This window comes from Phodopus roborovskii, unplaced genomic scaffold (genome assembly GCF_943737965.1).
Source record: "Phodopus roborovskii unplaced genomic scaffold, PHOROB, whole genome shotgun sequence".
NCBI classification, from domain to species: domain Eukaryota; kingdom Metazoa; phylum Chordata; class Mammalia; order Rodentia; family Cricetidae; genus Phodopus; species Phodopus roborovskii.
Window position 1 is genome coordinate 7,133,167 of NW_026126651.1, and position 72,089 is coordinate 7,205,255.

Consider the following 72,089-nt stretch of genomic DNA (forward strand, 5'->3'; position numbering starts at 1 on the left):
CAAAGCCATCCCAGCCTCTCAGTCAGCAGACTAGACCACATCCTTTCAGGGTGATCTTGGGAACCAGAATCTGTGTTCTTTAGGGTTTAGATTTGCGTTATCCACATTTTACATATTCATAAAGTTCTGTACTCTTAATTTAACTTATCAGTAAGCACTCTCCACTTTCCATTTCACTTATTTCCTGAATATTTAATCAATTCTAACAAGTCTTTAGAAAAACATATATTGCCGTACAGAAAAAAAGAAATGTGGCCTCTTTAAAGGAATAAACAGATGTTGGAGGAATTGCTGGCTGCTTTCACAGAGGACAGGTTTCCATTCCCAAACCCACATGGTGGCGCACAGCTGTCTGTAATCCCAATTCCAGGGGATCGGATGCTCTTTTGACCTCCGCTGATGGCAGGCATGCATATGATGCACAGATATAGATGCAGAAAAAAACGCATACACAGATAATTTTAAAAACTAAGGAATACATTTATAAAGTTCCGAGTGGTCAAGCTCAAGATGATGCATGACTGTAAAAATGAGCTCTTGGGAGGGTGGGGCAATGGAATAGTAAATCTGTGGCAGCCTGGGATACAAAGTAACATTCAGGTTCCAACAAACCAAAGCAACAAAGCAACGAGGACAACAGCAGCAGCAATAGCAACAGAGTATTTTAGAGCAGTCAAGCAGTAACTGAGATCCTGGACTTTGCTTAAGCGGAATACAAGGTTGTGATGTGCACAGTCTTGATGCATATTTTCCATTCTTTAGAATCATGTAAATTTACCACAATCCACAGCTGATATTTTCAGAGTTCCTTTTTGGTGGGAGACTTACTGGGATTTCTAAGCATTCTCAGTTAATGGAAGATTGGTTCATATCTTACCATTTTTTTAAACAGTTGAAATGTTACTTTGCATTTTTCTTTATAGAATATGTTTATAATATTTTTATGAATCAGAAACATTTTCCAGCCTTTTTCTGAGCTTTTATTCTGTGAAATCTTTGGCAGTAAATAAGTTTCCACCTCTTTCTTGGTAGCAATTATCTGCTGACATCTCTGTGTTAACAAGATGAGATGTGTAGGACTGAGGTTCAGTCTCTTTTCCCTCATTCCGTCTCTTAGAATAATTCCGAATATGGTAAGCAATGACCACACGGCCTTACTTATCCCTCTGTGAAGGGTACTTAACATTTCTCACCTTGTTTTGGTGGTGTTCCATCTTTCTGGAGCATCTGGCCATTGATTTTCTTCAGCCTCTCAATATTCCTTTCACTACTCCCAATGTCTGGCCTGTTTGGATACCTCACAATCACAAAAGCTCTCTGTCTTTTTCCTCTATTTTTATTTTAAAAACAAACAAACATAATGCTCATGGCTAAAAAGTTATTGTTTGCGCCATATCACGTTTCAAATCATTGTCTCTTCTGGGTACTACCCAGTCCCCTGTCTGTCATATTATATAGCCAACACTGCGATGAGTTCACAAAAATAAGAACTAAGTTGGTCAGTTTCACATGCTTTAGAAACTATAAGCATGCCACTCTTCTTACTAAGATTATTTCACTATATACCCCTTTCCATTATGTACTGTGAATACTCTAGATGCCCCAGTTACTAACTGCTAAAATGCACAACAAAAAGTCAGCATTTCCTTTTTGTTCCAACGAAGAATCCATAGGATTTGGTTTCTTTTCTGCTTTGTTGTTCTAACACATTTGTTCTCAACCTTCTTAAGACTTCAGTCCTTTAATACAATTCCTCATGTTTTGGTGACCCCCAACCATATAATTATTTATGTTGCTGCTTCATGCCTGTAATTTTGCTTAGTGTTATGAATCATAATGTAAATATCTGATATGCAGAATATCTGGTAAGTGACCCCTGTGAAAGGGTAATGAGCAAACACACCATATCAAGATACAATGAAACTAGGCACAAACCCTCATATCAAAGCTGGGCGAGGCAAAGCAGTTGGAAGAAAAGAGCCCCAAGAGCAGGCAAAAGAATCAGATATACTCTTCTCCCACCCTTGGGAATCCCACAAAAACCCCAAAGTAAACAATCACAGCATAGATGCAGAGGACATAGCCCAGGCAGACTCCTACAGGCTCCACGATTGCCATCTCAGTCTCTGTGCTTAGCTGATTCTGTAGGCCATATTCTCCTGGTGTCCTGGATCCCTTTGGCTCCTACTACTTTCCTTCCTGCTCTTCCTCGGGGTTCCTTGAGTCTGCCTAATGTTTTGGTGTGGGAATCTGCAGCTCTTCCCATCAGCTGGCAGAGGAAAGTTCTCTGATGGCCACTGGGCTAGGCATTGATCTATGAGTTTATCAGAATATATTGGCTTTTATTTTTTCTTCTTTTTTGTTCAGTTCTGTTTGGTATAATATCTAGTTTGTTTCCCTGTGGTGATATCTTATACAAGCGAAGCCTCTGGAGTTCTTAATTATCTAAGTAATAGAAACCTGAAGTCAGATATAGAGGAAAATACAGAGAGATAAGAGAGGAGCAAGCCACTGCTACACCATACCTCCTTAGCATCGCAGCAAACAAGAGAGTGAGTTCCTGCTTCTCACTGCTTATATCCTGTTTACACCCAGCTATCTCACTTCCTGTCTATACAGATCTCCAGACCTCTAGGGTTAGCTAGCGCCAAGCTCCATTCTCTGACCTGCAGACAGGCTTTATTTGCACAAGCAAGACATCACTACATTTCCCAGTTATTGGCTATTATGATTGGTCATTATGAACATAGCTGTGTAGCAGGATGGGGCATCCTGTGGGTATATACCCAAGAGTGATACAGTTGGGTCTTAAGGTAGATAGATTCCCACTCTTCTAAGGAATTGCCAAATTGATTTTCCTAGCGGCTATACAAATTTGCACTACCACCAGCATTGAGGAGTCTTCTTGCTGCACATCCTTCTGAGCATAATCTACTACTAGTGTTATTGATACTAGACATTCTTACAAGTGTAAGATGAAATCTCAAAGTAATTTTGATTTGTATTTTCTGTTGAACAATTTTATAAGTGTCTAGCCATTTGAATTATGTCTACTGAGAATTCTCTGTTTAACTCTGTACCCTATTTTTAAATTCATTGCTTGGTATGTTGATGCCTAGTTTCGTGTGTTTTATATATTTTGGATATTAGCCTTTTATCATATGTGGAGTTGGTGAAACTCCTTTACCATTGTGTAGGCTGTTGTTTTTTCTTATTGACCATGTCCTTTGTCTTAAGAAGCTTTTCAGTTTCACAATCTCTCATTTATTAACTGTTAAACTTAGTGTTCTGTTTAGGAAGGTATAAAGGTCTCCTATGCTCATGGATCAGTAGAATTAACATACTGAAAATGGCCAACCTACCAAAAACCATCTACAAATTAAACACAGTTCTCATTAAGATCACAAACAATTCTCTGCAGCCTTTGAAAGGACAATACTCAATTTCATGCAGAAAAATAAGTCCCAGGATAGCAAAAACAATCCTGAAGAGTGAAAAATCTTCAGAGGTATCACCATCCTTGATTTCAAGTGGTACTTGAAACAATATTATGCAGTATTGACCTGATTATCAATGGAATTGATTTAGAAACCCAGACATAAATCCATACATTATGGACACCTGATTTTTGATAAATAATCCAGAAATACACAGGGGGGAAATGTATTTTCAAGAAATGCTGCTGTTATAATTGAATATCTCCATGTAGAAGAATGTAAATAGATCTATATTTATCACCCACCATAAAATTCAATACCAAGGGGCTCTAAGACACCAACATTAATCCAGATACACTGAACCTGACAGAAAAGAAAGTAGGAAATAGATTTGAATGTATTAGCACAGGAGACAACTTCTCAATAAATATTTTTATTTGCTTAAAAGTCATTAAGATATTTGCCCTCATCTCTTATAACAATATCCAATTCCATTCATTTTCTCAGACATTATCTTACTCATGGAATATTATCATTCTTATTATTATTTAAATTTTTAATACTATAATTTTGGAAAATACAACTTATCTGTTTGCTTATTTCTTTGTAATAACAAATAATTTTTATGTGCATGACAAATTATTTAAAACATTTCTTACTGTTTTAGAATAGACTATTTAACTATGTAAAGATGCCTTGCATTGGTATGTGTTGAAGAATAATTGTTTAACTATACTGATGTTCTCAACTAAGAATTTCATCTTCTATTCTTCACTTTAATATCTTCAAATGATATTTGAAAATAAAAATAGAAGTTTTTCAAGACTAGGGTCTGAAAAAATTTAAATTCTGAATCTGATACTTCAGATGTAAGTATTTCAAAGTCATGCTATGAGAAATAAAATGAAATTTTTGTTTTTTAGCATTTTCTGCTGATATTGAAGTATCTGTTTGAATGCAATACTATGTTTATTCTACTGTAGCGGGACACCTTTTACTAGAAAACTGCCAGGCAAAGTGCACTGAATGCACCTATGCTTTTCTTTTAGCTCACTCTGTAACCCTATGCAGTAGGTAGCACCTTTATTTCCATTTTACAGGTAGATAAAAAACACATGTCAGATGGTAAGAATCAAATGCAAATAACTAAAGAAACAAAGCTTTCTTTCTTTAGTGAGATGTACTCTTATCAATTTTTTAAGTCTAGGAAATTGCAAGAATGACAATGAAACTACGAAAAAAAAAAAAAAAACTTCTGTGCAGCAGGAAAAACAACCGAGTTATTAAGTCATTTGAAATAAATAGAGATAATCTTAGCAAACTACACCTGTGACAGTTGCTAAATATCTAGACTCTGTAAAGACCACAAAAAACCCATACCATGTAATCATGACAAAAATATGCAAACAAATTAAAAATACAGTTTTCAAAAGATGAAATACAAGCATTCAAAAAGTTATGGAAATTGTTCACCATCTTTAGCTGTCAGGAAAAGTAAATCCAGTATCAGAGAGGCATCTGGCCCAATCATGAAGCTCCCACCAAGAGTCAAACAGCTTCTGTGTGCTGTGTCACCAATGTAATGTGCAGTCATCCACGGCCTCATGGTCTTCAGCTGGTGGTACAGTTCCAGGAGATTGTGTAGTCTCAGAAATCATGCTGTGTCTTGTACAAGTATGCCATTGTGATGGGCCATAAAATCTTACTTTATTTGAATCTAAGCTTACCTCAACAACAAGCCATATTATTCTCATAGGCTTAGACTTCTCTGTTCAATCAAATCGATCTGTCTGTCTATCTATCTATCTATCTATCTCTATCATCTATCTATCATCATCAATCTATCTATCATCTATCTTTCTATCTATCGATCTGTCAATCTATATCTATCTATCTATAATCATCTATCATCTATCTATCTTTCTATCTATGTATCTATCATCTCTATTTATCTGTCACCTAATTTATTTCTGACCTTCCTAATTCTTATTACTTATTCTTTATAATAGTTGATTCCAAGAGTATTCTTTAATTTGCACTGTGATCATAAAGATTGGTCTCCAGATAGCAAAGTGGTAACAGTTTTAATCATAGGAACTCATAATAATGATAGTATTAGAATATGTAACACAAGCTGTGATCATTTAAAATTCACTGAAGTCTATTCTTGCCTGTCCAACCTCTGCCAAAGGACTTGATAATATGTTAGGTGCCAAAAATTCAAAAGAAATTAATTACTGAATAATTCAAATGGTGATAAAATTCTTCCTTGAGACATAAGAATTATTTAAACAATACATTGCTACACAAGGTAAGAAGCCTTTTTTTCTTAAAGCTCTTTGTAAAGTGAAATGTCACATTAAATCTCTTACTTTATCATGTTATATTTTCCACCGTGATATGTTAGGACACTGTGAATTTCTCCTATTCTTTCTCCTCCTTTTCCTTCCCATCTTCATTCTTCTGTGTAAGAATAGTGAATAAATACATTTAAGTTTCTTTTTTTCTTTCCTCTTTCTTTTTTATTAATTAACTATTTTTTATTTTACATTTAAGTTTCTTAATGTTTTCATGAATATCCATGTATTCATTAGTAAGACTGCATGCATATATATATATATATATATATATATATATATATATATATATATAAAAAATTCTGGAAATACTACGGATGAGTGTCACTAAAATTCACTCTTTACCTCTTTACACATTAAATATAAGGGTAGATTTTATTAACATATTAATAAATGAGACAAAAAATAACCTTCATTTCAGTCAGTTCAAAATAGTTACATTTTCTGTTTATTAATCAACAAATTAAGACTTATTTTAATACATTATGTGCTTCTCAAGAGTTCTAGATGCAGGTAGTTTAAAATCTAGGTATCAGAAAATATTTATAGATTGACCAACACCTGCTGTATATTTGTATGTGGAGAAGAGTCTTTGATTACTGTGCTTTTAGGGGAATAGTCCCACTATGTAAGATTCTGTATTATCTATTTTTTTTGTTACCACAACAAAATGCCCAGCAAGTTTAATCTAAGAGAGAAGATATTTTTTGGCTCACGTGGACTATTGCTATAGAAAGGTGTGGGGATGGGAGGGAAGGTCATCTAGGGATAGTTACCCCTTCCAGGGTACATAGTATCTGCAGTCATGGAAGCAGATGAAGTTAATTCCATTACTCAGTTGGATTGTTCCTTTCCAAATGTTTGGTTCGCGTTTGGATTCCAATCATTGATATGATGTGACAGTATTCAAAGTGAATGTCTTTCCTCATGTCAACTTCTCTGAGAAAACCTTGAGACACATGCCTACAGTCTTGTCTCCTAGGAGATTCTAAATTCAGTCAATTAGTCAATGATGTTTAACCAACACAGCCATATATGCTCCAAATCTATTCATCTCCAAATGCCCAGCTCAAAGTGTATCCAGTGTGATACTTGAGATCTTTGTCACCAAAACCCTCCAAACCCACTTGCCATAAATCCTGCTGTGTGTTAGAATTTCACTGGAATTTGGGAGCTCATGAAGAAGTAACTACAGCAATAATAAAAGCACAACCATAAACTCTGCTGAGAACTATGATTCTAGCATGTTCTCCATAGTATTTATAAGCAGAATTATGCAAATATTGGAATTCATATTAGAGTCTCACTTTTTTCAACTTCGTATAAAATTACCCCTGAATCAGTTATGCTGTTATGTATTAAAAAGGCAAACCTCTGCTTACAATGAAGAAGCTCTCAACATTGGAAAGGAAAGCCACCAGATGGTATTAGCATATTAGTTAGAAAGAATGAACAGCGCTGTAAGAAAATATCATTGCTAGGTTGTCCACATAGTGGCTAAGTCTAGACAAGCACTTCGTTTACTTTTGTGGACAGTTTGGCAAAGCTCTGTACGGGTCAGCAGGCTTTTCCCACTCTTTATTTTCATCTCTTGATAAAGGTCAGTGATCAATAAGCCATTTATAATTTTACCCTGATGTGTTACACATTTACCCATTCCAGTATTTCCCTGGGTGATAAGGATTTTGTAGGTTAATGATGCCTTTTCCAAGTTCAATGTGTTTCCTTATAGTCTAATAATGTGGACCGAGTTCAGTCTCCAAGGAAGTAGCTTTGACTCTCAATATGAAGGAAAATTACTTTTATTTCCACCAGGAAAAAGCCATTCTAGGTATCTTGGAAACATGCAGCTGCCTCAGCTAAATGTTATTCACAATTTATTAACCTTTGCGAAGTTAGAATCCTCTATGTGCTATACTCATGCTTATTCACACCCAATTCCAACAAGAATGAGCATAGCATACTATTCTATTTTATTCACGAACTCCCATTGATGAGCCATCAATTCCTATCCCGACTACACACTCACAGAAGTGGAAGTCAGCCTGCTGAGGAGATGCTGGATGCCTCAGCATTATTCACCACAGATAGGAAAAAGGGAAAAGACAGAGCATATCTGGACATAGGCACACATTGCTTTGGCACCCAAGCCTTCCTTTGAAATCTGGGTTGTAATCTTTATAACCTAGTAATTATATTCCCCATGGCTACAACCCAATACTAGAAGATGGTGATGCCCAATTTTGATGCCAGAACTAAGCATAGCCTTGTTCACACTGACCTTCATGATTTTAGTTTTTTTTTCTGTCTAAAGAAAAGAGATATGCAGTACTCCCTTATAGATAGCTCTTTCCTTAGGAGAGTCCCTTGGAAATTTTCTTTTCTCTAAGGAAAGTCCTTCAGGTAAGTTTAGATTGTTTTGTTTTTGTTTGTTTTATATAACCTTCAGCCTTTGATATGTAAGATTTGATCAATTCTTAATACTTCTTCAAGACATCTTTCCTATTGTCCTAAGGCTAAATATTTGGTTCCCTACTTTGACCAAACAGCAGGTCTCTCAAGCATTTCTGCTGTATCCTTTGCTCCTGACTCTCACACTATACCTGTCAAAAAGTATGAAGTAACAGTGCCACTGCCTGGGTAACAGACTGTCACTGAATTACCTTTACCAGATTAATCAGTCATTCATCTATCTTTTATCCCAGACTCACTCAAACCCTCAAGAAATGAAATACATGCAGAGAAATTTGTCTACATGATGAAATGTAAAAGGCTTTTAGATTTATTGATGAGAAATTCCCCAGCCTGTCTGTCTACACTGCTGTTAGCATTCCTGTTTTCTGAGCTCCTAACTACATCATCCTTTAAGCTGTCCTTGAAGCATCATAGGCTCTTCCAATGCATACCTCCAAACATTTTTAAATTGGTCCAACAACTCAGTTTCCAAAGCATAAGAAACCCAAGGTCATTTAGTCACAACAGCAACATGTGCCCCCAGTTCCAATTTTCATGAGGTAGAACTTTCTGCATCTAGACTCAGTATTCCTCATCTGCCTCCCCAGACCTGGAGCGATATTGGAGATCCATTGGTCTTCAGGCCTTCAATAGGAAGACTGAAGAAGCTGTGTTTTGATAGCCATACAGGAGTGCAGAATTCTCAGAATATTGTCTTTTGTTTGTTCTCAATCCAATCAAGTTGAAAATCAAGATTATCTGTCCGAGGACATGAGGTTTCATTTAGAAAATACATGTTCTGCGTTATATTGCACTGTGCAGCAACTATAGTTAATAATGCTATATTACATGGTTTATTTTAAAATAATTGAAAGAGCTTTAAAATGTTTTCACATGAAATTGTTTTGGCAAAACATTTGTTCCTTAAGCTGATATGAAACTGCCACAATGTGCACATTTCTTAAAGTGTCACATCTCATAAATATTTAGAATTGCTATTTTTCATTTAAATAAAAATAAAACTTATAAAGAAGAAATGGAGGGTCTACATTCAAGCGAGAGCATCAGAAATTCTAAGTCACATTGTTTCCTTTTGACAGCCATTCTCTTACCCTTCAGGGCATGACTTGCAGTGACAATGATGGCTCACAGGAACCATTAAGTGCCTTGAAAACTCTTTCCAAATGAAAGTTAAAGAAAGACATAGAGTAGTCCATCAATGGGAAGGGTTTAATAAGGTGTGATGATTAATATATTGTCAACTTGACTGTCTTTATCATTGCCTAGGATATTAGGGATGTACACCCTTGGTTGTATTTGATAGAGACTATTCAGAAAATATTAGCAAATGAAAAAGTTCTGCTCTGAGTATAGGAGTTATGTGTCCCTTGGGACTGAATAAATGGTAGCAAAGGAGTGCATCCCCTCTACTATGCTATCTGGCGAAAATGGCCAAAATGCTCTACTCTACCAGGCCGCCAGCCATGACACACCGAACCCTGCACAAACATGAGTACTGTTTTAGCTGGCTCACTCCTAAACTCATGTTAAGTTACCCAAGACTTCCTTCCCAAGTGGCGGTGGATGATGTTTCCAGTAGGTCAGGCACACCCCCACATCAATTAACTACCCCTCAGATACATTCCCCCAGCCATCTCTTTCTAGGAAATCCCACAGTTGAGACACTCTTCCCAGGTGACTCTAGGCTGTCAAGTTTTTACTCAAGACTAACAGACATTTTAATAAAATTCTGTTATCTACATGAACACCTTTAATTTCTATGTTCTCTAGTTGATGGACAGCTAGGCTCATTTTATTTCCTGGTCTTTGGAACCGTGCAGTAATAAACATGTATGTGCAGGAATCTCTCTGGTTTTCCTAGTATAGACTGAGAAGTGGTGCAAGTAGATTACATTGCATCTGATTTCCATGTAACAGTTCCTGTTCCTCCTGATCAGCAACACTCCACTTACATTTTTTTACAGAACTGGGGAAATTTCTAAAATTCACATTGAAGCACAAAATACCCAGAATAGCTAAAGCTATCCTGAGGGGGAAAAAAAAACCCAGAGATATCACAAAAATCATGGGGGGGGGGAAACCTGTACAGCACTGGTGGCCGAGACAGAAAGGGAGTGATATTGTGAGGCCATTGCAGTCCTATCCCAGTCTTACAGGTCTCTAGTTCACACTAATTGCCCTGTCGGGAAGGCTCGATTTTATTTGTGTGTAAGACATTGGAAGGTACACAAAATCAGGTTAAGGTATATTCTCTACTCCCATTTTACCGTAGCCCAAAGAGACCCCGTTTCTCCCAGTCACTCACTGTTGGGTATCTCCTAAGTCATCCCAAACTCCTGTTCACTGCGTTGTGTTGTTCTATCTACCTCGAGAGAGTACATAATATTGCCATTTGTGTGATAATTCCTATATTCACTTTTCCATTCTTGAATTTGTTTAATTCATTTTTTTTCTCAACCCCTGTTGCCTCTTTCATATGCTTGATAGTTTTTTTCTTTTTCTAAAATTATGCAGTCTCCTATCTTATAACCAAGAGACATGAGCAGCTAGTATGTCTTCTTCCTCAATATACTCTTTAAAAGGGCAGATTCAGTCTGTGTTGTCCTTCCTATTTTATCTCGTTTTAACTTAGTTATCAGAATGTTTCAGGCTTCTCTCAAAGTTCACTTACCTAGTACACCTTTTGTCTCCTGCATGCATTGTGATTATACATGAGAAATTCCCCAAGGATCTCTGTAAACAGAATGCTAAATGACAGATACGTAAGCACAGCTCATAAATTAACATTGACTGCGGATTTTCAAATATTTTTAAAATCATTGGCCTCCATCCACACAAATAATGTTTTTTTCCTTAGACATCGGGTTTTATATTGCAGTCATATTTGAACATGCATAACTATTTCTGCACGTGATGTAGGCAGGAACTGTGATGGCTAGATGCCCATTGACTGTTGAGCAGCCATTGGTGTCTACATAGGAGATTGGAGTCTCCACCTGTTACCTCCCAGATAGGGGTTTGCCAAGCTTACAGAGTTGAGACAAAATGCAAAACTGTGCTACAATTACCCTATGTGTATGTTCAGTGTGACCAAGACACAACTCACAAATGACTCCAGACATCATACCTAGATAGGAATGAAAGGAACAGCTGGTCACCAGTAAAGATATAAAAATGGTAGCACTACCTTTTAATCTGCCCCTCAGAAGACAGCATCATATCTCCATTTTCCCACAATTTTAATTTTTTTAATATTAATTTATTTTTTTATTTTTATTTTACATATGGATCACAGTTCCCTCTCCCTCCCTCTTTCCCTCTCTTTCACCCTCTTATGCCCCCGACCATCCTCTCCTTCCATCCCCCCACTTGATATGTAGGGTGATGCCCTCCAGGAGGGGTCATCTACATCTGTCAAGTCATTTGGAGTAGGGACTAGGACTTCTTAACCAAGTGACAGGAGAGAAGTCATAGTCACAATTTTAATTTTGATCTTTTATATCAACTGTCTTCCTCCTTCTTACTTACTGCCTCTCAGTCAAATTCTCTTCCCTTCTGTTTTTATGCAAAGACTGACACAATGGCCAGAACATAACCTCATTGATTCATCACCTTTTTTCATTCTTTTGCAATGGAACCAGGTTAATCAAGTACAGAGTCTTAGGATGCTTGCATTCATTGTCATGGAGATGCAGATGCTACCCACAGTTGTCTTTACTATTAAAGAGAAGTTCTGGGCTATATCACCACCGTCTTGTCAACCAAGGCTCTGTGTTTAGAGGCATCTTTTTGCATGCTATCTTTAGCAGTCCAAGCCTTCTAATTCACTATATGCAGGAAAGAAGTCTGCATAAATATCATGTCAGTGCTGTGTGTAACTCCAGCCAGCTCAACTCACACTCTTCCCCATATTGGAATCAATGCACTGACTCATGGGAGCTACCTGTGACGTCTCTGATCACTAGATAACTTAATCTCCAAAGGTTTAACGTACTCATCTCAATTTCAATCCACCTGCTGCTTTGTTCATTGCAAGTTATGATGTTGAATCCAGTTTTTGTATTTTTTTTTGTTTGTTTTTTTAGGTAACTGGGTTTACTGATCATCTGAACGAGAAGCAGGTGGGTCAGGATTAACAGCTCTTCATCCTGTGCCTTAACTGATAAGCACACAACTGCTCATTAAGGCTAAGAATTAACCTCAGCCAATGCTCATTGATATTTTTCTGAGAGTATAGATAGTAGCCAATCCAATTGGCATCATGACCTCTCATTTTAATATAGGCTTTTTGTTTAACATAGGGTTTTGTTTGTTTAATATTGGTCTTTTGGGGGTTCTGTTTTTGTCTGTTTTGTTTTATTTCATTTTCTTTGTTCTTTTTCTTTTCTTTTCTTTCTTTCTTTTTATTTTTTTTATGCAAGGTTTCTCTGTTTAACAGTGCTCTGGCTCTCCTAGAACTCACAGAGATCCACCTGCCTCTGCCTCTTGAGTGCTGGCTGGAATTAAAGGTGTATGTCACCACTGCCTGGATTTTATACCTAGTAACGTTCTAGACTTTTAGAGAGACAAACGTTGTGCCCAAATTCTGAACCCTTAAATCACCAAATGACTCAATCTGATGCAAAAGCAGAGTCTTTAATTTTTAACAAGTTAACTGTATTAACTTCGTTCCTCCAATTCGTCCAACACAGGGATTGGAACAAGAAGAACCCCAAGGGTTCATGGGGAAGGGAATTTATTGGGGTGGAGCAACGGGAATATCTGGAGTCCACAACAGTCTCAGGATTGGTACACTTTTGGGCGTGGGCAACCTGGCCTGTGTTGATTGGTCAACTGGTTACTAGGGCCTATAGGCCCTTCCAGTACAGTAGCTATGCTCTATACATCATTGTTGCCGTAAAGCACACCCAGAGTCTAACAGCTAACTTAAGATTGGTTCCTTGCCACAAGGTGGTATCTAGCTTCCTAGTGACTAGGAGGTTGGGCTACTGATTCGGAGGTCTACATCTTGCTGGGTCTTTTCTGTAGCCTGTCAGGTCTGCTAAAGCAGGGTGCTGAGAGAGGGCCTGGTCCCTTCATCAGCACAGCCGTATCTGTTGGGAATAGCAAAGGTCATGAAGTCGGCATGACTGTTTGATGACGATCGAGCAGAGCTTGGCCTCATGATGGCTGCTGTCAGTTGCACACTTGGGGTTCTTTTAATATTTGTACAATTTGGGGATAATGGGATGAAGGAAAATGTCTAATCACTGTTTATACCCTCTGCCAGAAGTACTGCTTCCAAACTTCCCAAAGAAAGTCCCTCCGCCTTTTAGGGAAGTTATGACACACATAAAGAAACCAGAGATCTCTTTATGAGGCTATGAGATATTCTTGTCCCTGTGTTTACTCAGGATCAAGACAAAGTAAACTTGAAAAGTTCAAAAAGTATTCTGTGGGCTAGAGAAGTTCACCACATATCAGGTTACAAGCCATTTCCCTCTGTACACTAAGGCAATTACGTGGCATACATAGCAATAAAATTAGGTTAGCTGAGGTTACCTTTGCCCTACACAGAGACTCATATTGATGGATAAAGAATGACGTGTAAAGATGATAAAAGACCTAGCTTTCTTAGAAAAGTTAGAGCCACTGAGATACCTTATGAACAGAGAACAAAAGAATGCCAGCATTAGGCATATAAACAAATTCTGTAAAGATGTAAAATATAGACATTGTATTATGCCAGAATTTGAATATAAATTCAGTTCTTCTCGTGCACTCTGATAAAGAGTCAATAATACGCTGGTTAGGACATGGCAATCTGACTGGGCTAGGGTCCTTGAAGCCACAAAAGTTACTAGCCTGAAAACAGACTGTCATATGCCTTTAGTCTCTTAAAACAAAAGATGGGTGTTGCACTTGATAAGTAAAATGATAATAAAAGATAACTGCTTATCAGCAGTGAGTAAACCTGAGGGAACAGATAACTCTGTTCTGAAAATCGTTTATCAATAATGACTAAAAGATACAGAAGAGGAAGTGAAACACATGTACAAACCCAAAAATGACGTGATCTGTGGTTTGGAAGACCACAGATCTCTCCCAGCTTACTAAATTCTGTATAAATAAACCCAACCTGTCTCTACCCCTCTCGCCTTTGATTCTGAACTGGAAGCAAAGCTGAAGAACGTCTCTAGGCAGACTTCTACTTGCTCAAGTACAGCTCATATTCTAATACTGATGCTTTGATGCTGTGTTTATATAATGGTTAAAACAAAAAATTATCTTCCGTCAGTAATAAGATTGAAAACCACTGTAAAAATGCTTCCATGCTTTTATATTGACATATTAACATTGGCGCATTAAACAAAGACAAACAATACTTTTCTGTTCAGCCACAGTTGCTTTCCTGTGTAATAAATGAGGTGATTTGCATATCTCTAAGGAAGCATAGTGACTGTGCTGGAAATTATCAAGACGAATGCAAATTAATTTTGACTTTTCTGAAAAGGAAATTGAGAAGAAAGTATTTGCTAAAATCAATTACACAATAATAGCCTCTTCTAGTTCTTTTCTTTAGCTTATTAACACCATATCTGCAAAAGTCAGTTTTATTGCAATTACTTGGCTTTCTACTGTATACTATTAAAATGACTATAAAAAGTAAAATGTGAAATCAGTAGGGAAAAGATAAGCATTTTATTGCAAGTGGTGTTGGGATGACTGTCCAAGCATTTTTAAAAAATGGAAAGGAAGAGGTCTTCTCTCTAAACCAAACAAAAGTCCTAGCCATGGAGAAAATATCCCAAGCATCGTGGTGAAAAACAATGAGCCCGTATCATGTTCCTTATATGTATGTTTCAGGAGCTAACCGCTTGGTACTTTTCTGGGCTAGTAGAAATGGCTCTGCTTCATTTCGACCTAAGGTCAGAGAGTTTTAACCTGCCCTTGCTCTTCCAAGGCAAGACAACAGATGTTTGTCCTATGGTATGGCTATTGCGTGTCTTATGTTGACAACAGGATTTCTAGCCTAAGATGTGGATGCAATAGGATTCTTGGCTAAAGATGTGGTCGCTGCATGTCCTGCCTAAATAACAGAATACTTAATTCAGGATGCAGTTACTTGATGTTTTGGGTATTGAAGTTGTTGCTCTGTTTGTTCTTTGTATCATTGGAAAGGAATTCTTTTGCCTTCACCCTCTCTTTCAATGCGGGTATACAAGATCTTTAAACAGTAAACTTGGGGCTGATCCTGATCTTCACCAGGTGCCCTCCTGACGCTATGTCTTGTCTCTTAATTACTCCTTTCCTCAATCCACTCTTCCCCTCTCAAGCCAGCTGGACCTGACAGATGCCCCAGCAATGAAGGCTACTACCGGTATTAGATAATCAGTTGAAGTCCTCTTCCCTGGAGAAGATTATTTCTCCCCTTCTCAGAATTTCCAAGTAGTTCATAGCTGTTTGTGTAGATGTAGGATTGAGGATTTCAGGGCTCTCCTCTGTCCAATTTGGCATGTTTCCTCTTGTTGACCTTGTTCATCCTAAGATTTTGGCAGTCGTGTTGGTAAGACATTAAGGATGCAGCATCTGAAAGTATTAAGAGAGAGACTCTCATACATGTTCCCTGGTTCTTAAATCTTTCTAAACCCTCTTCTGAAATATTTTCTGAGCTTTAGGTGTTTTGGAGATGTGTTCACTGGAAGAAAGCTCTATTACTCTATATTTTGATTGGTTCTGGATTTATGTTCATGCTGATTTTATTCTTAGGAATATAAATATGTATATTCATATATATATATATATATATATATATATATATATATATATATGCATTTAACAATGAGTAATGAGTAAAGAGGCCCTGAGTTATGGAAGGATTTGGAAGGTGAAAAAAGAAGGTAGAAACTGTTTAATTATATTATAGTATCAAAAGTCAAAGAAATAATAAACAATAAGTCTATTAGAGCCAACAAAAACAAGAAACAATGATAAATTTCATTACACTTAAATTTTTATGTCAACATTAAAAATACTATAAACTAGTAAAAATTCTGCAAATATTTTGCAGAAAAGAATGTCTTCTCATAGAAATATATTATTCCTCCTATAAATTAAAAATAGTTTCCTCTCTCATTCAATACATTACTGGCCACAGTTTCCCCAACCTATATTCCTCTCAGCTATTCCCAACCTCTCCTCCCCTCCAAATCCAGTGCCCATCTATGTCTATTTCCCTTAGACTGTAGAAAACCTTCAAGAGAAACAACCAGTCAGGACAAAACAAGATACAATAAGATAAGTCGAAAGCCCTTCATTGTCATCTTCCTCTGCCAGTGAACTTGTGATGGTGGCCTCATCCTAGGGGAGTGGCTTCAGGTATGCAAATATGACCCCTTATAAGGAAGAGAAGGGCCTAGCTCACTCTCTTGGGTTGTGGAGAGAGCATTAGAAGGACAGAGACTACATGTTCTGAAGCAGAAAGAACAGGGAGGTTATTATTATTATTTGTGTGCTTCTCTAATAAACACCTGTTTATCATTTATCTTGGGTTTTTTTTTTTTTTTTTTTGTATTCATTTAAACCCCTCTTCAAAGCCCTCCTATCAAGGCTGCACAAATCAACCCAATAGGAGGAAAAGAATCCCAAGGGTAGACCAAAAGAGTCAAAATATCCCAATATTAGGATATCAAAAAGCCACACAGCTAACAGTCATCATATATACATAGAGTATATGTTGAGGGCTCATGCAGGCCCCAATGCTTGCTTCTTTAGGGTTTTTGAACCCATGAGTCCTGCTTAGTTGAATCAGTGGGCCGTGTTCTCCTGGTGTCCTCCATCCCCTCTGACTCTAGAATCTTTTTCCTCACTTTCAAGGGGTCCAAGGGCACAACCTGATAGAGACCTCCAATTTAGACCCTTTCTTAATCTGCATAATACATGGTTGTGGGTCTCTGTACCCATTCCCACTTGAGACCAGAAGAAACCTCTCTGATGATAACTGGTCAAAGCACTGCTCTGAGTATGATTATTATAGCATAGTATCATTAGAAGTCATTCCACTGATTATTTTAGACAGCTGTGTTTTGTTTTATCATAGGTCTCTGAGCTATCGTATCTCAGTTTCCTGGACGTGGAGAGAATGTGGAAGTATGGATAGTATGTTCACACACTGATAGTGTGTGATTTAAACCATAGTGGTATTTTTGTTACAAAAGTAGGTGCCCTCTTTTAGGGGCCATAGGTGATAATATTTGAAATGTCATATTGGTGCATTTTTCCTTTGATGAACATGTAATGTCCTTTGCCATCTCCTTTGAATAGTTTTGGTTTGAAGACTATCTTGTTACATTTTAAAATGACTATACCAGCTTTTTTCTTAGGTGCATTTGCTTGGAATAACCCTGAGGTAATGGTTCTCATTGATGTAGATGTGTGTTTTTTGTATGCCGCAGAAGGATGGATTCTGTTTTCCCTTTCATTCTGCTTCTCTCTCTCTCTCTCTGGTTGGAGAGTGACACCATTGATACTGAGAGATATCAATAATTGTTAATTCTTGTTATTTTCTTGTTGATGTTGTTGGGTTCTGTGTGTGTGTGTGTGTGTTTGTGTGTGTGTGTGTGTGTGTGTGTGTGTGTGTGTGTGTGTATGTGCATGTGCATGGGCATGCACATACGAGTACTTCCCTTCTTTTGATTTTATTGATGAGAGACTATTGTCTGTATTTTTTGGGTATAATTATCCTTGCATTGAGCTTTCCTTTTAGCACTTTCCATAGAGCTCAATTTTTAGACAGATATTGCTTAAATTTGACTTTATTGTAGATTTTGACTTTTTCTTCTTCTATTCTTATTATTCTTAAACTTGGCCTTTTCATAGTGTCCATGTATGAATTTCACCTAACATAAATTCAATGCCTAAGATTTTCTCTTCCATGTCATATATTCTGTCCATGACTCTTGCCTCTCTAGTTTCTGTTTGCATTCCTAAATTTTTCCTGTCCATACTTATTTCAGTTTGTGTTTTCTTTATTGCTTCTATTTCCACTTTGAATAATATTATTCATTTCCTTTAACTGTTTGTTTTTTTCTTGGCTTTCTTTACAGTATTTATTTGCTCTGCTTGTGTTTTTCTAGTTTGTATATTTCCTCCTACTGTTTGTGTTTTCCTGTTTTTTTCTCTTTTTTTTTTAGAGGTTAATTAATTTCCTCTTTAAGGATGTTTGCCATCTTCATATAGTTGGTTTTAATGTACTTTTCCTATGTTTCTACTACTGTCTTGGAATATTCAGATTCTGTTGTGGTGGGATTGCTGGGCTCTGGTGGAGACATATAGCCCTGACTTAGTGATTGTGTTCTTACGCTGGCAAATAGGCATGTGGATTTGGGTGATTATAGGTCTATGTGGTTATTTCTGGGATGTTCTTAGCTGAGTGAGTATTCTGTTCTCCAGTTTCTGTTTTCTCTCTAAATTTTCAGGGAATGTGATGATATGTTGTGTCTGTTTAGTTTGTTAGCATGCCTGGCTGGTGATGGAGGCTGTGACACAGAGTAGAGCGTCGGGAGGGAGGTCAGGAGGGGATGGCCTCTGGGATGCACAGAAAGAATGGTTGGGGGAAAGGGAGGCTGCAACCATTCCTCTGTTGCAGCACTATGGACAACTCAGAGGATTGGGTATGGATGAAGAGAAACAGTTGTGTATGTGTATGGGCAGACTACCTGGACTTCTAGCATGAATTACCTGTGGTTGTGCAGGGGGTATCTCAATAATTTGAAGGTTAAAAACTCAGAAAATGAACTAAAGACTTGATTATAGAAATATATTATAGAAATAGGCATGCATATATTACTTCTTTTAATTTAAATTTGAAACAAGCTTGTTTTACAAGTCAATCCCAGTTCCCATACCCTGTCCTCCAGACCAACCCCTATCCCATCCCCTTTCTTCTCCCAGAGAGGGTGAGGCCTTCCATGGGGAGTCTTCAAAGACTGTAATATCATTTGGAGCAGGGTACAGGCCCTCCCCCCATGTGTCTAGGCTGAGAAAGTATCCCTCTATGTGGAATGGTCTCCCAAAGTCCACTCATATACTAGGGATAAATACTGATCTACTACCAGAGGCCCCATAGACTGCCCAGTCCTCCCAACTAACACCACATTCAGGGAATCTGGTCCTATGCTGATTTCCCAGCTATCAGACTGGAGTCCATGATCTATCCCTTGTTCAGGTCAGCTGATTCTATGGTTTCTCCAGCCTGGTCTTGACCCCTTTGCTCATCACTCCTTCCTCTCTACAACTGGATTCCTGTTGGGCTCAGTGTTTAGCTGTGGGTGTCTACTTCTGCTTCCATCAGCTACTAAATGAAGGCTCTAGGATGGCATATAAGATAGTCATCAATCTCATTATCAGGGAAGGGCATTTAAGGTAGCCTCTCCTATATTGCTTAGATTGTTAATTGGGGTCATCCTTGTAGGTCTCTGAACACTTCCCTAGTGACACATTTCTCTTCAAAACTATAATGGCTGAATATTGAGCCCAACTCCTGGAATATAGGAGATATGATGAGCAAAGGTGTCCAAAAACAGGCTGGAGAAACCCACAGAAACTGCTGACCTGAACAATAGTGAGCTCATGGACCCCAGAATGATAGCTGGGAAACCAGCATAGGACCAACCCAGACCCCCTGAATGTGAGTCTCAGTTAGGAGGCCTGGGAAGTCTATGGGACCTCTGACACTGGACCCAGGATGTATTCTTAGTGCCCATTCGCCATGGAGGGTTACTCCCTTAGCCTAGAGACTAGGGCTAGTGCCTAGGTCCTATGCCAAATCACTTTTCAGATTTTGATGATTCCTCATAGATGACCTCTCCCTCCCTGGGAAATGGACGGGGGATGGATTGGGGAGGTTGGTAGGGGGCATGGAAAAATGGGAAGGAGAGGGAACTGGGATAGATATGTAAAATAAAAAATATTAAATAATAATAATAATAATACATCTGTAAAAGTAATGTAAAATGTTTCTTTTAGAAGTTGTGGTGATTTCTTCTGGACTCTATGGAGGTATCACTCCGCTCTGAAAGGAGCAGGCACCTTCCAAGAGAAAAGCTTAAATATTGCTTTTAAGATGGGTTTGTTCTTTCTTTCCTTCCCTGCATTTAAGCCCCCCCCCCCCCCGTTTCCATTTGTAAGAGACTGGTCTGATGTTCCTCTTCCCCTGTGTTCTGGGAGAAGCAGCTCAGGAAATGAGTTACCAACATGACTGCAATGATTAATTTACAAACCTGCTGGGCACAGGTGGGGGCCTTTAATCAGTGGCCTTGCTAAGACTTGGTGGCAAACCATGGGAGCTGATTTGGAAAGATGGTGACAGTGTGATTCCTATTTGCTGAAGGTGATAATCCTTCTCTCTGGGTGTCCTTATACAAGAGTTCTCTTCACCATAGGAGAGAAAATCAGAAACTCTCACATCAGTGGAAGCTCACATAGGTCTCTACTGTGCCTTTCACAGGAAGAGGCTGTTTTCCAAACCACAGAGGCATCCGGGAGATCTTCATCAAGGAAAGGGAAGGGGATGCTTTGCATGGGGTAATGAAAATGATGTGTTGTCTTAGAAATAAACCAGCAAATGGTTTACTGATGCCACCTGAAATGTCCTTGGTTCAGTATCAAAGTAGATACACACACACTAAAATATTAAACCCAGCACTAGGGATCTTCACAAAATTTCACCTCTGAAGCCCATACCACTTTTTTCTTACCCATTACCAATTCGATTTGCTTCATCAAGGGAATGCAGCTCTGGACACTGTATCTGTCCTGATTTTACTCATTCTAGGGGAAGGTATAATACACTCAAACAAAATGGTGGCATTTTCAAATACATGACTGTCTTTGTGACTCTTGGCTTACAGTAAACCTTGCCATTAAGTAGATGAATAAAAGAATATTCTAAATATTTAAAAGAATATTCTACTATTTTAGTGGAGAGGAACGGTGAAATGGGTTCATCAAGACCAGACTTTTGCATGAATGCTAGTTTTGCATTTGTCAAACTTTTATTTCTTTATATACAAATGTGGGCTAAAAACTCAAGCAGTTTTGGAGGCCCGAGACATGGAAATGCTCTATTTGTAAATAGAGAATGAGTCTATTGTTACATATAGTCACTCTAAAGGAAAGACATTATTTTAAAATTCATGACATTTGTAGAACACCATTTCAAATTAAAGGCAGTTATACTTTTTTTTTAGAATTTTGTTCTCTAACACAGCAGAGGTGACGGTAGGTATTAAACATCTTGGACTGCATTCAGCTATAAATTAGAACATGTCAGGGAGAAAACAAATAACCCTTGTTTTTGTGAGTCCTCCAGATGGTTCTGAAGAAAACTCATCTTAAGTGTCACTAAGATTACAATTTATGCAGATGCACTATGAAGATTGACTATCATCTTGCTCAAGCTGAGAAATGACTAAGAGGCAAGGAGACACACATCTATTCGAGTGTGTCTGCCAGAGCATCAGTGAGGGTGGTTGATGGAGCCTGAGACATAGTGAATCCTTTGATAGAGTCATTATTATGGTGACACCTGAGAGGGGACACTTCTTTAGAGGAAATTAATCGCTAAGGGTGTGTCCTGGTTCATTTTATGCCATCTTCACATAGGCTAGGGGCGTCTGAAAAGAGAAAACCTCAACCGAGAAAATGGATATATAAAAAACATAAGCGTTGTTTACAATGCCTGAGAATAGATCGCAAAATATGCAACAAAACCCACGTTAAGAGTTTTATTAGTAAATAGCGGGGAAAGGGAGGAAAGGGGGGGAGTGCACAGGCATGTTTGGAAGAAGCATGGCGTGGGGGGGGGGAAAGGTCCTGTGAGGCTTATTTATGTAGCAATGCCATAAATGTGTATAGATAATGCGGCCACACTGGGCATGCGCATAGATTACATAGGGCCCTGAAATAACCCGGCATTTTGCCTGAATGCTTAAGGCGCATGCTCAGCTGACCCTGGGAAGACTAACGCCCGGGGTTACTAAGCATTTTGTCTGAATGCTGACGGCCTTGTGTGTGACCATGAGACCCTGGGCATGCTGGAAACAATAACAGTAAGGGCTAGGGGCTTTAGAATTTGTAAAATGGTTTATATGGTGATGTCCAAACTGTGGTTTGGATTCATAAGCCAAATATGCCTTTCCTCCCATATTTGCTCTGGTCATGGTGTTTCATCACAACAGTAATCCAGATTGCAACAGCGTGCTGCCTTGGGTCATGGTTTCCCCTAGTCCTTTAAAAGTACCTTCTCTTAGCTTTCCGTGTACTCCGCCACACTCTAGCATCAGCGCCAGACTCAGCCCTTGGAGGCCATGAAAGAAGAAATGTCACAAAGGTACTTAAAGGAAACATCGAAAGGCCTTTATGAGGCAAAATATGAGGGAATTCATAAAATCAAACATCCTGACTTTACGAAGTACATTGGTATTGTTAAGTGGAAAGGAAAATTATAGTACATTTTCTATTTATATAAGGGAGCTTGAGATTATGAACATTTGAGAAAATCTTAACCATAATTATGTTTCAATAGCAAAATGAGCAAATGTATAGGAGACTCGCAGTATTGGTGAAAAAAAATGACAGAAACCTGAGAAATCTTTAGATTTGCGTAATTCCAAATAAAATGCAGGGGGAAATCCAGGTACGGCTCCATCCTGGGAGAGCACATATCACAGGTGATGTGCTGATGAGACCGCCACATGGGAAGAAGGAGGGAGAATGAGGACTGGTTGACATTTATTCTGCTGTCTCAATTTTATATCCCAAAGAGTTAGCAATGAGACCTCAAACTATATATATATGTATGTATGTGTATATGTATGTGTATGTGTATGTGTATATGTATATGTATATGTATATATACACACATATATATATATATGCACTTAATTTTTTATTTTACATATTGACCCCAGTTCCCTGTCTCCCATGCCACCCTCCTAACCTCCCACCCTATTGCTCCCTCCCCCCATGTTACTTTCCAGGAGGGGTCATCTAAATCTGCCAAGTCGTTTGGAGTAGGGACTAGGCCCTCCCTCCTGCCTGTAGGTTAAGGGAGTGTCCCTCCATGGGGAATGTGCTCCTAAAGTTCTTTCCTGCACCAGGGACACATCCTGGCTCCACTGTCAGAGGTCCCTTAGACAGCTCAGGCCTCCTAACTGAGACCCGTGTTTAGAGGTTCTGAGTCAGTCCCATGCTGGTTTCCCAGCTGTCAGTCTGGGGTCCATGAGCTCCTCCTTGTTCAGAGACCTCAAACCTTTACTCTTGGGATCATCAATGTCCCCCTTGTCCTCCTGTTCCTCTTTACAAAGGTAAGCCATTTCAAGGTGAGAAAATAAACAAGAAACATACGAACAACGAAAAAGCTTAGTTAGACCTTCACTGTTTAACCAAGTTAAAGCAATTTCATTAAATGCACACACACACACACACACACACACACACAAAACAACAAAAACATAGACAGCTCAAACATAGATTATAGCTACAAAATGAAACTCAGAAAAGAGATGAAGTTCGGTTTTGGAGGAAAATGGTGATAGGCGTAACAGAAAAAAATGAGAGAGTGGGAGACTAAGGAAGGGAGGGAGAAGAGGGAGAGAGTACTCAAGAATGCAGCCTCAAAGAAAGTCAGGAGTATTTTGCAAAGACATTGGAGCAAGGACATTGAGAAAGGAGTATTATTAAAAATAAAGACTGAATGTTGTATTCTAAAATTCTGCCCAAATGAAACTGAACAAAAAAAAAATCTAATAAATAAATAAATAAATAAATAAGAGAACAACTGAATAACTCAGAAAACAACAACAGCAACAACAAAAAAACCCACAAAACCCCAACAATGACAAGTACAGCATCACTGCCAGAAGCTTCGGAATGAGCTACAGTCCCGAAAGAGAGACAGAGACAACAGAGGAGGGCGGTCCCAAATGCAGCTGAGAGGGAACATTAATCAAGTACCAAACATTTAAATAAAAAGCACGTGTTTGTCCAACACCAACACATACATGGTTGTACAAGCACATTCACCTGAGCACGTCTAGCTTGCCTCTCTTCATTTTGACTGTTCTTACATAGTCATAATCACCCCTGCAACCACTAATTATAGACAACATATTAGAGGCCATGATTATCTCTCCATAAAGTTCTGACTATGAAACAACAACTTTGCGTCCAAACAGACAAAGAGCTGGAGGTGGCATCTCTAGGAATTACTTACCCAAAGAGCTTATTCTGAGTTTACTTTCCTGGGTGCACTTGCCACACTGAAGGGATTTGGCAAGTCTCATCAGCCAGATCATGTCAAAGTATTAAAAACAAAGGAAGAAAGAGCATGAAGAACTACAATACTCTTCTGACTTATTTAAGGAACTCTTGAGATTAGTCAGACATATTTAAAAGTTAGCTAAAGCACAATCCTGCTTGAGAATGTGAGTCTATGGAACTCAATCTTACATCCCTAGCCAGTCAAATCATAGAGCCAAGAATAAAAGAATTCCAGGATTTCATACTCTAAATCATTAATTATTTGAGAATAAAATTTTACATATATGTATGTGTAAATACTGATACTCATAGTTCCTACACACAAGGAAAACTAAACACAAGCATATCCAACAAACAAAAACATGAGAGAAAGAAGAAAGCTTTGTGCTGATGTATTTCAGAAAAGGATAAAGACAATAAAAACGTAAGATCCTATTATGGGTGGGACTTGAGGCTAATATCCCATACAGATGTAGAGGTTGAGCCTCCTGGGTTACCTGCTTTGGCAGGGATAATTGAGAATCCACCACACCCAGGTCCCATGCAGGAAATCCCCGTGGTTAGCTCCCAGCCTCTGAATTCATAGAGATGAAGTGATCTCTGTTCATGTGTCTGGCTTTACTTTTCTGAACACTATGATTTTTGTACCCGGTACCTCAGTTATTAATTATTAACAATTTTCATGATGCTACTTCTCTGTAAGAGAAACTTTCTGACTGAAATTGGGAAAATAATATATCAATTTAGTTGTTATAAATCTTCCTATGGTGTTTTCCATTATAAGAGTGCTTGATCACTACCAGAGGCCAGTCAAAGTTTTCAGAGATAAAGCTTGAGATGACAGATGTTCTAAGCATATGGATTGAATCATTGTATGGGTGTAGCCAAGAAGAACATGGTACCCCATAAGAAGTACAATTATTATTTGTCTTATAAAGGAAAAGAAAGCTAGATGAGGTAGCACAAGCCTATTTTCCCAGGACTGACAGCTAAGGTAAGAGACTCATGAGCTCCACCCCATCCTGGGCTTTATCATAAAATCCAAATCAAAACAATAAAATGACATACATTAACATTTTAAAAATGATTATCAATTACGAGGTAGCTACTTTTAAATGTGTTCCTTCCTTTGGAATTCTCTTCTAGTTTCAAACCTCTAACTTTTAATTAATGATTCATAATGGCTTTCGTTTTATTTTGAGGAAGTAATGGATCACCCCAACAGGAGACCATGTTCCCTATCCCTCTTGTCCTGTTCACAATTTCTGATCATGTTAATGTCTAGTAGAAGTGAAAGATTATATATATACAATTCCACAGCACTGATTCCCTGGACTCAATTTGACATTGATTCCCATATTTGGATCATAGGAAAGCATTCAACTGAAGAATGATCTGTTTGTGTTTATTGTCCCTCATGTCACAATAACTTCATATTTTAAATGTAAACTTTGGGGGTATTTGCCATTGTTATCTATGCACTTAGTGCTGGGTGTCCCCATTCTAAAGGAAAAAGATAAGTGGTTAAGAACATCGGTTGTCATAAGTTCAACTGAATGCTGTGTTATGTACGCCTCTGTGCTTCCCAGCTTGAATGTGGCCACTGTGTCTTAAGTCAGAGCTGCTGTGGTCCCGTCCTGAAATCCTGAGTATATGCATTCCTTTGTGGAGGAAGAAGTAAGGCTTGAAGGTGCTCACAAGCTATCCCGCGGTCACCAGGTAGCCCTTCCTTTAACAGTGAACCTGGGACTCTTCCAGAGTGCAGTTGCCCATTCCTTGCCCAGGGAAGTCTGGTGCTGCTGTATTCTTTGAGCCCACCCAAGCTCCTCCCTTTTCCAAAGCTTGGAGGGGGTCCTTTAAGGGATGTGGCAGTGACCTTCATTTTTACTCCTCCTGCTACACAGAATCATCTTATATGAATAAAAGAAAGTTCTAAGTAACTCGATTACAGTTTTAAACACATAGTACCCAAAACGTACGACACTTAAAAAGACATTCCTTATTTCCAAAACACCGTTTGCCATTTTCTTTCTATCTGAAACAAACTCACATTTTTATTCTTATTAGTAAGGAAGCAGTTTAGAGAGTCTACATAGAAAGACTGGGCAATTTTAAGAATCTAAAAATTAGAAACCTCTATCCCATGCTCTAACATATATTAATATTAATAATTTACAATCCAGTTCTTCTTTATTCTCCATCAATCAATGTGAGAACCAGATGAATAAGGTGATGGTGAATGACAGCTTTATTAGATCCTCTGGAATGGATAAAACCAAGTAATATTCTCACATTGATTATATCTTCTCCATTATTTATCTGTCCAACAATATGAATTTCATCTAGTGCCTGTTAGGTCTCAAATCCTGGAGAAATAGCTGAGATCCCTATTTAACATATGAAAACAGACCTGGCTGTCAGGCTCTCCCAGCTTCTCTCAATCCATATCCTGTCATAGGACATGACTGGCATAACACTTACCATAAACGTTTCCAACTCAGGGGCTTGGATGCCCTTCCTCACCTGCCCATCCCTTTATAATCTAGCCATTTTGGTTATTCACCTCTTGTTCTACCCTTTACCCTCCTAGCCTTTTGGTTTCCTCTCTTGATTCTCTCCTCCTACTCCCTCACTCCTAACATGGCAGGGCTCATGTCTATTCTGAACTCCCCCCCGCAAAAAAAAAAAAAAAAAAAAAAAAAAACCTCTGCCTTTGAATATATACTCTTCTGTTTATCTATAAAAATGTCCCTCCTACATCATACCTATGAGAAATCATGTCCTCCCTTTTCTTACTTACTTTCATTCAGTGCCCAGTGTTAAGTCCAGATACTGCTTGCTATGCGATATTACCTCCTGCAGCAAGCATGCGACAACTTTATATTCTAAAGCTGATAAATTCCACAGTCAGGGGCATAGGAGAACACTCGGAATATTAAAGAGGCATAGGAGAAGGGGTAGGAGTCTCTAAGTTACTGTGGGCATAATGATATTGTTAATGCAGTCAAAAGCACCATACATGACTCTCTCTGATGTCCTTTACACGTAGCTACCTGTCTCCTGAAAGAGGCACCACACTCAAAACACATGTAGTGTTGTTGACTCAAAAGACAAACATTACATGACAAATCTATGTTTCCTATAACATCCCTTGCAAGAACTAAGAAACAAACGTTTAAAAATAAGTTTGCAAACACGGAGCATATGCCATGCATTGGTCTTTGATAGCTAATGTAAATAAGCCATTTACTTCCTAAGAAATATGGGTCATGTCCCCTTCATTTTTTGCAAGGACCCCAATTACTCATAACACATCTAAGAGAGATTCTTGAGACTTGGTTTCCACTAATTTTTCTGTTATGTTTCTCTCTCTCTCTCTCTCTCTCTCTCTCTCTCTCTCTCTCTCTCTCTCTCTCTCGTGTGTGTGTGTGTGTGTGTGTGTGTGATGCTTTAGTTTATCAATGGTTTTGCAGTCCTTTAAAGGACAGGCCATTTTCAGACTGCCACTGACTAGCTACTTCATTATAAAGGCATAAATAAGAATGGCTCTCAAGGTCACTCACAACTGGATGGAGTTGACAGGATTCATGCATGCTGAAGCTCTTAGGATGCAGTCTGGTCATTTATGAACTTCACTGCAGAAATACACCTCTTCAAATAGCCAAGTGGTGTTCTTAACTCAAGCACATTCTCCCTCTATGTCTGTACTAATTTAACAAACACCTCAATGATGCATGCCTCCCATTTTCCTCTACAGGAAAAGCTGGTATAAGTGCTTCGGAATTATGCTCAGACACACCAAAGACTGTGGTTTTGTCTTAGTTTTAATCAAAACTATTCATGACTCATTACTATTCACAACTACGCAAGTATTTGTATATAAAACAGCAATTAATATACAAGAAAATTAAATGCCTTGCAAAGGATTAATGGCCATCTTCTTACCATACATTCATCAAGCAACATGTAAGTGACTGAGTGCATATAAGCAGAGTATCTAATTTAAAAAGACGTAAGAGTAAAATGTATCATTCTGCTTCCGCTCACTCAAACATGGTACAAATGGCTACACTGCATTGTTGTCCATCATTCTAGTGCAAACACGGCACAGACCATGAAGGCAGAGTTACTGTTTTCATAGAGCTGACATTTTAGTTGGGAAGTAAGCAAGCAAATAAATAAGTAAATGCATGGGGGAAATCTTAGCATTTTCATGTTATAAATAAGCAAAATAGGGGCAGGACATATGGCTCAAAGGTTAAGAGCAATGGCTGTTTTTCCAGATACCCAGAGTCCAATTCCCAGCAACCACATGATAGCTCACAACCATCTATAGTTGGATCAGATGCTTTTTTTTTTTTTCTGGCATAAAGTTGTACATGCAGATAGAGCACCCAAAAGAAGAAACCATAAATTAATCCAATCTTTTAAAAAGCAAATTTATTTTTATTTATTTTATATTGTATTTAATTTAGAGGTCAATCCCAGTTCCCTCTCCCTCCCAGCCTCCTGTGACCACCACCGACCCCCTTTATCCTACTCCCATCCACTCCCCAGGGAGGGTGAGGCCTTCCATGGGGAATCATCAAAGTCTGTCACATCATTTGGGGCAGGGACCTAGGCCATTCCCTGTGTACCTAGGCTGAGAGCGTATCCCTCCATTGGAAATGGGCTCCCAAAGTCCATTTGTGCACTAGGGATAAACACTGGTTCCACTGTCAGAAATCCAATAGACTGCCCAGGCCTCCACTGACACCCATGGTCAGGAGGTTTGGTTCGGTCCTTGCTGATTCCCCAGCTGTCAGACTGGGGTCCTTGAGCTCCCACGTGCTCAGATCAACTGTTTCTGTGGATTTCCCCAGCATAGTCTTGACCCATTTGATCATTCCTCCTCCTTCTATACTACTGGATTGCAGGAGTTCAGCTCTGTGCTCAGCTGTGGGTGTCTGCTTCTGCTTCCATCAGCTACTGGATGAAGGCTCTAGGATGGCATTTAAGGTAGTCATCAATCTCATTATAGGGAAGGACATTTAAAGTAGCTTCTCCACTATAATAAGCAAAATTTGTAGATGCTGTTAACATAATTTGTGTGTAAGAGCAGATGGCAATACTATAGTTGGTCTTTGATCTGCCTCTGGTCTGTTAGATACAGCTGCACTTGAATGGAAAGATTAGATGGATTTTAGACTAAAGAGAGCTAGAACATTCTAACTATACTATACTGTACTGTCTATGGAACAACAACAGCAATATAAATACCTTGCCTCTCTCTCTCTCTCTCTCTCTCTCTCTCTCTCTCTCTCTCACACACACACAGGTTTTTGTTTGTTTTTTTAATCTTTAAGGGACTTTCCACCTAGCTCCCAAATAAATATACATAAAACTTTTCCTTTCTTATGAATTGCAAGCCTTGGCTTCATTTTTTTTTTTCTAGCCAGCTTTTCTTAACATAATTATCTCATCTACCTTCTATTTCTGTATATATTTTATATTCTTCTTATTCCATGTTGTAGAATATTAATTTAATGTGTGTTACTTTGATTTGTGCTCTGGAACTTTTGTTTAATTATGCAAAGATTTGTTTGATTAAATAAAATTCACCTGCAGTCCGGAGGCTGGGGCAGAATCTAGCTGACAGGAAGTTGTAGGGATAAACCAGGTGGCAAAGGGTTTATAAAAAGGGGTGAGGAGAGGCATGAAGACTTCTTGGGAGATTCGAGGAGGTGAGCTAGGTGAGCTAGGTGAGCTAGGTGAGCTAGGTGAGCTAGGTGAGCTAGGTGAGCTAGGTGAGCTAGGTGAGCTAGGTGAGCTAGGTGAGCTAGGTGAGCTAGGTGAGCTAGGTGAGCTAGGTGAGCTAGGTGAGCTAGGTGAGCTAGGTGAGCTAGGTGAGCTAGGTGAGCTAGGTGAGCTAGGTGAGCTAGGTGAGCTAGGTGAGCTAGGTGAGCTAGGTGAGCTAGGTGAGCTAGGTGAGCTAGGCGAGCTAGGCGAGCTGCTAGAGAGAGGTGCCTGAGGGAGCAGAATTCTCTCAGGCTTCAGCTCTTGCAGTCTAGCAACTGCTGGTAGCAGCGGCGGCAGAGTGGAAATTGCTGAATAGGATGGCTGTAACTTAAATTAAAAAAGGAAAACAACAAATACATGTTTGATTCTGTGGCTGTGTGGCTCGTCCCCAGTGTCCTCCTCCCCTTCCTCTTTTCTTGCTCTTTGATCCTCTCTTCCCAGATTTTTCCTTCTTATTAATCTCTCTCTGGTAGCCCACCAATTCCTCACCTGCCTAGCTGTTAGACATTCATCTATTTATTAGACCAGTGAGGTATTTTAGGCAGGCAAAGAAACACAGCTTCACAGAGTTAAACAAATGCAACATAAAAGAATGCAACACATGTTTGCATCATTAAGCAAATGTTTCACAGCATAAACAAATGTAACACATCTTTAAGTAATACTCTACAACATATACACAGCAACACGCTGATGGGAGATGTCATTCTGTAAAAGTGTTTCTCTTATTGGTTGGCCAATAGAAAAGCAAGGTAGGCGGGACTAGGAGACAAGGAGGATTCAGGAAGTAATAGGGAGGAGTTTCAAGATGTAGGACCAACAGGGTAGAATGCTGGGCCCTCTCTCTGGTAAGATAAAACCATGTGGAAATACTTAGGTTAATAGAAATGGGTTAATATTTAAGACAGAGCTAGCCAACAAGAAATGCTTGTAACAGGCCAACAGCCTTATATCTAATACAGCATCTCTGTGTGTTATTTGGGGCTGGTGTGGCTGTGGGATCAGGCCGGCGGGAAAACATGCTCGTAACAACACACACAGAGACATATGCAGACACACATGCACATATACACATACCACCAAAACCCAACAATAACAACAAGGACTCCTAGCTCAGGGCACAAGAGCAGCCTCCTGTGTTCAAGAGGTGTATTTGAGATAATGAAGACATCTTAATGGTTGCGTGATACCTGCTATGCTAGTGAGAGCTAAGGCTTCGATCGGGTGACAGCAGAATTTCAGACCCCACAGTAGGACTTCGATGGGCTGGAGTTCCTGCCTCTCTCTTTCTTCAGCTCATGCATGCTCCCAGGGTTTATGGGATTTGGCAGGTGGATTTTAACAAGGAGCATAGAAAATATACTGCTCTGTAGGTAGTAAGTAGAATTCTTTCTTTCCCTGGGTTTGGCTAAACTAATATTCTCCAGCATGTGTCCATATATGTACATTAATTATTATTCTCTTCAAATGTGTAATATACCATGGTCTAGGGATGAGGCTTGAGAACATATTGGCATTCTCCATTCCTCATCTTCTTCGTAATATATTGAATTAAGATTTCAGCCTCCTGTCAATGAATTGATAGCCTACTGGTTTTCATTAGGAACTCTTTAAAATAATGCTGCTGAAAAGTTTTGAAACATAATTGACTTGTAGTCACATACAAAGGCATCCAATGCAGATAGAATACTCTTTCAAAGCAAAAGTTGTATTGATGTTAAATATTATTTTATTTCAAGAATCCATAAAATGTGTTGAGGGTTGAAGAGATGGCTCAACAGTTAAAAGCACTTGCCATCCTCATCCTGGGAGAGGGCAGGCGTTCTGATCCACACACTCAATTGTGGTACAAAAAATACCCGTGACTCCCGCCCCAGGGGAGCCAATGCTCTCTTCAGGCCTCTATGAGCACTGTCCTCCTAAAGAATCATGGAGGAATCTTTGCAGCGTTGCAAATACGAGCACTCATTAAATCTACATGTTGGTTATATCTTCACATATGTTTCTATAAGGCCTGCTAAATTTAAATTATGGTAGAATGTTTTCCACAGAATTTCTTTTTTTTCTTTTTAAGTAAAAAACATCATTTCTTTATTTTGAAAGGAAAACGTTTCAAAGGAGAATGAAAAGAAAACCAAACACACTTAGGTGAGTGTGCTAACTTTTACTTTGCAGCTAACATTGTTACATGTTTCCTGGCACTTCAGGTCACTCATATATATAAACTGTGGAATTCCCTAGGTCATTTAAGTTGAGGAGAAGGGGTCCATGCATCACACATCACACAGCACCACGTTCAACAATAGGAAATGCTCAGTTACTGCTGTTTCTTCTAATGCAGCTTTATGCTTCACATGAGGAGCTTAATGTATTTCCACTCTTCCTTCTTATTGCTGAAAGAGTGCCCCGACCTATTACCTACTCCTGTCAGCTACTCCAACTGCTTAATTGAAAGCCACTTAATTCATATCATTAGGGATGCCTACAAGATGCTGGCAAGATCAAAGTCTCAGGGCATATTAGAGGTAACCCAGTTTCCAAGTCACAAAATCATTATCTAGTCTGTCCAGACACTCAAGGACAGGACAGCTTGACTCTGCACAGAGCTGAGCAGGTTCCCACTGACCACTGTCGTGAGGCTTATTCCCTCAGTGCCACCTGGCAGGATTTTTAAGCTACTTTTTATTCTTCGAGTGCTAAATCCCACATTTGTTTCTCAGTTCTAGACAGCACCAAAGGGGACTTCCCACAGGAATTTGCCAAAAGCAGATTGCAAATGGAGAAAGACCCTTTTGAGTAAAACTGTGGTCTGAGCCATGCCTCCCTTCACCCCAGCCCAGATTTTAGAGGGAGAATTGACAATGAGATTAGAAAGGAAGCCTGCACAAAGAGAGGAGAGAAACAGGATTGTCTTTCTGGAGATGGAAAAAAAAAAAAACACGTATAGGAACAGGAAAACTGTCAGGGATAACACAGATAACCACAGCCACACATTAGCAGGGTCAATAGAATGAGTTAAGAACAACCATCAGCCCATTGTTGGCTCATTTACTCCTAAGCTCACAACCTCAATCAAAGGGTGAAATATCACCTGCCATTCACACACAGCACATGGATTAACATCGCCCTTATGGAAACATAAGTTTAAAGTCTGTGTTTAATTATCCTATGCTCTGGTTTGCTTTTTATACATACACACCCTCCTCTTTTCTTATCCCTCTCAATCTGTCTCTCTCTCCCTCTGTCTCTCAACAAATCACCCTTTCCATGATAGTATTTTTAAAGTGAAAAGTTCAAAAGTATTAAATATCATTTTGCCTTAAATTTCTTAATGTTGTGCTTATAACTTGAACTTTTGCTGTGTTGCATTGTAATAACATTCTCTATACCCTCAGATTTAACAATTTTGTCAGTGCATATTTCATCTTGTTTGACATATTTAGTTATCTATTTATTTTTTCTGACATACACCATATCTTTCCAATTACTATCGAGATCTTTATTCACATCTCTTTGACATTGAGTTCATACATCACTATTTAGATTACTGTGCGGCTTTGTCTCCCTTAATGAAGAATTCCCTCCTACAGCAAGGGAGGACTCACAAGAATTTACAGAACCAGGAGCTGCTTCTGGAAGGCATCTTAGCAGTAAACAGTTGCTATGTAATAGTGCACACTCTTCAGTGTAGCCACCTAAAAATTGTACAAAGCCTTCCCAAAATACAGTTTCTTGAATTGTCAGATAAGAATCACCCAATACCCAGTCCTCATCCCTGCTAATAGAGTTATCCCCAATTCTAGTTCATGAATCTGGGTTTGACTAAAATTGTTTCTTATATATATTGTTGGAATGAAAAGAACCTTGCATTCCCAACTAGAAATGTCATACAGTGCAAAGCTAACCTAGCATTTACTTGAAAAATATCCATAATAATGAAATTTTCTATGTAAGCTTGGTAAACATATGCCACTATTGACCTATGCCATTGATTCAAATTTCTAGATGTTTTTAGTATAGTCAGTGTCACTTGGGAAGCCTGGGCAGTTTATGGGGCCTTTGACAGTGGATCCAGTATTTATCCTTAGTGTACAAATGGGTTTGGGAGCCCATTCCCTATGCAAGGATACTATTTCAGCCCACACACATGGGGGAAGGCCTAGGTCATGCCCCAAATGATGTGACAGACTTTGAGGATTCCCCCATGGGAGGCCTCATCCTCCCTGGGGAGTCGATGGGGGATGAGAGGGGGGATTGGTGGGGGGAATGGGAGAGCAGAAGGGAGCGGGAACTGGGATTGATATGTAAAATGTGATTGTTTTTAATTTAAACAAAAATTAATGAAAAATATTTACTAAAAAAGAAATAAATGAAAAGATGAAGTGCATTTTGTCTCCAAAATGATAGGTCATCTCCGTTACTTCATAATACTAGACGGTTCTTACCTATACAACTGTAAAAGGATCAATAACAGTCACGCTCTTCATCTCAGGAACTGGGAATGGTGGATGCTCCTGCAAGGTTTCTAAGGCAGTAGTGTTAATGGGCAATGTGGCTGAGTATGCCTTAGCATCTGCATTGGCTTTTTATCTCTGGAAAAAAAAAAAAAAACGAGCCAGGAAAGTGTCATTATTTTGTGTTTGCAGTAGACCATGGGAAATTTCTGGGGCACTCAGAAAAGTAGATATTGTAGTGGTAAGAAGAGAAGGATTGTTTTCCATGATGGCTGTAAGGTGGCTGGCCAAAAGAACCAGTAAAAGAGCTAGACGTCACGTAGTGAGAGTCAGAAAGGAGAAATGAAGCACAAGCTAGTGAAGGACCACAACAGCATACCAACCTAGAGCAAAACAAACAAACAAAAAAAAAAAAAAACAAATAAAATAACAAAATGAAAAGTGTCCCCTCAAGTTCCCACAGTGAGATAGCTCCCATGAAATCGGAGGAGACATCAGAAGGGAGGCAGGCACATGAAACCAAGTAAGACTGACAACTGGTGCTGGTAGTAATACCACAAACACAGGCATGTTAACAGAGATCAGAGGAGATGAGGAGAGCCCCAAAGGAGGTAAGTTCAACCCCATCTTCTCAGGGTGATGGAGACAGCCTCAAGGCAGCGCTTTCCAGAGCAATATCAGAGGCCATGTTTGTGACATTGTGGCTGTGGTGAATAGATGCCAGCAAAAGACTCCAGTGCAGAAATGTTTGTAAAATAGTGAGCATGGAACAACAAAAGCAACCCCCAAGAAGGGCTATACTTGTCCGGAATTGCTGCACCACACATTGAAAAACACCCAGTATGGCAGAGACATTAGACAACATGAGAAGAATCCAGTACCATGAAAATCATCTGTGAAGCATGCTGTTAGGAAGGACAAGTCCCAGCTAGGCACCTTCAGCTTCCAAGGTACATTACCAAGGACGCTGGCCCTGCAGAGTCACTGGACTTTGACTGCTCAGAAGTTCATGGCATATCTACTATTCTGTGTTGATATCACACACACACACGACACACACACACACACACACACACACACACATATATATATATACACATGTGTGTGTGTCATGTATGTGTGTCGTGTGTGTGTATTAGTGTATATACATATATGATAACAAGAGCAAAATATATTTTAGTATCAGTATGTAACAGAATCAATACATACAGCCATTCTGGATACCTATTTACCCCTTATCTATAAAATATAATACATACACATATGTATATATATGTAATTATACATATATATATATAATCTATCACATGATATATATGAGAGATATAAAGACAATTTATATATTTGTTCGGTTTAAGCAGGTTATTTGTATATGTGCTTGATTGAATTTAACTCTGCTTTCTACTCACCATCAATAGATTTAGAATCATACTCCTTACCTCGTTAGATATCTGTGTCTGAATGCCATTTTCCGAAGGATGCATATTCTTGTCAGTTCATAAGCTCCTTTGTCATCTACAGCACCACCACAGTGCCTGTAATGTAATCTGGTGTTACTTGTGCTCATTGTATTTTCTAAATGTATGTTAGCATCACGATTTGATTAATTTCTTCACTCACTCTTGCTTTTACCTAGCAGTCCTGATTGATGGCACTGCATACGTAGGACCCGAGAGTAAGCCTGCAGCACCATGACAGCTGCTCTTAGTGAGTGGTGTAGTGTTGGTATTATCTCAAAGTGGCCATCACTGTCTCCGGGGTCAACTAGAGGACAGTTCTGTCTTGGCAGAAAGGGAAAGAACAATGTAGAGAGTTAAGGAACTTGTTGGAATTCAAAAGCCAATCACAGCAGAAGTAAAACTCAAACTAACTATGTCTGAAGCTGACTTCATGCCCATTTCATGCCTAAAAGAAAGAAACTCCAGATGACAGAGGGTCCTCCCAGAGGCAAGCCTGTCCTGGGTATGGACTGTGGTGGGCACATGATCTCTGTTTATTCTGGATGTCACTGTCACTGCCAGTGGCTTAGCAAGAGATTCGGGTTAAGTAAGGAGAATCAAGTTAATAGTAAGTTCAAATTGAGCCTTTTCTTTGATTGTGAACTAAATTATATAAAAGTAGTTTATAAAATGGATTACTTGTACAAAAATGCTTTGGCAATAAAATGATTCTTAAAGAATAAAAACCTAATAACTGAATGATACCATTGCTGGAAAGAACAATGCATTATAGTGCCAAATTATCTTGATATGTCTGTTATCTACTAATCATATATCACCCATCTTTCTATTAATATGTGTATCTATCATCTACCAATCTACTACCTTCTTAGCTGTCAGTATTTTCATTGTCTTTTTATCTATCTGTCTCTATATCCATTAATGATTTAGGTATGAATTTAAAATACTTCAGTTGTCATCTACAGCCATCTCTCTCTATATATCATCTATCATCTCTTTCTATATCTATCTATCATCTAATCTATAAGCTATTAATCTGTTATCGTAACTTTTCTATCTATATACCTACCTTTCATCTGTCTTTTATTTACATATGCATTAACATATACCACACAGTGTATTATACTTAAGGTCATCTGGTAGGGGTCAAGACACAGCAAAGGAGGCTTTTCCTTGATACAGAATGACACACAGTCCTAAACATCACATCCTATTGATCTATGACTAAACAAATGGATCAAAAATGCAGTGGAATGAAAATCTAGTTTATAGATCCATTTACCACTCAGAGGAACAGTTTGTAAGCTTATACATCAATTACATTGTTCCACCCCAAGGTCTAAGAATTCTCACAGAGGAAGATCAAGATTAATAGAGCTGTGGAGCTAAGATGACAGCAGATATTTTTATAATTTGGTCATTTTCTTCTCAGAGGACACAAAATGAGGGTGACATGCAGGAGGGCAGACATATTAACATATTAAGTGTATCAGTTCTCAGCTTGTGAGTCACAACCCCTTTGGGATTGAATGACTTTCACAGGGGTCACCAAAACCATCAGAAAAAACAACCAGATATTTTCAAAACGAGTCATAAAAATAGCAAAATTACAGTTATGAAGTAACAACAAATATAGTTTTATAGTGGGAGTCATCACAACATGAGAAATTGTATTAAGGATGGTTGAGAGCCACTCACTGGCTTAGTGGAATTACAGACTCCTACTGTATCCTTGATCAAAACAAAAAAGTATAAAACCTTATCCAATTAACATTGTTGTATCATACTACCTCAAGACACTATTAGAAATTATGAGTTAAATACTGAAAACTGGAAGACTAATTTTACTGTTTACAATTAATTTCACTAAAGACAATATAATTAAGGATGGGAAACAAACCTCTAAAAATTATCTTTCAGCCAAGAACAAAGACAATGGATATTTTTCTAATTTTTTCATCAAGAATTTATGATTTTTTTAGCACTAAGTACAAATTAAAATGCCCCCAAGTATAAATAAATGTAATGGATAACCCACTGAACACAGGACAGATTTATTAGTTTAAAATTTCAAATGACCCTAGATCAAGTTTGTTGACATTTTTTTTCTTTTCTCTTCATTGGCTGCTTGTCATGGACAGAATGATATTTGGATGTCAGTCAGTGACCATAAGACACTGTGACTTTGCTAGAGCAAGTAGACCAATTAGGATATGTGTTATTATATTTTACAATAATGTGATCTGAGTCAAAAACAAATGTAAAAGATGTATCAAGAATACGGGCAAAATACGATATCTGCAGTGGAGTAATTAAGAAGAAAGGAAGAATTTTTCTGTTTTTGTTGTTTCATTAGCTACAAAAAAAGGAGTAGCCTCAACCCTGTCCTCTACCGAGAGGTAAAAGGGTAAAGTGAAAATGTACATAAATAGATGCACACATGGGTGCAGTATAACACTCAGAGAAGAGAAGAAGGAAAGCTAAATGTTAGGGGACGAGGAAAGACTGAATGCAGGTAGCGGGCATGAGTTATGAAAGAGGAATAAAGCCAACTGCTGATATAGTTCTAATTCTGCTGATTGTTTTTCCTTTTGAGGAGTTGTGGTGGTGGCAAATATGCCCCTAAATATCTTCAGTACTGGATGAAAAAGTTTAATGTGAAGCTTTACAGATTTCATTTTGGATGCCAGTTCTTATTATTCATTAAGTTGTATAGATGTTGGGTCTCGTTAATTTTAGTATGTGATGTTTTTGTGTATTTTTAAGTTTCTTTTTTAAACATAATGTTTAATTAAAACAAAAAAGAAACTCAGATTGGACAAATGGAGGAGAAGCTCAAAATCGTGGTACTAAGCACCATAGTGCCGACCACAAAGCTGACAGTAAGCAAGGACTGCCCCCTAAATACAGTTCTTACAGACTTGTGTAGCAGTGGGCTCTAACACAAGTTCTCCCAAGAGCTGGCAGTTCTTATCTACAAAGGAAGAGTAAGCAGGTTTTCATGGAGGTAGGTGAACAACTTGGAAAGAGCATCTAAGACTTAGCAGGACTATGACCAAGAGTCTATTTATTTTAACTATAAACAGACTAAGTCCCATTTTCAATGGCACTTGAGATTTATATGTGTGTGTGTGTGTGTGTGTGTGTGTGTGTGTGTGTGAGAGAGAGAGAGAGAGAGAGAGAGAGAGAGAGAGAGAGAGAGAGAGAGAGCCACAGAGCCATGGTCCTCAGGAATTATCTGTCAACAAGATAAAGAAATGATTGCAACGGACTGGCTGTTTGTAATGTGGAGAACAGAATGCCTGGAGTTCTGATAGCAATCCCAGAGACAGTTGCTCAGTGCATAAAAGAAGAAAGATCATTGATTCTGAAGATGACAGAGATGAAAGTAACCTGTGGATTTGAGATATTTGAGATTTAAGTTTGTAGGAGAAAGGATTTTGGTTTGGCTGATGTGACGTTGAGAAGTGAAGCCTGAGAGACACTTGTGTCTTGACATTGAATAACTAAGGGACTTAAGAATGTCACAAAAGATGGTGCTTGCTCAATGACTGGAAGCATGGAGTGACTATTATAACTTATTAAAGGTGATACAGGTATCTAGGAAAGAAACTGAGAACAGGTCTCCTCAGAAGAACTTTATTAGCAGAGTTATAATATTATGGTCACAGACAGACACAATGGGACCCTGAGGAAGGAAGGAATAGATAAGTTCCCTTCAGTCCCCAGGAAAAAGAAGAAGTTGTTTGTTCTCATAGTTTGCAATGAGCAGTGAGGTGGTTTCCTTGGTAGTGTCCTAGCCTTAGTGATAGAAGCCAGGAAGAAAGTGATAAGGAGTATCTATAGCTCAAGGCCACCTTGGATCTGGGCAGCAACAAGGCCTGCAAGCCTGCACCCACAGGTGGTGGTGGATTCGACTCTTTTTAGAAGTTCTCAATGTCACCAGTTTATCAACTTTCTGGGGGAGAGCTTCAGGGAGTCATCCTCTGATTTCTGGGCAAGATAAGGCAACAAGAAGGATGTTACCTAAGTGAATGGAGTGTGGGTATTCCAGCAGGGTGGGCACGTGGCACAGAGGGTTCAAGGAAAGAAGGGGAGAGATTAAGTTTGAAATCTAAACAAGGTGTGTCAATTTGGAGTATCTCAGAAGTAGAAAATCCACCCACTTTCCAGTTACTGGATTTTACAGGTCTATGAAGCTGTCACAAGAATTTCTTTCCTTTTTATTTAAATTTTATCATTTATTTCACAACCCAGTCACACTTTCCCCTCCTTTTCCTCCTCCCATTACCTCTTTCTGTCTGTCTCCTCTCTGCCTCCTCATCCATTCCTCCTCTGTTTCTGTTCAGAAAGGGGCAGGCCCCCATGGGTGTCACCAAAGCATGGTGTATCGTGGTGAGGTATGACTAAACTCCTCCGTTTGTCTTAAGGCTGGGTGAGGCAACCCAGTATGAGGAATAGGTTCCTAAAAGCTGACTCAAGCATTAGGGACAGGCCTGATCCCATTGTTAGGAATCTCACAAATAGACTAAGCAACATATATATAGGGGCCTTAGATTGGTCTCTTTCAAGTTCCCTTTCTGCCATTGGAGAGTCTCTGAGCTCCTTTGAGCCCAAATAAGTTGTTTCTGTGGCTTCCTTTGTGATGACCTTGATTCCACTGGGTCATAGAACCCTTCTTCCCTCTCTTTGGTGGGATTTCTGGAGCTCGGCCAAGTGCTTGGCCGTGGATCTCTGCATCTGTTTCCATAAGTTACTGGATGAAGGCTCCCTGATAATTAGGGTAGTCACCAATCTGATTACAGTAGATAGGCAGTTGAGCTAGCCTCTCAACTATTGCTAGGAAGTCTTACTTGGGGTCATCCTTGTGGAGTTCTTGGAGTTTCTCTGGCACCAGGGTTTCCTCTACTCCGAGAAGCCCCACAATCAAGACATCTCTTTCGTTATTCTCCCTCTCTGACCCGATCTGCCCAACCCGATTCCCCACCATCTCGCTCTCATCTCCCATATACCCCGCACCCCACACCCAGTTTACCCAGGACATTTCTTCTACTTCCCCTTCCCAGGGAAATCTCTGTGTCCCTCTTTGGGCTGTCCTTCTTACCTATCCACTCTGGGCTGTGAATTGCTGACTGACTATCACTCACTTTACAACTAACATCCACTCATGAGTGAATAAACACCGAGTTTTTCTCTCTGGGCGGAACGAGAAAAAAAAAATCATCCTGAGTGAGATTCCATCCATTTGCCTCAAAAGTACTAGATTTTCCTATCCATTTCCCCATTGGTGGGCATCTAGGTTGTTTCCAGGTCCTGGCTGTTACAAATGGTGCTGCTATGAACATAGTTGAGCAAATGTCCTTGTGGTATGATTGAGCATCCTTTGGAATAGATGGGTTTTGAGGTAGATTGATTCCCAATTTCCTGAGAAAACGCCACATTTATTTTCAGAGTGACTATACAAGTTTGCACTCTCACCAGGAGTGGAGAAGTGATTCCCATAATCTGCACTCTCTCCAACATTTAACCTGTCATTAGCGTTTTTGATCTTAGCCATTATGACAGGTGTAAAGGGGTATCTCAGAGCCTTTTTGATTTTCATTTCCCTCATGGCTAAGGATATTGAATAACTCTTTATGTGTGTCTCTGCCATTTGAGATTATTCTGTTGAGAATTCCCTGTTTAGATCAGTACCCCATTTTTAAATTGGATTATTCTATATTTTGATGACTAGCTTCTTGAGCTCTTCATATAATTTGGAGGTCATCCCTCTGTCAGATATAGAGGTGGTGAAGATCTTTTCCCATTCTGTAGGGGATCCTTTGTCTTGTTGTCCATGCCATTTGCCTCATGAAGCTTTTCAGTTTCATGAGGTCCCATTTATTAGTTGTTGGTCTCAGTGTCTGTGCTACTGGTTTCTATCAGAAGGGTGTATGGATTTATGTCAGAGTGTTTGATTCAATTCCATTGATCCACCTGTTTGTTTTGATGCCAATGTCATGTTGTTTTTATTACTGTATCTCTAAATCAGGGATGGTAATACCTCCAAAATTTCCTTTATTGTACAGGATCGTTTCAAATATTCTCTGTATTTTTTTTGTACTTTTTGTTTCTCTTTGTCAATTTCAGTTTTGTTCCTTCAAGGTCTGCGAAGAGTTCTGTTGGAATTTTGATGGTCATTTCTTTGAATATGTAGATTGTTTTTTGTTGGACTGAAATTTTTACTATGTTAACCCCAGCAATCCATTTATGTACAAGATTTTTCCATATTCTCATATCTTCTTCAATTTCTTTCTTCAAAGACTATAAGTTCTTATCACATAGGTCTCTCGCTTGTTTAGTTAAAGTTGCCCCAAGACATTTTATATTATCTATGACTATTATAAAGTGTGTTGTTGGCCTGATTTCTTTCTCAGCCTCTTTATCATTTGCATATAGGAAGGCTACTAACCTTTGTAAGTCAATCTTGTATCTAGCCATATCACTGAAGGTGTTTATCAGCTGTAGTAGCTCCCTGGTAGAATTTTTGGGGGTCGGTTAGGTTTGCTACTATATTATCTGCAAATAGCAAAAGCTTGATTTATTCTATTCTAATCTGTATCCCCTTGACGTCCTTTTGTTATTTTATTGCTCTAGCTAGAATTTGGAGTACTATATTAAACAGATACAGAGAGTGTGGGCAGCTGTTTCTTCTTATGGAGTTTAGTGCAGTAAGTTGGTCAGTTTAGCTGGCATGCAAGTCACTCACCTGTTCTTTCAATTGATGTGGGTTGTACCTGTGCCTATGGAGTATTCTGGAGTTCCATGGAAGTGTCACAGAGAGGATGATGAGGGGCTGGGCACTGGAGTGGGTCTTAGGGAAACATAATCCAGTAGGGTTGTGGCAGTGGTTGTTCAGCCTGAAGGAAGGTCTTTCACATCACAAGGGTTTTTAAAATTCAAAACAATCACTTGGCTGCATGGTCAAGATATCTGTTCATAAATATTGATATTAGAATAACCAGTTGTTTGTTTGTATGGATAGGAACCCCTGTAGCCTAGGAAGAAATAATAAACAGTACAGGACGATGCAGGATTTCTTTTCAGCTTACCTCCATATCTGCTTGCTGAGTTTACAAGCATGAACCTCCAAGCAGATGGAGGGATGCAGATGGAGACCAGCACTTTGAGCATAGTAATCTAGGAATATGTTCACTGAGGTACAATACCAATACTCCTTATTGTACTTAATAAGAGCAAAATGCTTCCCAGTGTCTGTAAACATATATCATAGCAGAAATAAGAAAACTGGAACACTGTGGGCACAGGGTCAGGGTGAGTCTTCTAGTAAGGACCTGTGCTCATATAGAAGAAAAAAACCCCAAAACAAAAACAAAACAAAAAAGGAATCAAATAGATGAAGACATGGAGAAGGAAAGAATGGGCGGAATTTTATCTAGGAGAGTGAAGTAAATTCATAAACCAATTGGGTCTGGGCTTATGCACTGATTTATTTTTATCTAATACAGTCAAATAGAGTGGGACATTACACACCTATTAATCTCTTATAATAAAATCATGACCCCAAACAGATGTTCTTTAACCTTCCAGGACCTAAAAATTCAGGGAAGTGATATTTAACCTCTAAAGTGAAGTGAGAAATTGTGGTTAATGCTACATGCTGATGGTTTTGGGCAGAGGATGTGTGTGAATACATTTTCAGGCACAATAATATGGCCTCATAAATGAAAAGAATCATCTCCTTTAACAATGAAAAATGAATGCTTTACCAAGAAGCCTTTTGAGTTTCAGGTTGAGCAATCCTTTAATGACCAGTGGCTTCTGTTCATGCTTGGAGCTATTTTCCTGAGCTCTGTAATATGGTAAGAGGCCAGAGGCTGAAGTACTCAGCCAGGCTGATTTGCCCAGCAGCACAGAGAAGAGATGTCCCTGAGACAGGGCAGCTTCTGAGGTAATCCATAAGGCTGTGCTTAAGGAAGGGTGAGAGTTGGTGATTTTGCTGCATTGTAACTCTGTGTTGACTTAGAATTTAATAGGCATCAGGTGTGAGGAATTAATTCACACACAAGAATTAGCTAATAGTAGTGTCATCTGTAATTCTTTATCGATTTACCCTGCAAATATGCCTCTGTGTTAATAAAAAACAGTAACATGAAGTGGACTGATTTTTACCATAACTCTTTCCTTGTTATTAGAGAGACCTTGCTAGTTAGTATGCATCTGATTTCTGGTGCTATCCATACTTACTATGACTTGGGTGAACATTGTTTTAGGATGTACATGTGTGTATGGCACACATGTACATGGCATTCTGTATGTATGTATGTATGTCACACTAATGTCCAAATGTGTATGGTGGCCTGAGATGAAAGGGGTTACCTTCCTTGAATGCTATGTTCAAAACTGGGCACACTGAACTGATCAAGTGAGCTAGCTATTAACACCTTTGTTAGGAGCGGTCTTTGTGGAGCTTCAATCGGAGCCAGCGGAGCGACCCCGAGTCTGTATCTCAGTGGGTGAGTGTGGATGAAGGAAAGGCTAGCTATAGACGATAAAGAACAGACAGAGACACAGAATAAAGGTCAGGAGGGCAGATCAGTCAATACTGAAATGCCATGAGTTTACTTTTCACCACTCTTACATACCTTAACCAAAAACGGGAATACGGCATCATGTATATGGGACACACAGACTTTTCTTCCTCACTTATCCTAGGGGTTCAGTACCCACACCTTAGCTTCAAAGTTTGTTCCCTAGCCTTGAGGCCAGGAGTAGCCACACCTCAGATTCAGGTCTGCTGTTATTTAGACTGAGACAGCCAAACATCCTTCTGTAGCCACACCTTTGACCTTTAGGTCTTTGACTTGCTGAGGGCAGCTTTGAACTCTCTGCCCTTGTGCCAAGATGGAGTGCAGCCATCTTCAAGGGCACCCACAAATTCCCCCTTCTTAATATAATTAAATAATACCCGTGCCCTGCTGCAGGACAGATGGCTGTGTCTGTCTTAGGTTGTCTTCTACCTTCCAGCTTTACCCTTCATGGGAAGCACATATTCTGTCATGTGTGTCCTGTCTTAGGTTGCCTGGAGGCAAAAAGACTTTACCGTCTCTGACTACCAGCCTCTGTAATAAAGAACATTACGGGATAGTGCATACTCGATGCCAACACACCTGAGCCAACTTTTCATGGAGAGTTCCCAAGCAAGCTCGATCATGAATTTGCTTTTGTGGCTACAGCATCTCCTGCAAAAGGAGAGGATGAGTCAAGATAAGATGGCCTTTTAAAAGTGGTCTTGGATGTCTCGAGTGGCTTTTGCTATATCGAAATGTAAATCTGCCTATTCAACGGCATTGTGCCTAATGATTCATAACAGGATGAGCTGACTTTTTCCATCCACACAAAGCACAACTGGGCACCAGACACTTGGCACAAAGGAGCTTTATTACCTTGGGGAGAAAGCGGGCTTTCTCTGTTTCAGGACCAGACAAGCAGCAGCTGGCATGTGCACCACCATTTCGTGTACCTAGAGAAGGGATACAGGACGTGGGAGGAGTAAAAGCTCAGCGGGGTTCTGGAGGCATGAATCACCAGGAGAATGGCAGCTGTGGGAAACACAAACCCAAGAGCACTCTGGGAAAGGCAGGGAACTCTGCTCAGGTGCATTCTGGGTAGAAGGAAGCCAGACCTGCCAAGCTGGCTGCTCCTAGTTTTCCGTCTGTGCCTCTGGCCAAGAACCACAGGACCGTGCTCATATACTGTTTGTTATTTACAAGAAGAAGTATGATTATTTCTGAGTTCCTGTTACCTTTCCATCACACCGGGCCCTTCCAATCTGTTTCTGCAGGCACTGTGCCTCTTTCTGATTCATATCGTTATGTGCTTAGTTTATTTCACAATACCAAGTAGAACTGCTTTCCTTAGGTAGAGCTCAGTCATTTTCTTGGGGTTCTGTTTTACAACTTGGGGTTTTTAAAGTTTCCCAAGTGGGTGATAATAACCTGTCTTCAAATACTTCATTCAACTATTTCTTTTCAGCTGTGCTCCGCAGGTTTTTGTTGGCTTAGCTCCATATGTCTTTCTTTTTCTGTGATTCACGCAGATGTTGTGGCATATACTCTAACACACGTGCAAATAAGTGTAAATATATTTATTGTACATTCTCCATTTATTGGAAAGGTTGCAAATGACAAAATTCTCTAGCTACGAGGCAATTCTCTGTGTTGGCTTTGTGATTTTTTTGAGGTAGTGTGTTCTATAGCCCAGGATGGCTTCAAATGTACTATATAGATGCTGGACTTGAATTTTAATCCCCTTTGCCTCCCAAGTTCGGGGCTCATATCAGATACTAGCACACCTACACTATTCCCTCATTCTTTGTGTAAAAAAAAAGTGATCTTTGTCACTGAAAGGATGAGTGACATTTAGAAGTTGAAATTATCAGAATTACAGACAAAGCAATCACCAGACTCTAGGAGGAAGTTAGTGTACAGATAGAAGCAGGCTTGGGCTCCTTTGCGGAACACTGAAAACAGGAGGAGTCTGTGCTGATGAGTCTCCGTGGAGACCTCTAGCTTCCCTGGAAATTCTCACCATATGCTTTACCCCATTCCCAGGAGTGTTCGCCTCTGTCAAAAGCCCTTGTATAAGAATAATCCCAAATATGGAATGTCAGCTTGCAGAGCCGAGCTCCTGTATGACAGAGCCTCTTTCAGCCGGGCTTGGTGGCTCACGCCTTCAATGCCAGCCTCAGGAGGCAGAGGCAGGTGGATCTCTGTGAGTTCAAGGCCAGCCTGGTCTCCAGAGCTTGCTCCAGGACAAAGACAGAGCCTCTTTCTTCTGCCCCAGTGGTTCGGATCCTGCAGGATTACAGCTACACCAGGGTCCATTTTCTCTGACATCTAGTACTCGGATTTCTTTTTAAATAAAACAAAAGAGAAGTGTTGAAAATTCTTTTTGGCTGTTATAATTTGTTCAAAAAAGAAAAACAAAACAACAAACAAACAAATAAAAGAACCACAACTGAACTCTTTTAAAATAGTCCCTACTCCCCTGACACCGTGTCATCATTATGAAGTTTGTACCAACACCGGTCTGGGATTTAGCCTTGGATCCCAATAGGAAGGACAGCCCTCAACACCCCTTCACAAATCAGATCCACTATTACAATGACGCCAGCTGCCCTTTCCAATCACGGACACACACGAGGACTTCATTGTGCGTTGACACTTCTGTGATCTGAACTGTGTGTCACTATTTGTAGCTTTATCCCCAGATGAGTTCACAACCAGCCTGCAGCTACGCACCTCCCAGAGCAGGCTGTGTTCTGCATAGCTGCTCCGAAAATTAATCTGTCTGACAAGCCTGCTTCGCTCACGGCGATGTCATCATTTATTTATTTATTTGTTTATTTATTTATTTATTTATTTATTTATTTATTTATTTATTTATTTTGTCTAAGCCGAATGACAGAACAGAGGGTTTCCATTGCAGATTCTTCCAACGAGTAATTATACATCTACTTTAAGCAGCAATGAGTCATTTACTGAATATCCGTTATGCTGCCTGAAGTACATTAGGGGACGCACTGTTGGTTAGTGATGACGATGAACAAAATTACTTTCTTCATTGCTATGAAAAAGCAAGAGCAACGTAAGGAAGGAATGTTGTTTTGTTTGCCAGTAGTTTGAGTGTGTAACGCAGCCCAGAGGGAGAGGTCACCACAGTGGGAGCCTGAAAGCTGCCGCTCACATGCCATGTTTCCTTTTTCATTCATTACATTCTATGGCATCTAGATAGGTAGGTAGGCAATAGATAGATGGACAGACAGACATATAGATATAAAGTATTGCTTTAGTTTGTTTTTTTATCTGTGTCACTCATAGAGACAAAAATACTGGAAATATTAGTTAAATGAATCTGAGATATTTTAGGAATAATTTTTCAGATTCATTTAGCTAATTATTTCTAAAATATCTCAGAGTTTAGACTGTTATTATGGATTACATTTCTTTTTATAGAGATCAATATCCTTACTAAGTCACTCAATATGAGCTGGTGCCTCAGCATTTAAAAATAACCAGGTTTTAAAAATAGTACTGGGATATTAAATTGCCTTTGAAATTATGTGAAGTTCCTCTACTTCTGACCCTGCTTCTGGAAATATTAATAACACAGGCATGTTATGGTCATGAAGACAATATAATGAATTTTAGATACAGGTAGTCAAATTCCTTACTGTGTATTTCACAAAATATTGATCAGATATCAAGAATAACTGAAGTTCAGAAGTTATTAGGTTATGCCATTTAATGCTATGCTTTATTATCTGATATAAATTCCCCTAAGGTCTCTGGTTTTAAATTGAATTATTAAATACTATTTTCAAAATGTAACTGTTTCACTGACCTGAGCAAGTGGGAGCTCATGGACCCCAGTCTGACAGGTGGGGAACCAGCATAGGACCAAACCAGACCCCCTGAACATGAGCGTCAGTTGGCGGCCTGGGCAGCCTATGGGGCCTCTGGAACCATTATTTATCCCTAGTGCACGAATGGACTTGGGGAGTCCATTCCCTATGGAAGGATACTCTCCCAGCCTAGATACATGGGGAAGGGCCTAGGTCCTGCTCCAAATGTGACAGGCTTTGATGATCCCCCATGGGAGGACTCACCCTCCCTGGGGAGTGGATAGGAGGTGGGATGTGGAGGTTGGGGGGGGAATGGGAGGGCAGGGGAACTGGGGCTGGTTTGTAAAATATGATTGTTTTTTATTTAAATAAAAAATGAGAATGTAGCTGTTTCACCCACCCCCTTTGTTGTGCATGTGTGCGATTCCAGCTGCAGAAATTTTGTTTGAAGGTCTTTGGATTTCCCAGTAAGGCCATGGCTTGAGAAAGTCAGGAAAATGTTTAAGGCTTTTGGTTAGGCCTGAGAAATCTTCTCCCATTGGGAACACAAGCTCTGAAAATTCTGTTTCCATCTGTAAATCTAAACTGTTTTACTAAGAGTCTTTTGATAATTTACTGAATTGAGGATATAATGTAATAAGAATTTAACATAATCTACATATAATGGAGGAGAAAAAAATGGCTAGTCTCTCTACTAACATTCCCCTTGCCCAGTGGTTTTGTGGAAACTTCAAGTCAGAACAGAAAAAAAAAATATGTCAATAATGAAACTGACTAACTATTGTGAATGTTGCACTCAGGCTGACTACAACACACACAAATGGAGGATATTCAGAATGAATGTATCCAGTTATTTTTTTGTTAAAGTCCTTTTCTCTGGGGGGGAAAAATGAGCTGGGGGTAGGAGACAGATGCTCAAAAAACAATGACAATAAAAATAATTTGCTCATTTATTTCATTTGAAAATAAATTGCTTTATTCTATTTAATCACACTCAATAATTAAGGATACTCAAGTTTAGGAATCTCAAGTACATTTAAATGAATAAACAAAGCATGTTAGAAAATACACATATTTATAAAACATTCTGAAGTAGCTCTTCATTTGTGCCTACGAGCTTAAATGATGAGCCTTCTTGCTTTGTAACTCTCTGGCCTTCATCCTCTCCTCCTTCCTTTTCTTCTCTTTTCTGCTTTTCCTGGGCATTTCCTTGATGGATTAGCTTCCCACAAGTATTCCCCATTTGGCTTCAAATCACCCTGTTACAGAACACATGTTGCTGGAGTCAGCATGTTGACTGCAGCTCCCACCAACAGATGGAAGACAGCAACAAGGTAAATAGCATCTTCATCCCCTTCGCTTTTTGGCATTTTTTAAAACAATATTTTATCTTTTGGGAGCACAGAATGGCAATCGCCCAATGATTTCATCCCTTATATCCAGTACTTATGAGAAAACTAAATTTCATATCTAAATGTCTTGGAGTTTCAAGGACCGTTAATGATTTAAGATGGGAACATTTTTCTAGATTGTTAAAGTACTCTGAATACAATTATTTTTATTCTTGAAGACAGAGATCTCCTATCAGTTCTCTAAAACCATGTCAGAGAGAATTGGTAGTTCCAGTTAAGAAATAAGGAAGATTGTTTCAACAAGGAGCCTGGGTGGGTTCTAATATGAACCTCTTCAACACCCAAAGCCCCCAAAAATTGTCTCCAGAAGAGTAATGTTGATTTTGCAATCTATTCAGTGAAATGTGCACCCTTCAATACGCATACGTATTTCCTTGTGATGCCTCATTTTCCTTGAACAGTAAATAGACAAGAGAGTTTTATTTCCCTTATTTCTGCCACCATAGAGGACAAATATCAGTAATTAAAATATATCTCTAGATTCTTGGGGAACATGACAAGGAGAATATAGGAAACTAAAATACCATGTTTGAAACACAGGGCATGCTGCAATATTTTAGTGTGGAACAGCTAATCTGCTCCTTACTCAGCCAAAGGGCAACATAGAATCTACAAAAGACTTTGAGTGTACCTCAATAAAAGCCTATAAACACACACACACACACACACACACACACACACACACACACACACACACACACACACACAGCGAGCTATATAGAGCTAACAATAAGACAGAGACAGCGTATCTTGAAAACATCAAGCTTTTAGCTTGATTCAATCAAATCCAACTTAGAGATAGCCCTTACATCGTCTTGGAAAAGGCTGTTCTATTAAAATGAAGGAAACTAATCATAAGGAACTAATGTTATAAGGAACAGTTATAAGAAGAAAGCTTGGGCCAATGTGATGTGATTGGCCACCTGCAGGCTACAGTGCTATGTGATAGAAAATGACCTTTTACTGTTTGTTGCCTTTCTCTCCTGAACCCTAAGATTCAGACAATGTGAAAGGTTAAGTCGAGTGACTATCAATTAAGAGGTTACCAGTTAAATGCATGTATTCACTTATGTAAAGTTTAAGAGGACCATTATGAATATTTCCTTTCTGAGCATCTCTGAGTTTGGGAGGGGTAAATAAACTACAGTAGCAGATGTGATAAGAAACTCCAGCTGACAGCAATTACCTTTTTATCTAATGACAGAAAACTCTCTTCAGCTGGTGATGATTCTCTCCACAATATTGTCGAATAATAATGAAAGTGTTATTGTACATTAAATAATGTTGTATAAAATTATACAACAAAAATGTCATTTGACAAATTTGGAATTTTTTGTTATGAGCTTTTAAGAATTGAGCCATTGCTGTAGTCCTTATCAGACAAATTTAATCCATGGGTATTGTAAATTATTTTTAAGCCACTTAATAACAGTAAGATTAAATGTGTTAGATTTGCATTGGATGGGTATCGATATAAATTAATGTACAGATTATTTCTTACTAAAATATTATTATTAATAACTTGAAACTATAAAACAAGTACAAAAATTTTCCAAACATAAAGTTTTTAATTACTTTCATCTCAGTAAACTTCTATAGAGTTAAGGAAGCCATAAAGCTATGGAACTTCATATTAGATATTATGTTCCTATTATTAAATGTATTTTTATGCATGTACCCACTAGCAGCAAATGAAAAATTCTTGAGGATGTGTAGCTAGAGAAACAATTATCTTTGTATACTCTAGCATTACTCATATTTATCACTTGCATTTAGTCCTTCATCGTTACCTAAAATTTGCCCTTTCATATTCTCCTTTCTATAAGTCATGCTATATTCACATGTACACGCACTATGTATATATAATTATGTGCATGTATATTAGGTTAAGATCCTTAAATGAGGAAGAACATATTTTTTTCTTTCTTTCTGGAATTGTGTCCTTAATATTATACATTCTAAGTTCACCAATCTCCTTAAAAATTCTTCATACCACTCAGTAAGAAAATGTTAATAATTTCAGCAGCACAGAGGCATGGATAACAAGTAGGGAAGAGGACAGGAGCATTGTGAGTAGTGTGTGTGTATGTGTGTGTGTGTGTAAGAGATGCTCACAAACCCTGACAACTCTCCCTTCCCTTGCTCCCCAGCCATTCTCGCTTTGCTATTAATGAACATCATTATACAAACTTGGCAGGAAATGCATTCTTCTCTAATTTTACTCCTCTTAAATTTCACTCCTTTACTCCTGGAACTAAACTTTCTCTTAAAAAATAAAATGGGATTCCATGCTTTAAAATTTGACGTTATAAACGGAGAAGCACCGTTGACTCACAGGGTATAGAAAGGGGGGGACCTGTCATCTCACAGGCTGATGGAAGCTGGAGCAGTGCCTAGGCAATTGACAGCACTTGCTGCTCTTGCAGAGGACCCAGGGTCACTTCCTAGTACTCACAGCCACCCTTAATTCCAGTGCTAGGGGATCTAACACACTCACCTGACCTTTATGGGTAAGAGGGACATAGGAGATATACATGTATACATGTATACAAAAAACCCTCATGCAAACAAGAAAGAAATATTAAAATGAAATAAATTTTTAAAACAACCAAAGAAGCTCTGTGTGCTATGCAAATAAGAAGCAAAATGGTAGAATCTTAATTAGTGTCTCAACTATTGTAGCGAAACACACAATAAAAATGAATGGTAATTGGAAGAGCCGTAGACATCTGCTTCCAGAACCTTTGGTATATGATGAAATGGTCGGTAACAATTACCAGTGAAATACTTTATTAACTATTAGCCATAACTTAGTGATTGTCAGGTTTTCTCTCAAGATAAAGCAATTATGAGATCTCACTCAATTTTGAGATGAAAAAATTATATGTAATTGGTTTATAAACTTCCCATAGTCAAATACCAGGAATAATTATAACCCAGGCTTCTTTAATTTAGTCATTCATGAGGGTTACTAAGAGACCTGAGGCAGTATCAACCAAAACTTAGTGGCATGTGTGGAAACAATTTATGCCACCAAATCATCAGAAACAAATAGCGTCTTTTAAAAAAGCATAAACAAATGGTATAAAGAAATTTCTGCCCCTTTAAAATCCTCTTTCTTATTATTTTTGTGCATCAAGGACTTTGAATATATCCTAATACAGACATTTCCATTGCTGAAAGGCTTATTTCACTAGGCATCATTAATAGAAATATACTTTCTCATGAAGGCAATTAATACCACACAATGCTATCGCTTCCAAATGCAAACAGAAAGCCACATTAAAGTTAACTTAATTCATGTAAGGTCACAGCAAAGTATATTTGCTGAATCTATACTTAAAAATAAAATATATCATCCAGACTCTGTAACCCATGACAGTAGCTATTGATCATTATTTATTTTTTCTTCAGAGAAACACATATAGTTTCTGAAAGTATTTTCTTTAAGTTAGGATTTTCTATTAATACATTTTGACTTTTACTAAATTAAGACCAGATTTGGACTTTTTATGTGCCAGATGCTTTAAGTATAATATGTTTTCTCCTGTAAGGATTCTTGAGTTGAGTCAACAATATAATGTAAACACTATTACTTTGTGGTGTCCTATTGGATTATGAAACTAAGTCTCTCTGGTTCTAAAAGGCTGACTACTTCCACACCATGAAAAAGCACAGGCTGGATTCAACTTAAATTCATGATAACATCATGGTATTAAATGATGCTTGAAAAATGTCAAAGCTAATTATTTTCAAAACCTACAAACTGAGAGGTCCAGAAATGGTAGCCTAAAATTAAAAGTTTGCTTCCAATAATTATTACTTTGATTATCATAAATTGTAGGGTTTACTCCGCTTTTGTCCTACAGTTTATAAACACCCATATGTATTAGATTTAAACATGAATTTAAGCTGCTTTACTAAAAGTATCTTCATGATAAGAATTGCTGAGTGTGATATTTATTCATTCTATCTTCCAAGGTTAGCTGTCTGGCATGTGATCTATAACTCATGTGTTTCTACTCACTTCAGTATTCTGGAAGGTCAGACGATGGGCAGTGCTAGGTTGGGCATTGATGAGAGCTTCAATCATACTGTAAACAGGCTTCATCATTTATCTCCAGCATCAGAACCCTTAATGGTACTCTTGAATTTAGCAAAAGCAAATCACAATCAGTTATAAAAAACAAACAATATCATGTAAAAATTATTCATCTGAAAACTGCCTCGAGCTGTTCATCATTATCACGTTTACTGTGAATAATTAGGTGAACACAGCCTCTTAGTTTGAAGAAAAAAAATAAACAACTAAAAAAATATTCCTTCTGTGAAAAGGCTGCCTTTGTGATTCAGTAGTTATGCCTGTACAAGCCTGTACAATTGTCAAAGGGTTAGACAATTGAAAATGAAGGGGGTGGTGATATGTGATTACCATGATCATTTTAGACTAATTGTCACTGTACGGTTGGGCCCTACAGAACACCTGTTCTTATTTCCATGCCCTTAAATCTGCTAGAATAGCCTACATCACTTTACCTCTAATCGATCATTTGTACCACAAATTCTGTTACTGTTTGAGGAAATCAGTTGCCAAATGAGTCTGCAGTGATGCTGTGACTTTTTGTAATTTTAATACAGTTTCTACCTTTACCACCACCATTTTTGACCCATTGTTTTAGATGGAGGTTAATAGACTAGTGCCTTCCCAAAATCTAGCACTGATTTCTGATTTTTAAAAACAGACTAACATTTTGAGAAAAAAAAATGTAATTTCTTTAATTTGGGATTTTTACAACTTCCTAGTAAATCACACATTAGAAAAAGACCACAGTAACCTCCCAATCACAGCTGGAGAAGGAGGTCCACTCTAACTAGCTATACTGAATATTAAAATAATGTAGATCTGCCTGTAAAGAGCAACCTTACAAAACTGTAGAGAAGTCATTACAGCCTCTCTCCAGAATATTAGGGGCCATGACAGACACAGCGGGTGATAACTGGAGTTCAACGGGCCTATCTACCAGATGAGTGAGTCTCTGATAGGGAGCCCCCCATGGAAAGGACATGGAGATTCCACTGGCTGTGGAAACCAGTTGCTCCTGTCTGTAATTTCTCTCATGAGCCACTTCATTTCTTCCCTAAGGACTTCGTTTCTTCCCTAAGAAAGCCTGAGTAATTTCCCACTCATGAAAATAGTCTCTCCACTGGGCACATGTACACAATTAGCTCACCTTCACCTCAAAGCAAATTTAAACTACACTAAAGGCTTTTTGTTAATAGATCATACGTTTTAAACCTTACAGCTATGGTTAAGGTCAGAGCTGGAGATGTCCAACCAAGGTTTACTGAGGAAAGCATGCCAATTCTTGGCTTGCCAGTCGGTTAATAGACCTGTGTCTCAAAGTCATCGTTGGACACCATGTCCCCATTTGACTGGTTCCAGTGCGACTTCTGTAACCTCGGACCATGATGTTGTCATCTAATGCCCGAACTCCCTATCACTCACCCTAGGGATGTGCTCTTGACCAAGAGAAACAACTCTTGCAATTTTTTGTCGCTTCGAGACTCATACCGAAAAGAGTTTTTAGAATTCTAGGAGAAGAATCTAGTAGAAAGAAACTAGGAGGAATTGGAAGTCAGACAGGAGAATTAGAATAGAAACAGAACAGTAAAGACAATGAGACAAAGGAGTATGGAGCGAGAGGTTCATTTTTGACCTCAGATTTTCTAGCTCCATGCTTGCTGTAGCTGAACCCTGAGAGGGCATTGAGGCTGGCCCTCAAATAGTCTTCATTAGACAACTTTCTAGTACATATGCACTCCACACAGAGAAAGCAGAAACTCTAAGACAATACGTTATAAGAAACGGAAAATGAGTTGGAGGGACAAATGGGCAGAGGAACATAATGAAATTGGACTATGATTACAAAAAATATCACTAAAAATTAATTCATTTTTCATAAATGTCTACTTCTAAAGAAATAATAGCTAAGAAAGAAATGGAAGAAAATCTTCACATATACATTAAAAAAAATGTCCCTGCTTTCCCCTAATTAAAATGATAATAATAGCAATAATAAGCAACACAGTAATAATTGAAACAAGGCCTGAAGTGACATTGGACATGACATCTATGTGAGTGGCCAGTAACCACATTAATTTTCTATTCATTATTATCAGTTGTCAAAAGAGCAAAACAAAACATCTGCTCACATGACTAAAATGAAGAAAAAAGAGATGACTTTAAAAGTTATAGATGACTCAACTGAACATGCTAAGGCTGCCTGATGTCTATTTTCCTTATAAAAAGTCATACTGGGATGGAGAGATTCCTGTGCATGTATCCATCATCCAAAGTTGTTTGCACAGCCCAGGAGGAGAATGATATCATTTCTAGCCAGTCTGTAAAATAGTGAATGGAGAATTATCCATCCTGTAACTCATGCTGGGTAATCTATTCAAGGAAAATAGCTATGTACTCAAGATAAATACTGCATACAGATGTTGATACTTTATTCATAATAGCTCCCAGTAGCCCAGACATCCCTCAATAGGAGATTGATTGAATAACAGTAATATGTCTCTAAAATAGGAATCAAATACTCACCAGAGGAAATGATCAACTAGTGTATGTTAGGCAACTTTCAAATGCAAGACTAGTTTTGCATTTAAAGAATATACTTATAGAGTTTGATGGAACATAGATAAAAATATAAAATGAAGGTTGCAAAGTGTTGAAATCAGTATAAATCAAACAAAGATTAGGAGGAAAGATGGTTTATATGTCTTGAAATATTATTACATAATTCAATTTAAAATCAATTCATAAGTTTTGGATGTAAGAGAACAAGAGGGACACTTCATTTTGCATTTTTAAAAGAGGAGTAGGTATACCCTGACATCTTTCAGGGGGACACATCCCTGGACCTCACTGGGGCCAAACTGAACAAGACAGAGCCTCTGAGTATGCATATGAGCTATCAATCTCTCCTGATGCTGGTCTCCCATGCTGTTTGGCAACTTCTGGCTCATCTTATTATGATTTGCTATCTGGTTTCAGCTGTCTTTCCAGGTAATTTAAACAAGGGCCCATGCTTACACTTTGATCAAACCAATAAAGTATCATAACAGTGGTAGCTTGGGTAAAGATGTCATCTGCCCAGGAATGTCAGAAGGCTCCTGTACCAGGCAGAGCCAACGAATGCATAGGGGTCGGTTTTCACAGGAATAGGGGATGCCTTTCTTGGGACAAGTGCATTTATGGGCAGGAGTCAACAGCAGAGGGACTAGTGCATGTGGAGAGATGGAGGTGGTTACTGCAGGAGATGATGTCTTACCCAGGGCTAGTGTGTTAGTGGACACGACAAAGGCTGGCGCGTATGGAAAGAGGACACCGGTCGTTGGAACAGAGGGTGTCTTATTGGGGCTAGTATAATCTGGACAGGGACTTCAGTCCTAAAACAGAGGCTGGCACATGTTAAAATAGGATAGTGGTCAGGGGAACAGAGAATGCCACCCCAGAGCCAATGCATGTAGACAGGGGTCATGGCCATCAAAACAGAGAACAACTCTTCTGAAGCCAGAACATGTTGACGTTGGAAGAAGAGATCAAAACGAGACCCCTGCAATAAAGTATGGAGACAAAGAGGCATTAAATGTTTTTCTCAATGGTATTTAATGTTTCTTATTATAAACATTGCCACTCACTTGGATGGCGTTTAGGATGTTCAGGACCAAATAATTAACAAGATAACTAATTTTAGTGGTTACTTTGAAATGAGCATTCAAATGTGAAATTGAAGGTTAGTAGCTGAAGGACAAAGGAAAGCATTGGCAACATCTTAGCAAAGCTTTCTCCTCTGTCAGGAGATGGGGAATGAAAACAAGCCAGTGCATCATGTGTAATAAACGAGGGGTGCTTCTCATGAGAAACATCAGTGTCAGACTGTCCGTTAGTGTTTAGTTTTTACGCTGTATTCAGTTTGAGGACTTCTGTCCCAGGGAAGATTCCAAGCACAAGTTCTTGCATAAGGATGGGACCCTGGGATGATGAAATGTTCAGTGGAAAGTGCATGGAGTTGGGACAGCAAACGGGGATCAGATGCTCCTGGCTATGCATCCATAACTGTAGTTATCTGGCTTTCATGCCTTGATTCTAATAGCAACCATAAACCAAAAATTCTAACAGCTTCATAAGCTAAAAATAAACTCAAAGAGATTTGATTTTCAGCACTCCCACTATGAAGACTGTCTTTTGCTTTTTCTCATTTCCATTCAGTGAATAATTTAGAATACATTAGAAAACTGGTCTGTATCTTTTCTATTTCCAGAAGCAGGGTATACTTTTATCTCCTTTTATTGAGAAATAATGGTGAAGAAATGACTAGCTAGTCTCCAGATTCTCTTGAATGCAGGGAAGAACTATACTATAAGCAAATTCTCCCATCCTTCTGATGCAATGCCCCAGGATGCTGGTTATTAACTACCTACACAAGTGTTTGCAGGTAAAGAAAGAATTACCATGTTGTTACAGGAGACGACTATTGTAACACAGTTAAAAAGAACATTGGATATTGTGATTTCTTTTGTGTGTGTACTTTAATCATAAACTTCCTAAATTTTTCTGGAAATCAAAGTATATTGATCTAATTGTGCAGATAACAAACATTAAACAAAAACCTGTCACTTTGTGTTTTGCTAAGAATGTGTTGCCTATCACATTGTATAACATAATAACATATGCACACATCTCTCTGCATACTCATATATATATAAGAATTACGATGAAATGATCATTCAAATGTGAAACTGAAGGTACAATCTAGAGGTAACACCTGGGTGCTTTGGATATGGGTTACATGTGTCTCTGGATTCATATGCTGGATGCTTATTCCTCACTATTTTACTGTCCATACGAGGCCTGGAACTTTTAAGAGGAATGACGTAGAAGGAAATAATAGGTTGCTGGAGGAACCCAATCCAGATACCGGGAAGTGTAGTTATATCGGCTCACATTATGACAATGAAGAAACTCTTATGCTATTGACCGTAAAGGAATCACCCTAGTTCTTACAGACCTTGCTTTACAAGAATGTTCAATTCAAAATGCCCAGGAAACAGACAAACAGGAGAGGATGGGCCTCGATATACCCTGTGGATTTGCACTCTGAGTGAACTCCTTCCTGCAACGAGGTCTCAGCCCTGAAGTTTGCATTGTTTCTTAATAGTTCACAGGCTGACCACCAAGCTTTCAGCCTAGATGCTCCAGGGAACAATTCAGATATTAACCACAAGAGGGCTCTCTCTCTTCCCATGAGGCTCCTTCATTCACTCTCCTGCTGCTGATGTTCCTTGCATATTCCACCACATCAAAAAGACTCCTTAGACCCGAGTGGATCTGGGCCACACATTTACAGCTGCTGAGCTGTGATAGGCACAGCCCCAGGATCAGTGTCTTCCCCTCACTGTGCCAGGCAGTTCACGTGTCCTTTCCTCAGAAAAGCCTGCGTTCTGCTCTTCTCTTGCACTGGGTCTTTTCATCCATTCATTTATGTATTTTATGGTCTGCCTTCTATAAGAAAATAGTCTTTTCATGAGTAAACATTTCACTTTATCTTTTGTCCTTGTGTCCCCAGAACCGAGGTTTTTATCTCTCACATAGATACAGTAATCAGTGAACATTGGCTTTTGAGAACATTGTGTGCAGCTCAGGTGTTGTCATTTTGATTCCCGTAATTCAGTGTTTTGTGGGCCTGACGATTCCTTTCAAAAACAGCTTAACCGTTTTCTGGAAATATCCCAGCCAGGAGAAAAAGCAAGCTGCTCTTAAAAGCCTGAAGGGAGGAAACCAAAGTGTCTGAAACAGAAGAGAGAGAAAGAGATTTTAAGTCGAACCCAGATTTTCAGGGGTACTACAGGAGGCAGAGACATCATCCAGGTGTTCAGAGCAAGGGAGAGGAGAGGTGTACGCTACATGTAGTCTAACACAAAGTTTAACCCTAGGCTTTACTATGGGGTTCACAGAGCAAGGGAGAGGAGAGGTGTACTCTACATGTAGTCAAACACAAAGTTTAACCCTAGGCTTTACTATGGGGTTCACAGAGCAAGGGAGAGGAGAGGTGTACGCTACATGTAGTCAAACACAAAGTTTAACCCTAGGCTTTACTATGGGGTTCACAGATACATACATTTATATAAAATATGTTTACGCTTGTCTGACTTTGACCTCCTCAGGTTTTATATCGTTCTCAGCAAACTGGGATGTGTTTGAGTTTGTACTTGTGGCATGAGCAAAAATACAGGCTACGTAGGGAGGATAAATCAGACTGTTTTAACCAGGGTAAAGGTGATAAGTGAGCATGTTTCAAATAACTTTATCAGGAACAGAATCTGATACCAGAAGACCAGCGACATCAGGGAAAATTAGGAGAGAGATGTGCGTCTATGTTTTTAGTAGCATAGTGAAATTCATGGTTGATTGGCTTGAGGTCACCAGAAAGGATGGAATACAATTTGTTAGTGTTGGTTATATCAACACTTTCAATAACTCTCAAAAGCAACACTGCTTTAAACTCGTGAGCTGTTTTTGCTCAAAGAACCAAGGATTTCTAACATGAATTAGGCCAGAGAATCCAATACAATCTGATATTTCCATACATGATGGCAATTAGTTCAGGAAAACATTCACTTGTTTTCTAGAATATGAGTTTCAGAGTCAATCTGAGGGAAATACCCTTGATTCATTTACTTTATAAAAAATGTACTGGCTTGGGATTATACTGAAGCACGAACTTCTGAAGCTTCATTCTGTGTCTCTGCTTAGCACCTGGAATGTTCTGCTTCAGAACATTTGTGGTTTAATTGCATGTTACCTACCATCATCAGTATCCATTTAATTACATTTTAATTGATTTAACCTTATCAGATATAATGCATATCCTCAGTGGGAGTACTCAGATATGAGTATATAAAAATTGCTCATTTTGACATCATGTCACATACAGGGGCATGTGCCACATTTAATGTCACAGATTCAGGCCTTACGGTCCATGGGATAAAAGTTATTATTTCAAGGTCTGTAGAAAGCTTCACATTGAGGTGTTTTATTTATTTTTTTTCACACGATATTTAATCTCTTCTTTTTTTCCCCTGGAAATTAGCAATGGCTCCCCATTATTTTCTTTATGTGCACTGAAGACTCTTCCCTGGCTATAACATTTTTCATTAGCGGAGAGGGTGGTACTTAGTGTACGAACTTTACGCCAGACATTAGAAATGCTTGGGGAACTGAGACAGACTCATCTATTTCATCAGAGATATGGCAAAAGTTGCAAAGGGCTGGTGCAAAATCCACCAAAGTTCATCAGGGATATGAATAAGAAGCACAAACTTGGAAATGAATTGTAGCAACTGGCGGAGTTTTCTAGTGAATTACAAGAAAGTGTCTTTAAAAAAAGGAAGTCTTGCCGAGGAAAGGGATTCTTCACTATGTATAGTGAATGTGCACTTGGAGGTAAAGTTGGAAGCCACATCCACTAGAAAAACAAAAAAACAGCAAAAAACAAGACAGAGATGTGGAGAACAAAGGTACTGATGGGCAATATAGGGATTATGAGTCAGTTCTGTAACAATAAAATTTCCCTGACAAAAAGAGCTGAGTAAAAAGCTAGGAAGGCGATGGGCCATTTGTGTGACAACCTGAGGATCTGGGAAATGCGGCCATCAGGTAATAGAGTGACAGGTACCTGTGGACCAACCTGAAGACCTGGAAATAGTGATTAAAAACAAATTTCTTTGGGAGACGTAGGAGAATTTTTTCACTTTGTTTACCCATGGTCTGCCTTCAAGTCTGTTTTTTCTACTACTTAGAGACACGGTTTTCTGCATTTCATTTAACATGGTTCATGTACAAAGGTTGCATCTTAGTGTCTTATCCAGTGTGTGTATGAACTAAGGTATACACAGCGATTCAATCTGATTTAGCAGAGATTTAATGAGCTGAGACACTTGGAAAGCACTCTAGTTTTTCTGCTGAGAGCCTGCAGAAGGTATCCCTGTATGATACTGAGAGAAGTGACTGAATTTACCATGCTGAGATTCAGAAGAGTGCCTGGATTCTCATTTTGAGTGAGATTTACATGGTGTCAATCTTTACAAAGCCACTAAAAACACATCCGCCTTTGTATAACTGCATATATTTTATGTAGATCGCCTTCACATTTGCAGAAGGGGAACAAATGAATGTAAGAAAGACAGGGTGCAAAAGCAATGGCAAGCACATTGTTAAGAATTTGTGATTAGCGCCAAAACGAACTCTGTTCTGAGATTGGAGGAGCAAAGTCTAAAACGTAGTTCTTTTCCTTCTAGAATTTAATGCCACAGACAGGACCTCACCTGTATCTAGCTAGTTCCCTAGATTTACTGGGTGAATGTGGGTGGAAGTTTTTGTCCAGCCCAGTCACATAGCCATTTAGTTACAAATAAACACACAGAGGCTTGCGTTAATTAGAAACTGTTTGGCTGATGGCTCAGGATTCTTATTGGCTAACTCTCTTTTAATTAGTAATCAATTTCTATCAATCTTATGTCTCTACATGGTCTTGGCTTATTGGTGATGCCTCAGTCTCTTGCTTCCTCGGAGGCTACAAGGTGATTCACTGGCAACTCACTCTCTGTTCCTCTTCCCAGAACTCTCCTAGTCTGGTAGTCCTGACGGTACTGTACTTCCTGTCTAGGTGCATCCTGCCTGTCCATTAGCCAAAACATCTTTATTCATCAACCAATAAGAGAAATGTATTCACAGCATACAGAAGGGCATCCCTGATTAGATGAATGTTCACAGTATGAAATCTATGTAGATAATTCCTGAGAGTTATTGGAAAGGCCCACAAAGAAAAATGTGGCATTGAGGGTACCATGTGTTTCTAGGCAGGAATGTTGAGGAGACAGGGGAGACATCTTTAAAACTCAGGTAATAGAATTAACTCAGAAAGCAAAACTATCATCATATGTTATATAACCTGATTCAAATTTTGAAAATATGCTTACTATGATCCTCACTGATAACTTTCTCCAATTTTTTACATTTTGTATCATTTTTCCATATGACTCCTTTTTCCATGATTGTAACTAGAATATCACGTTACTGAAGGGATTAACTTATATTTTTTCAAAGATATTTGCCTGCTTAATCACTTTATAGCTGTGAACTATATCAGAATCAACCTCCTCATTTCTGTAAAGTATTTTTTTTCCTAACATCCTACCTTTTCTTGTGCCTCTGGAGTTACGGAGTTGCTTTTCATAAAACAAAACAAAACAGATACTTAGGGACTATCCTTCATCCCTATCACAACCTTTGCGAGAGCTAAACAATTCGTACCTTTTATCTATCAAGCCACAGTAACTATGAGGGACATCAAGAGACATAGTGAACACTCGGTATTTGTGGAATTAATGGCTGAGCTGGGTGTTGTTTATTTACTAAACTGATTGTTTCATGCACTAAGGCTGCCTGTCTTTACATCTCTACTGCTGTCCATGTAAGAGCTGGGCCAGCTTTGCTGCTCTGCAGATTCTCTGGCCAGCTAATAAAGAAGAGAAATGTGCGCTTTTGTTGACTTCTGTTACATTGCAGTAACTTACTACAGTTTCTGAAATGTAACAGGTGGTTGTCAGGTGAATGAATGAATGAATGAAAGCTGTCATTAAAATGGTAAGAATTTATAACTCTTGACAGTAGCTTCAGTGCTTTAACACTGGGAAAACGCCATCGGTACAGACCCAAGAAAAGTTACCAACAGAATTTCAGTCAAATAAAAGTTGAGCACTTTAACCCGGAATTTATGGTTCTGTTGACAGTATAAAGCCAGGCATTTTAGCCACAATTTATCATCTTTCTTATTTTATGATCGATCCCCTTTGTCTTCATTCTCAGAACGCAGACATAACCAACTCTAGCAGCCACAGGACAAGGGTGTGAGGATGGAAAATACAATTTATAAAGTGCCTCTACTGGATGGAAGTGAGACTCCCAGGAGAAGCATTCCCTGAGCTAAGGTTGCTAGAAACACAGCGATCAATTCTATATTGTATTCTACACAGTGCAAAGAAAAGTTGTATATGAGACTGGCAGCTGCCGCAGTTTTCACACCACCAGTTAAGAATCAGCGTAACCATTGGGAGTTTCTCTGTGACAATGCAAGGCTTCAATGGAAAGCATATATAGGATGTGACATAACACAGGGTGCCTGTAGGTCACGCAGGAGTACAATGTACATGCATATCTACCTGAAGGATATCGAGTGTTCATAAGGAGGCAGGCTTTTAGGGTTATATTTACACTTAATCTTTTTTTTTTTTTTTTTGATTTGTTAATTGTTGTCTTCCTTCCTTCCTCTCTTCCTCCCTTTTGCCCTCCCTCCCTCCCTTCCTTCCTTCTCATCAGCTCTTCGCAGATGGTGTCCAGGAAGACAGAGGTATGAAGAGTACATGCAGGTCTGTCTCATGCTATCCAAAGTGTTCAGGTTTCAGCTGAAATTAATTTGCAAGGAAGAAAATTGAAAACTAAGAGAAAAAAAATAGCAGATGCCAATAGTGAGATGGAGATGGCGGAGTGAGGTGTGAGTTCACAAATGTTAACTTTTAACACGGAGCCTTTATTTAATACTGTCATGCAGATTCCCGTGCACTCCGCTGGGCAATATAAGGTACCACGGGAAATGATGACGAGAAGGATGTCTGATATGAGGAATATAGAAAAATAATTCTGGGAGATGGACATGGGCAGATAGTAACACCAATGATAACAACAGGTTGTATCAAATTCTACACGACACTGGATTTTATAGGTGACAGATGTGGACTATAGGAACTAAAGGGCATTCACAAAACTGGCAAACATTTTGCAAATGTCCCAAAGTGACATAGAAGAGTTATGCATGCGATGTTGATGACACCAAATATTCGGAGCTCATGTAAGACAGATGAAAGTAAAGGCCACATCTCAGGGTCATCACATGGAGTCCTTCACCTTTTGGTATTCACTCCACAAGTTGATATTTCCCCTAAGCCAACTGCAGTGTAATCAGTCTCTGAAAACTATGGTATATTTGGTGCATTTTAAAGAAATCACACAAGGCACAGCAGAGGGTTTTAAGTAGAGTGAGATGAATAGATTGTTTTAAAGTGATACAAGGAACAAACAGAAATGGACAGTCATGAGAAGCCGGGGAATACAGAGAAGGCAAGTGTAATTGTCAGAATGGAAGACGTGGGTGAGGATAAGGCGTTCTGTGGAAGTGAGGAAACACATTCATCAATCATAGCGTGTAGAATCCTGGATGCTCCGCCATACTCTATCCTGGAGCAGGGGCTGCAGTGGAAGGTTTACACACTCACTCACATTATTGAAGAAGGGCAGAAAAGGAGATGGAGCGAGAACTATAAAGTGCTAGCAGATTTGCATATGCCCACAACTGAGAAAATAACCTAATATTTAGACCCGCCTGCTTCCAATATTTATTTCTATGCATAAGCTTCATTTTTCAAATTCAACTAGTAACTTAGGAATAAAATTCTCCTTTAAAATTTAAAGTATTATAGCAGAACATGTCTTTGAACTGTTCCCATTTGTCTGTCTTTCCTGTGACAGGCTCTCTCTATATAGTTCTGCCTTTCCTGGAACTCACTACATAGACCAGCTGGCTTTTAGCTCAAGCCTGCCTTTGAACTTAATCCCTTTTTCCTTGCACCTACCCACCCTAGACATAAATATTTCAACATGTTATCAGGATTCCTTCAAATCATTTCTTAACAATGTTATTTGATATAAGTAGCCTTGATAGTTTATATTATTTCTCTGGTATTTAAAATTATTTTTCTGTTCCTCTAACAATACTGTCTACACTTGTTCTTATAAATTAACAGTACATACATTCAATCAATGCCTTCAGTAATAATAATAATACATTGTGTTTGTAAAGAGCAGTTTAGGGAATTTCCCCAGTATTGATGAACACTCAAAAGTTTACTTATTTTTAGTGTATGTGTGTGTGTCTCTGCTTGTAGCCACACGAGTGAAGGTGTGCTTGGAGGTCCTAAGAAGATGTTCGATGCCTGAAGCTTAAGTTACAGGTGTTTGAGAGACATCTGATATAGCTTCTAGGAACTAAACTCTGCTCTCTGCAAGAACATCAAGAGCTCAGTATTCACCCCACATTGATATGTTTTAGTTAAATGCTCTTTTTTGATTATACAATGCAATGGTATTTGCAAATATGTCTTTCAAGCAAAAGCATTTTGAGGCACATGTTTTGGGAGATTAAAGAATATATTAAGGGCATGGGCACTGTTTCATTTTGTATCTGTGCTTATAGATATGAGCTTCTTATTTTGGGCTTCTGTGGGTTTACCATGTAACATCTGTCATCATATAAAATCCTTAAATATTCAAATTTCAGTAAATTTGAGATACTCAGCAAATGTTTTCTCCTATCTTCCACGTTCCTTCCTTTTCCTTCCTCTGTATCACACATGTTGTGTGGGTATTGTAAACTGAATTCAATAACCAGTATGCTTTTCATTTTCTTAAGGTCTTTGATGGAGAAAAATCTTTTAAATTAGATTAAAACCTTTCTATTAGCAAGTAGGGGAATACTAGTTTGAGTAAGTTATAAAGAACACAGATGTATTATTACCCACAGTTGTGAATAAGCCTTTCAGAGATCACACTGAATGTGGCAAATAACGAAGACAGACAGAGTGTGAGGGTTTGTCCTCTGGTCTCTTTCATCTTATAATGCTACCTATATCATATCGTTTTCTCTCAATGGTTCAGACATCATGGAATCTCATTTGCCCCTCCTCCCCTCCCCCAAAGCTTCAGGTCTGAGTTGGGTTTAATTGATACTTAGCACAACCAAGAATCACCTGGTGGTAAGTATTTATTAGGAAATCCCCAGGTCAGGTTGGACTGTGCCCATGTCTCTGGGAGATTTTGCTGACTGTTGGTTGACCCACTCTTCACGAAGTGAGAGGCCCGTTCTCATAGTCCATGCAATGAACTGCATAGGAGGAAAGAAAGCTGACTAACCAGAATCAGAGAGCATGCACTAAGCAAGAAACTACTTCTTTATCTCTGCTCCTGACCATGCATGTGATGAGACTAGCCACTGGAGTTTCTGGGGTGATATCTTATTTATGATCTCAGAAGCTTGCCTGGAGACGAGAATGCACAGATAGCCACAGTGGAAGAGGCCAGGCAGTGGTGGCACATGCTTTTAATCCCAGCACTAGGCAGGTATATAAAAAAGGTGCAGGGTCCTAAATCTGACATTCAGGCTTAGGCAATTAGTTTCTAGCCACAGTGAAGACAGGATTGCCTCAAGACTTGGTAGAGCTAAGAACTCCGGTGGCTTGGCTGTTTTGCTTTTTGATCTTCAGCAAGCTTTATTAGATCATCAACAATATATCACCACAAGTTTCTGCCTTGATATTCCCCAAATGCTGAATTGTTGCAGGTCAGAGTATTTCTTCACAGCAACAGAAATAAAACTAGGAAAATCTCCAAAACCATGGAACACTTAACCCCGACCCATGCGTTAGTATGTATTTCCATCCCAGGAGTACAAGGAACCCCTGGATCCACATGATCTTCAACAATTGTTTTTCTTAGTGTTTTATTTTATTTTATTGTTATTATTTTTTTCTTATTTTACATATTGATTCCAGTTCCCTATCTCTCCCATCCTCCCATCCTCCCATGCCCCCTGACCCCCCTTCCCATCTCATTCCCCACCCACTCCATGGAGAGAGTAAGGCCTTCCAGTAGGGATCATCAAAATCTGCCAACTCATTTGGAGTAGAGTCTAGGCCCTCCCTCCTGCCTCTAGGTTAAGGGAGTATCCCTCCATGGGGAATGTGCTCCCAAAGTCCTTTCCTGCACCAGGGATACATCCTGGTTCCACTGTCAGAGGTCCCTTAGACTGCCCAGGCCTTCTAACTGAGACCCATGTTCAGGGGATCTGAGTTGGTCCAATGCTGGTTTCCCAGCTATCAGTCTGGGGATCCATGGACTCCCCCTTGTTCAGGTCAGCTGTCTCTAATGGTTTTTGTATCCTGGGCTTGACCCCATTTTCTTATCACTTCTCTGTCTCTGCACTTGGATCCCAGGAGTTTGGCTCAGTGGGTGTCTGCTTCTGTTTCCAGCTGCTACTAGATGAGGGCTCTATGATGGTGGATAAGGTAGTCATCAATCTCATTATCAGGGAAGGGCATTTATGGTAGCCTCTCCATTGTTGCTCAGATTGTTAGTTGGGGTCATCCTTGTAGGTCTCTGGACATTTCTCTAGAGTCAGTTTTCTCTTCAAACCTATAATGGCTCCCTCTATTATGGTATCTCTTTTCTTGCTCTCGTCTATTCCTTCCCCGACTCAATCTTCCTGGTCCCATGTGTTTTCCTCTCCTCCCCTTCTCTTTCTCCCAGCTCCTGCTCCACTCACTGCCATCCCTGCTCCCAATATGCTAAGGAGATCTTGTCCCTTTCTACTTCTGTGAGGGACCTTGTATGGATCTCTTAGGTTCCTCCCTGTATCCTAATTTCTCTGGCGGTGTGATTGTAGGTTGGTGACTCTTTGGTCCATGTCTAAAATCCATATATGAGTGAGTACATACCATGTCCTTCTTTTTGTGACTGGGTTACCGCACTCAGGATGGGTTCTTCTAGTGCCATCCATTTGCCTACAAATTTCAAGATTCCATTGTTTTTTTCCCACTGAGTAGTACTCCATTCTGTAAATGTACATTTTCTTTATTCATTCTTCAGTGAGGGGCATCTAGGTTGCTTCCAGGTTCTTGCTATTACAAATAAAGCTGTGTGAGCATAGTTGAACAGATGTCCTTTTTTGTATGAATATGCATCTTTTGGGTATATGCCTAAGAGTGGAATTGCTGGATCTTGAGGTAGACCGATTCCCATTCTCCTGAGTAATTGCCATAATGATTTCCAAAGTGGCTGTATGCTTTTGCACTCCCACCAGCAGTAGAGGAGTGTTCCCCTTTCTCCACATGCTCTCCAGCATAAACTGTCTTTGGTGTTTTTGATTTTAGCCATTCTGACAGGAGTAAGATGATATCTCAGAGATGTTTTGCTATATATTTCTCTGATGGCTAATGATGTAGAGCACTTTCTTAAGTGTCTTTCAGCCATTTTAGACTCCTCCATTGAGAATTATCTATTTAGTTCTGTACCCAACATTTTAATTGGATTATTTGGTGTTTTGGTAAGTAGCTTTTCTAGTTCTTTGTATATTTCAGAAATCATCCCTCTGTCAGATGTGGGGTTGGTGACAACCCCATTCTGTGGGTTGTCACTTTGTCTGGTTGACTGTGTCCTTTGCCTCACAGAAGCTTCTCAGTTTGAGGAGGTCCCATTTATTAATTGCCAGTCTCATTGTCTATGCTACTGCTGTTATGTCCAGGAAGCAGTCTCCTGTACCGATTCGTTCATGGGTACTGTTCACTTCACTTTCTCTTCTAAGAGGTTCAGTGTGGCTGGATTTATGTTGAGGTCTTTGATCCATTTGGACTTAAGTTTTATGTAAGGCTATAGGTATGGATCTATCTTCAGTCTTCTACACACCAAACCTTACTCCTTACAGTTATTGAACTCTAGGAAGTCTTTAATTTCTTTTTTTTTTTGCCCTTGACCCAGGAATGGTGCAATTGCACATCATTCAGTTTCTGTGAGTTTGTAGGGTTTCTGCAATTGGTGCTGTGAATTCTAACTTTTAAAGCATGGTGGTCTGATATGATATAGGGGACTATTCCAATTTTTTGGTGTCTGTTCAGGTTTGTTATGTTTCCCAGTATGATTTTAGAGAATGTTCCCTTTTATTTGTTTGCTTTTGTTTTTTCTTATTTTATATATGGATTCCAGTTCACTTTCCCTACTTTCCTCCTATACCCCTGGAATCCCCTCCCATCCCATACCCTACCCACTCCACAAGGACAGTGAGGTATTCCAGGACGGATCATCAAAGTCTGTCAAGGCCCACCCTCCTGGCTCTAGGTTAAAGGAGTATCCCTCCATGGAGATTGTGCTTCCAAAGTCCTTTAATGTTCCAGGAACACATCCTGGTTCCACTGTCGCCATTTGTACAATGGAAAAAGAAAGCATCTTCATCAAATGGTGCTGGTATAACTGGATGATGGTATACAGAAGACTGCAGATCGACCCATATCTATCGCCATGCACAAAACTTCAGTCCAAATGGATCAAAGAACTCAACATAAATCCAGCCACAGACATCAGAAGGCAGGCTGGAAACAGGCCCACACTTAACCCCTCCTGAGGTTGGGTGGAGGTGAGACCAGGATGCTGGCAGCCTCTGCGTGGGCAGAACCAATAGGGCTGGCTCTCCTGCAGGCAGTCCTCAGTCCTTAGGATGCTCCCTCGTGTAACAATTTTAAGTATTTGCAGAGTGCTCTATAGGCTGTGGTGGCATTTTCTTTTCTTGTCTTTATTAAGTTATTTATATTTATTTATTTGAGTCAGGGTCTTTCTACACAGTCCTGGCTGTCCTGAACTCTCGGTGTAGAGCCAATTGGCTGAAACTCAGAGATTCACTTATCTGTGCCCCTAGAGAGCTGGAAATAAAGGATTATGCCATCATACCCATTTTTTTTCACAAGTGGTGAAAAGTAGCATATAAAGTTGTTTATAATCATGCATGCGGATGCACAACTTTTCAATACTGTTATGAAAAACAGACGTTCTGGAGTGTATGCTCTTTGCTTGCACCTTTGCCAAGAACGAGTTGGGAGGTTTTTCAAGGATTTACTTCTATACTCTATTCTGTGTACATGTGTGTCTGATTTTCCTTTTAAATGCCAATAGTATAGCCTTTGATTAATTTCTTGTAGTAGTTAGAAAAGTTATAGTACAAGTTCTAATCTGAGCCCACTGTACAACAGTGACCTTTTGATATTTATGCAACAAGATGTAATGGATAGTCCTTTAAGAAATAGAAAATGTAAACGATTTTATAAAAATCAGGGCTTTACAGACACAGCTAAATACTGAGCCTAACTCCTGGGATTCAGTTGCAGAGAGGGAGGAGTGATGAGAAAAGAAGTCAAGACCAGGCTGGAGAAACCCACAGAGACAGCTGACCTGAACAAGGGGAAGATCATGGACCCCAGTCTGATAGCTGGGAAACCAGCATAGGACCAATCCAGACCCCCTGAATGTGGGTGTGAGTTAGGAGGACTGGGCAGTCTATGAGGCCTCTAGTAGTGGATCAGTATTTATCCCTAGTATATGAATGGACTTTGGGAACCCATTCCACATAGAGGGATACTCTCTCAGCCTAGAAACATGAGGGAGGGCCAAGGCCCTTCTCCAGATGATATGGTAGACATTAAAGATCCCCCATGGAAGGCTGCACCCTCCCTGTGGAGCAGAAAGGGTCTAAGATATAGGGGTTGAGGGAAACAGGGGAGAAGGGGAGGGTGGGGGGGGACTGGTATTGACATATAAAACATGCTTGTTTCAAGTTAAATTAGAAAATATATCATAAAAAAACAGGGCTTTAATGCCTATGCACATTAAACATGATTAATTGATATTAACTATTTTAATGTAGTTAAATGAACAGATGAGAAAAACTGTTCTTTACAACATATTCAAGTAGGTTGCTGGTCAGAAGTGAAAAGTATTTTATTTTAAACAGTGTGCAGAAATAAGCATAGCCAAACATTCACTTCATTTTCATCTGTACAGTTGTATGAATTATCCAGGAGGTCTGCTCTGTGACTGGTGACATCACCTCAATTTCCTGGTTTTTGTTCTCTCCGATGGCCGACAGATGTAATGATGGTACATATTTGTCTAGCTGTAGTGAAGATCAATTGAGATAACTAACTTATGGATGCACTATAAGAATAATTAATAGACACAATGGTCTCAGTGATGATGACAGAGTGGGTGGCTTTCATTAGTCCTGTCTC